General features: G+C 47.3%; 3 protein-coding genes across 9 annotated transcripts in view; 1 reads left to right on the plus strand and 2 right to left on the minus strand.

Moving 5' to 3' along the window:
• Window positions 1–323: 323 nt before the first annotated feature.
• Window positions 324–14,865, minus strand: YARS1 (tyrosyl-tRNA synthetase 1). Its single transcript, XM_077837921.1, has 14 exons — window positions 14,738–14,865; window positions 10,722–10,812; window positions 9,863–10,009; window positions 9,495–9,670; window positions 8,986–9,115; window positions 8,477–8,557; window positions 7,828–7,920; window positions 7,290–7,425; window positions 6,834–6,919; window positions 4,861–4,996; window positions 4,201–4,298; window positions 2,748–2,941; window positions 2,378–2,519; window positions 324–1,362 (listed from the first exon to the last, which is right to left on the minus strand). Exons 2-14 carry the CDS (start codon window positions 10,776–10,778, stop codon window positions 1,252–1,254), a joined length of 1,587 nt encoding a protein of 528 aa, XP_077694047.1. The 5' UTR covers window positions 10,779–10,812; window positions 14,738–14,865; the 3' UTR covers window positions 324–1,251.
• Window positions 14,866–14,957: 92 nt separating this feature from the next.
• On the plus strand, window positions 14,958–35,752 carry S100PBP (S100P binding protein). 7 transcript variants are annotated; one of them, XM_077837665.1, is made up of 9 exons: window positions 14,959–15,033; window positions 19,873–19,909; window positions 20,457–20,526; window positions 23,480–23,596; window positions 24,495–25,914; window positions 26,253–26,347; window positions 27,255–27,361; window positions 33,457–33,556; window positions 34,930–35,752. In XM_077837665.1, exons 5-9 carry the CDS (start codon window positions 24,655–24,657, stop codon window positions 35,072–35,074), a joined length of 1,707 nt encoding a protein of 568 aa, XP_077693791.1. In that variant the 5' UTR covers window positions 14,959–15,033; window positions 19,873–19,909; window positions 20,457–20,526; window positions 23,480–23,596; window positions 24,495–24,654; the 3' UTR covers window positions 35,075–35,752. The 7 variants fall into 7 exon arrangements, with proteins under 7 accessions (XP_077693789.1, XP_077693791.1, XP_077693793.1 ...); XM_077837667.1 differs by lacking the exon at window positions 23,480–23,596 and having other exon boundaries at window positions 20,457–20,542; XM_077837664.1 differs by lacking the exon at window positions 23,480–23,596.
• Window positions 35,753–44,420: 8,668 nt separating this feature from the next.
• The window catches only part of FNDC5 (fibronectin type III domain containing 5), a 29,052-nt gene continuing 3,188 nt past the window's right edge, over window positions 44,421–70,284 (minus strand). Inside the window, exons 2-6 of the mRNA XM_077838151.1 lie at window positions 56,274–56,416; window positions 54,415–54,613; window positions 51,666–51,755; window positions 46,114–46,247; window positions 44,421–44,462 (exon numbers count right to left, since the gene is read on the minus strand). Of these exons, the coding sequence (XP_077694277.1) occupies window positions 44,421–44,462; window positions 46,114–46,247; window positions 51,666–51,755; window positions 54,415–54,613; window positions 56,274–56,416 (608 nt within the window). The remainder of the gene's footprint in view (window positions 44,463–46,113; window positions 46,248–51,665; window positions 51,756–54,414; window positions 54,614–56,273; window positions 56,417–70,284) is intronic.

The following is a 70,284-nucleotide window of genomic DNA, read 5'->3' on the forward strand; positions in this document are numbered from 1 at the left end:
AAATCCACTCAGTAATAGTCTCTAGGCCTGAAAGGTGGAACCAGCTGAGGGGAGCCTGGGTGGAGTCAGCGAGTGCTGAAGGACAGGTGTCCACAGCACTCTGCGCTGCAGTTGGGCTATGGCTCAGCAGAAGGAAAGAAGTGGCTAGAACTCCCCTCCTGCCCCTAGAGGCAGGCCCCTGCCTGCACCAGACCTTTCCGGGGAGAGGACTCAGAGTTCCCAGGCTGGCAGGGGGCTCAGCGCAGTTAATCCTGCCCGCACGTTCTAAGATCCGGCTGTTGGCTCCAGCAAGACAGTCCCATCCCCCACCACACACGCCTCAGTCAGTTTCACACTTTATTGGGGTTTTTAACAATTGATGGATGATTTCAGATTCAACACTAAAGGGAGAGGACCCCCACCTGCAGCCCCATGGGCTGAGTGCCAAAACCCTGTTCTGCAAGCCCAGGGACAGGCTTGCCAGAGCAGCCCTGCTGCCTGTTAGAGCAGCCGTGAGCGTCTAGAGAGCCCTGCATGCCCTCCACAGGCCCAGCCCCATCGTCTTCGCAGTTCAAGCCCTGCACCAAGCGCATGTGGGGCTGAGGCAGCTGCAGGGTGACGGTCATTACACAGGATGCCACGCAGTCCCTCTTCCCCTGTTACAAACTACACAGGTTTGAACGACCATTCTTCCCTTTAAAATTACCAGAGCTTTCCAACAGCAGCAGCTGCCGGTCAGGCTGCCAGCCCATTCCAGTGCAACCTTCAAAGCCGCTGGAATCCACCCACAGAAAGTCAGATGACAGCCCCTGCTTTTACACAATCACAGCGTTACCCCTGTTTCAGACACGTCAGGAGAGCCGCACGTAGGAGGACTCACAGGGGAACCAGACAACTGGCGGCAGCCCTAGCTCCTGCTGGGGGCTCAGGAGCTACATGGTCCCCCTGAGTCATGCTTGGCCTTCTCCAGAGATCAGCTGGGTGGGAACAGGTCCATGGCAGCTCAAAGGGAAACAGGTTGCTTCTGGAGGCGAGTTCTCCATTGAACCTACCTAAGTTCAGTTACAAGGTGTGAACCATCTACTGCATTTCGCACATTCAGCCTCTGAGCCCCAGGTGCTTTGGGCCGAAGCTCCCTCACTTAGAGGCATGCCGCAGTGGGGGGAGCGTGGCCCTGCAGCGATTGTGGTGGAAGTTGGGGGAAGAGAACCCAAAATGGAGCAGTGGATGACAACAGGTGAGGAGAGGACAAGGGGGACGGGCTGGCACTTGTTAACTGATGTTTCCGCCCTTCAGTGTTTTACACGAGATGTTCCCCAGCTTAGTCATGAAATTCTTCTGCTTCCACTGGGCGACACAGTCCTCAGAGATCCGGAAGTCAGCCTGGGAAGAGGCAGGGGGGTGATGTGTCGGACTGGCTAGCCAATCGCACATGCAGCTGGGAATCCTTGTTTGGGGCCCTCACCACCTCTCAAATCCCTGGGGACAGGCACCCTGCTCCTGCCAGGCCCAAGGAGGGCATGCCAGCTAAAGGTCTAACAGGGAATGCCGCCATGTAACTCACATTAAGGGCAAAGGGGGCCCGTAACCCTCACTGTAGGCACCAATAGTGAAGCAAAATGGCAGCACAGGCAGCCCCTGCTGTAACTCCGCTCTGTCACTGTTTTCACCAGATGATCCCCAAGTGCTTTCCAAGCAATGAGCGTAGCCTCCTAACCTCCCTACAAGATACCCCGCTCCTCATTTTACATTGGGGAAACCGAGGCATGGAGCAGGAATGTGCCTTGCCCAAAGCCGTGCAGCAAGTAAGTGGCAGAGCAGAAAATAGAACCCAGGAGTCCTGACTCCCACTTGCCCTCTCTGACCACTGCCCTTATGTCCCCTTTGTAGTGGCGACAAAGTGGCGACAGCCTGCCAGCTGCTAGGTAACAAGACCCCCTGAGATGGAATGGGTCTAAACAGGTCTCTGCCAATAACTGCCTTCTTGGCCTACCCCAGCCTCACTGCCAGTCAATTGACAGCTGGCAGATGCCTGGCTAGCAAGGATTAGACAGCATAGTGCCAGCTGTATTCGTCTACTCCCCAGGCAGGGGGGATAGAGCACAGGACTGGAGACTCCTGTTCTAGGCTCTGCTCTGCCCTCTGTGGGACCTCACGTGAGTCACTTTCATGCAGTGTGCCTCAGTCTCCCCACCTGGAAAGAGGGACGACATCCCTGTCTCATGCAGGGGCCGTAAAGCGCTTTGAGAGCCTCCCATGAAGCTGTGACAGGACTGGCGTAGGCTGCCTGGGTGACTAGAGAGCTCAGCTGCCAGAGCAGATAGGGCTCTGACTGCAGAGATGGGCCCCGTCCCCAACAGCCCCATTGCGAGCAAGACGACTCTCTTCCCCCTCTTACCTGCAACTTCTCGAAGACTCTCTTCTTGGGTTTGAGCTCGTCATCAGGCTGCCCGCTGTCGTAGCCTTCCACGTAGACACGCTCTCCTGGGCAGGATCCCGCTGGCGGGTCCAGGGGCTCCACCTGATGGGGCTCCCCCACGCTGCGGAGAAACACACGGGGAAAGGGGGAGGGAGTGACCAGCTAGGACCTCAAAGAAGGGGCCTGTCCTAATCCTCCCCCCAGATAAGACAGCAAAGAACCAGGGGTCAACAGGCAGCCTGGATGTTGTGGGGGACTATGCTGTATTCTCCCCTCCTGCCCTATATGGAAAACAAACTGAAATTCAGCCTCATCACCCCTGCTATCCCTGCCCCCTGCATGCCCTCACCTGGAAGCACACAGCAGCATGCCCTGGGACTCCACTCCCCTCATCTTCTGGGGCTTCAGGTTGCACAGCAGCACCACCATCCTGTCCTGCAGCTGCTCCTTTGGCACCAACTGCACCAGGCCGCTGATCACTGTCCGTGGCTCAGGCTCGCCCACGTCGATCTTCTCCAGGTAAAGGCTGTCGGCATCAGGATGCTGCCAATGCAAATGCCAATGCAGGTACAGCTGAGAAGCCGGGAGCGGTCATCCCTCAGGAAGGGGGGCTGAGAGCACACACAAGCAGGAAGGCGCCCATGTGGTTTACATACGCCCTCCAAGTGAGTGCTTGAGTCACTCCATGAGGAAACAAGACCCCAGAGCAGCCTCCACTTCTGGATGATCCAAATCCTTGTCCCCGTTGCTCCTCACTGGCTGCCTCCCTCCTCATCTCAGGCTAGGAGGAGGCAACTGACAGTGCCAAGAGGGAGAATTTCCCATGGGGCAATTTCCTTGATAGCTGCTTGCCATCAAATGAGATGAACAGGAGACTGTAACCACTGTCTGGCTCATCTAGTCCAGGACCTTAACAGGGGCTGATGCTGGCTGCCTTTGGGGATATGTCCCCTCTCTACAATACTATTCCGCTAATGAAGAGTTTCAGGGAGCAGGGAATTTCTTCCTGACCCCAGCAGCTGATCACCCGAGGCACTGAAGCATCATGATCACTGGCCTTGGTAATTTGCTTTGGTTAGTCCCGTGCTGTGGGACTGCAGTGATGTTTTCATTCGTTAAAGCATCTGATCTTTTTGTTTAAACTAAGTTATTCGCCTCAAAGTCTTGCAGAAGTGAGTTCCATAGGTCAACCTTGCTGTGTTAACAGTACAGAGCTGTTTCAGGGAAAGCGTGCCATTTGGTGGCAGGTCTCACCTGCAACACCATCTCTGCTCAAATACTCCGCCAGTTTAGACACAGCAGGTGATCATTTCTAGATGCCCACCCGCCTTGCTCAGCTGCGCTCCAGAGAGTGACCACCACTAATGAATGGTAAGGTCCATTTCCCAGCACCTGGTGAGCTCATTAAGCCTTGATAATTAAACAGCTCTGTGGAGAAAAACTGTCATCTAATATGTTACCAAACCACTGCCCCCATATCAGTCTGGGAAGGACCCTATTCTGGTACCAAGCAGCAAAGAGATGGTATTTTGGGGTCAGGGCTCAGTTACTAATCTCATTGCTTCCCAAGCCCAGTGCCTCCTGTATGGGGAATTCCCAGGCACAGGGCTTTCAGAAACCCGAGGGAAGAACTGCTCCAAGGTGCAGCTCCTGCAGAGCAAACCTAGAGCTAAGCATATGGAGAGTGTTAACACTTTCTGCCTAGCTTGGAAGGATTTACTTTCCTTGAAAACCACTGTCTGCCCCCCTTTCTTTGTCATGCCTGTTCTCCCATCACAGGATCCTTGCTAAAGCATTGGTACCTTTTCCACACTGATCACTTTGCCAACACGGATGTCCAGCCGGGACGGGATCACGTCCTCAGGGTTTGAATTCTTGGTGGAGTTTTTCACTGAAGCCTCTGCATGTGCAAAAGAGTGAAACCAGCCTGCCCTGAGAAGAGTTGTACGCAGCCACAAGTGAAGGTGCATTTGTGGAAGGGGTGCAGGGACCAGGAGAACCTGAATTCTGTCCAGACAAGGGTCACTGTCTCTGGTTTGCCAGCAGCACCCAATTCATATATAAATCAAGCAGACTGCAGCCACCCACATCTCTAATACAGCCTGTGGGGACCACAGGTCCCATCATGCACTGTTCCAGCTTGACTGCAGCTCCAATAGAAATGGAACACTGCATGCTGGGATCTGTAGTTTCTGGGGTAGGCACATGGCCCATAGGCCATTCTTTCATCAGCCCTGCTGGGGACAATCCAAGTCAGATGCTGGCTAAGGAGAGGCAGGAAGAAGAGCTGCATCAGACAGCAAGGTCAAAGCCAGTATCACCCAGACTCTGAGCCACCCATGGTCATTGCTGGTGGAATTCAAGTTCCAGAATTTCTTCTGTTTGCTCTTAGCCCCACCTGTAGGACTCATCTCCCCAGCCCAGGCCTTCCCCTCCCATGGGAACTCATGGCATGCACTTACTGGCTTTGGATGGGTCAGGATACGCTGCCCTAGTCAATTTCTTCAGGTCTGGGGTGTTGAACTTCTCTCTGATGGGGTCAAGCAGCTTGTTCAGGGCCACTTCCACCGAGCTCTTCAGGTCCCCCGGGTGCACGACCTGCCACGTGAATAAAGAAAAGGAGGAGATTTATGGAGGAGACTTTCTCCAGGGCATGGGGAGAAGTGGGCTGGAAGGGCGGAGCAGTTTCGCATGGCTGTGCCCATTTAGACAAGTACGTCATTGAAAGCTGTAAGGTGGGGCAGCCACAGTGACTTATGCTGGGAGAGTTAATAGGATCATGTCCTAAGAAGGACAGGGCTGGGTCGCTAGCTGGATGGGAGACCCGCCCCCCAGAGGAATAGTTGGAAGCTGCAGGATGTGGGGCTGGTGACTCAGCCATGCTCTCCTGTGAGTCAGTGCTGCACCCAACGCTCCTTTGTGGTGCTAGGAGGCGCTGTGGCACTGGAAATGTAAAACCGAAGTCTTCACCATTGTAATTAGAGATCTCATGGTATTTTCCCCTCCCCTGCCAGCAAAGAGCAGGGACATTACCCCATCACGCTGGTCAAATTCCAGCTTTGATAATGGCATTTCATGTCCCTCAAACTTCCCTGAGGCTTAAATGGGAAACAGATTCTTCTCCACTTGTTATCCTAAACTGTTGGACAGTGTTGCTCTGCACTGTTCAACAGCTGTTTTCCCACCCAGAGATGGCTGCATTTCCCCGTGAGTGATCTGTGTACTGCTCAATCTGTAGGGTGCTTAGAGATGAAAGGCACTGCCAGAAATGGAAGATCATTAACGACTAGACCTACAGAGAGCGGGTACTGCACCAGCCACTGATTGTCTAGCTGCTCCTGGGCGTCTCTGCCTCACACCATCATGGTGCTTGCACCACCACACTCACCGGGCCAGAATCTGCCCTTACTGATGCCCCAGGCGAGCCTACAGACTTACATGTGGTGCAAGAGATCAACATTTGTCCCACTACTCAAAGCCTGTGGCAGAGGAAACAACACGGGCCTCTCTGCATGCTCCAGGGTTTTTTCCAAGCATACAGCAGTGTGGGCATGAGGGAGGTGGATAGTGTTACGAATTACACCTGGTAGGACACGCACACAAGTGCTACGAATTACACCTGGTAGGACACGCACACAAGTGCTACGAATTACACCTGGTAGGACACGCACACAAGTGCTACGAATTACACCTGATAGGACACGCACACAAGTGCTACGAATTACACCTGGTAGGACACGCACACAAGTGCTACGAATTACACCTGATAGGACACGCACACAAATGCTACGAATTACACCTGATAGGACACGCACACAAATGCTGCGAATTATACCTGATAGGACACGCACACCAGTGCTGCGAATTATACCTGATAGGTCACGCACAGTTCGAATCTAGGCTGAGGCACAGAAACAAAGTCCACAACTGCAGAGTTCCCAAAAGACACTAAGTTTATTACGCTCGAGCGTGGTGCCCCCCTGCTAGCCAGGAGGGGACCCTGAATGCAGATTATACAAAGGTTATATACCTTTTAGCAAAGCATGTTGCCCTCGTGCATCGGAAACCTTAGCCAATAAACAAACCCTTGTCTTATCTACCACCTATCCCTGCTTGGTGCATTCCTCGTGCTATACCAGTATGTTAATTACACAGCATGGTCCTAAAGCCATGCATCAGTAACTTTTATTATCAGGATGGGAGGCCTCACATCAAGGCCAAGAGACAGGGAGTTAGAGACTGACAAAAACCAGATACTGGGAAACAAGGCAGGCTGGAGACAAGGAGGAGGATTTTCACAGGGATTCAATATCTAAGGATTACTCCTCCTGATGTATGATGTGCTGGCATTTAAACAATGGTGGGCCCCAAACCAAAATGGAGTCACATGTGCTAACTTTTCCTTAACAATAGCGACCCCTCTGCCCCGAGTTACCTCAGTTGCAAAGTCCTTTTCCAGCTCTTCATAAGTCGTGTAGGTTTTGTTTCCTCCCCATTTTGTATCTCTCAATATCACAAACTCTGTGACACAAGGAGGGTTTAGAGGGTCAGATTAACCGATATGAAGGCAAATCCCTGAGGCACTGTCCCCACTGGCAACTCTAATAACCCCCACTGCCCCCCTCCCCTGCAACAACCGATGAGGGGTATTGCAGCAGGGACCAGAAAAGGTCATGTCATTGCTGTGAGCGGATGGTGTCTCCTTTCTGGCTCTGGGAGAGGGGGAGGCAGCGCCAGGTTTTGGAGCACACGAGTGGGTGCCTTGCATTAGGATGCAGAGAAACACATGCTCACTTTCATGCCTCTTGCCTACATTTAAGCAGACGTCACCCAGCAAGGGCTCCTGTTGAAAGACTGCACCCCAACCTCTCTGGGGCATGGAGACAGTCACCTGACTTGAGTGGGAAGAGGACGTGCTTGATGAAGGACAGAATGCCGTTGTTCTCCACGTTTCCTGGCTCACAAAATGCCTTCTTCAGTTTCTTCTTCACGTCCTCCTTCTGATCCAGAAGGTCGATCTTCGATTCCTAGGACGTGGGAGGAGAAGAGGAGACCTGTGAGCTGAAACCAGAAGCAGGCAGTGCAGCCACTTGGAATCCAGCACTAATTTAGTATCACTCTGGACACAGAGGAGTTTTACTTTAGCCCAGTTGTAGGGTTCAGTGCTCCACAGCCAAGCTACCTGCAATGAAACTCCGAGGTCAGCTGTCTCTGTTCTGGGGCTCTCAGCATCTTTCCCTACCTCCGCCCTAGGAGAGGCAGGGTGTGCTGGAGCTGGCACCACCTCTCTCAAGCCACCACCAACAGTAAGCAGAGAGGAGGGCTCCTTTCTCAGCCAGTGGAGTTCCAGGACTTAGCCTACCAGCCCCAAAGGGTTAAACACCTCGCCCTGCAGGATTGCTGCATAGACATGCGGTTCATCAACCTACCTCTTCCGAAGAGCTCATCTTGGTGCCTGTCAGCCCCGGAACCATTGGGTTCATCAAATGGAGGCGCTTGGCATAGCCCAAGGAGGGCAGGTACTAAGTGAGGAAAAGGAGTTAAAAGTATTTAAGCATCCTCCCATCTGAGGAGCAGCTTTCACCATCACTCCCCAGTGCATTCTTCCTCCCTAGCATTCGGGCTCAAGACTTCCCCCAGTGCAGAAAGCTGGGATCAAAACACGTTGCTGAATCCCAATTCCCTCTGCTTGGAGGAGGCTCCATTCTCCAGTCAGCCCAGACCCACTCCCAGCACACACCAGTGGACAACCTGCTGGGGGCAGCAAGCGACAGCCACCATCAGGTGCTGAGAGGGGAAGGAAAAGCTGTGTCACTGTCACCCCTGCATGAGGCAGGGTCCCAGCATCAAACATTGACCTGGCAGCGAATCCCTGTGAACAGCTACATCAGCAGCCACTGTGCACCGATGGGCAGCAGCAGGAACCTGAAGAGAGGTCTGGGTGACCTCACAGATACTGTGCATAAGACCACGCGGGCCATCCAGCTGCAGGCAGAGTTCAAACGCAGAGACCTGGAACCAGCCGCCTGGGGGAGCCTCTTACATTTCTGGAAGTTCAAAACACTCCCCAGTTCTAACCTTTTCTGCAAAGGTGAAAATCTTCCTCTGATCCACTCCTCCAAACTGAGCATCAACCTTCAAGTACTCCTCGTCCAGGGCCTGTGGGGAGAACACACCCACAAGCGTTACGCTGCAGCACGTGGACTCCCACACCCCAGCTGACATCACAATTTCAGCGTTCACACCCTAGAAATCTACCGAGCTGTCAGGGCTAGGAATCCCAGCTTCACATGAAAGCAGAATCCCACACCCATTCTGGCTACATAGGGATATTGTGCAACTGGTACAAACACCTGTAAAAACAACCAACCAAACCTCCACTATATCCGTGCACTGCCCCGACACCAGGTGATGTCCTCGAGATTTGGGCTGCACATCAGATACTCATGCTGATTAGTGAGAAAGTAAATCTGCCCTATTCAGCAGTAGGGGGAGGGGGACTGTGATTAGCCTGGCGCATGCATTGCAGCCTTCATGGGGAAGGGGATGCGTTCCATCCAGGTGGCTGCCACCCTCCCCAAAGGTACCTGCAGTCCTGGGTAGAGCAGACCACTCAGCAAGGGATGCTCTACTTGCTTCACCACCTCTGCTCCAGCTTTCTTGGCATCATGCTGGGTGACTAGAGAAGAGAGCCTGTAGACGTCCAACGTGTAGTCCCTGGAGGGAAAGAACAGGTCAATACTGCTGCTGAAGCCAGACAAATGGAAGCTTCAAACCTTCCTCTTCTATAGCCACCACACGCAAAGGAGGACACTGGCTGGAGCGCAGAGAAATCAGGCGTGTGGATATCTTACCCCCGACCTGCCTTCCTTTCCTGAATGACACTGGCTCAGAACAGACAGATTCCCCAACTGGCTCAATATCCCACTTGTCTCCCCCACCCCCAGGTTCCTTGGTGGAGCTTGTCAGCTCCACAAAGCTCACTCCTTCCATGCCACTTGTCCCCTCTCCCTCGTAGTAGCCGTCAAATCCCAGCCCCAGGCAATATATGGTCAGGAACACTCCCTGAGAGAGGAGCAGGCTCCCGCAAACTCACTTGCTGAGCTGGTAGTCGGTGCCCCGGATGAATTTCAGCTTGTCGAGAGGCACGCCGATGCTCTCCAGCACGGCCTTGATCATGGTCTCGTAGTATTGTGTGCGCAGCTCCAGCAGCTCCCACGGCGCCTTCATGTTGTCTAGGTACGCGTGGAGGTCAGCGAACAGGATCGTCACCTGGCACAGAATGGGGTGGGGAGTTGGGCACGTCACACTGGGTGTCACATAGATAAGAGGCGTTACAGGTTCCTTTCTGTCACTCAGCCTGGAGCTGAAGGTATCCCCTGCTCCTGACCTCTTTGGGTCTGAAGCCCCCCTTCTCCGCCTTCGGCCTCCCCAAGGTCTCAGCATCTAGGTTAGAGCAGGTACCTCACATCCAGCCTTCAGGAAGTCTGCAATCTTGGACATCGGTACGAAGTAGGCTACGTGAGGCTTTCCTGTTGTGGCTGTCCCCCAGTATACCTTCAGATCACGCTCTTTCAGGATGGTCATCAGCTTATCCTCCCCGAGAACCTCCTGCAAGGAAACCAGAGGCTGCATGTTACACAGCACAACAGACCCAGCAGAGACCACAACAGCCATGGGAGAAGGAATGCGATACACTGGGCTCGTAACTCCAGGAGAGGAAGGATAGCTGTCCGGTTAGAACTCTGGATCAAGGGATCTAGGTTTTATACCTGGCTCTCTCTATCCTTGGGTCAGTTGTTTAGTTTATCTGTGCCTCAGTTTCCCATCTTCAGAATAGGGACAATGATCTTTATTGACCTCACTGAGCTGTTAAGTTGATAAATCCATTAGTAACTGTGAGGCACTTGATGAGCATTATGGAAGAGCCAAGAGCTAAAGAAAAACCTCCGTAAGGCAACTCAGTATTCTCCCTATACTGTGGCTGGAGAAATGGAGGCACAAAGGTTAAGGGGCTTCCCAAGGTCACAGTATAGCAGAGGCAGGAACCAAGCCCAGAAGTGTGGTTACAATAGAAACCCCACAATCGTCTAGGGAAGGGTGCACAAGGGGCACCCCAATCCTCAGGACACCTCTTGGATCGGGAGCCTTCCGGGGCAGGGACTGGCTTTGTGTTCTGGGTCTGTACAGCCCCTGGTGCAGTGGGGTCCTGGGCGCTACCGCAACACAAGTAATAATAATTAGATAAGTAGAGCGAAGCAAGTATCCCTTTGTATTTCTCGTCTCAGTAACCGTGCAGAGAAGGCCCCCATCCCAGAGGTACCTGTAGGTTCCGGGTGATCAGGTGGCATTTCTCTCTCGGGGTCAGCTCATCCCCCATCGCGTCAGCCTTTGACCAGTCAAGCCTTTACAAACTGTGATTAAACAGAAGACATGTCACAAGAGGAAAGGGAGGGAGGGGAAACCCTCCTGATAGTCACAGAGGGAGGACTCCTGGTGTGGTTTCCAGCTCAACCAGGGCACAGACCCACTAACCCTGCACACAGGGAGGGACTGTATTAGGCTAAGAAGCCCACTCAGCCAAGGCACGCACCCTGCTGGCCTTGTGTAGGGGGAGGGGAAGCTGTGTAGGATTCACCCCCTTGCTGGTCTCTTGGCACAACTCAATAGAGGGCATGGGCAAGGCACACGCCCTGGGGCAGTTCAGACTCTGTTAAATATCTATAACCACCCTATGACTCTGGCAGGGCGGCATCTCTCACCCGACCACTCACAGACTGGGGGCAGGTAGGGCTGGGTAGTGGGACACAGAGCCTTTCACTCCCCAGCCACTGGTTTGAAACCATAGATTCCAAAATCATCCAGTCTGACCCCGTGTACAGTACAGGCCACAGAATTTCCCCAAAATCATACCTAGAGCAGAGCTTTTAGAAAAACACCCAATCTTGATTTAAAAATTTGTCAGTGATGGAGAATCCATCAAGACCCTGGGTGAATTGATCCAATGGTTAATTACTCTCACTTAACAATTTACACCCTATTTCCAGTCTGGATTTGTCTAGCTTCAACTTCTAGCCATTGGATCATGTTATACCTTTCTCTACTAGACTGAAGAGCCCATTATTAAACATTTGTTCCCCATGTAGATAATTACAGACTGTGATCAAGTCTTCCCTTAACCTTCTCTTTGTTAAGCTAAGTAGATGGAGCTCCCTGAGTCTATCACTATAAGGCAGGTTTTCTAATCCTTTAATCATTCTCGTGGCTCTTTTCTGAAACTTCTCCAATTTATCAACATCCTTCTTGAATTGCGGACACCTGACCTGGGCACAGGATTCCAGCAGAGGTCGCACCAGTGCCAAATACAGATGCAAAATAACCTCTCCACTCCTACTTGAGATTCCCCTGTTTATGCATCCCAGGATTGCATCAGCTCTTTTGGCCACAGCTTCACCCTGGGAGCTCATGTCCAGCTGATTATCCACCAAATCTCTTTCAGAGTCACTGCTTCCTGGGATAGAGTTTCCCATCCTAGAATGTGGCCTACATTCTTTGTTCTTAGATATATACGTTTACATTCAGCTGAATTAAAACGCACATTGTTTGCTTGTGTCCAGTTTACCAAGTGATCCAGATTGATCTGAATCAGTGACCTGCTCTCTTCATTATTTACCGCTCCCCCAATTTGTGTGTTGTCTCATTGATAAAAATGTCAAATAGCATAAGGCCAAGAACCAATCCCCGAGGAACCCTACTGGAAACACACCCCCTTGATGATGATTCCCCATTTATAATTACACTTTGAAACCTATCAGTTAGCCAGTTTTTATTCCATTTAATGTGTGCCATGCTAACTTTACATCATTCTAGTTTTTTAAATTCAAAATATCGTAGGGTGCCAAGTAAAACACCTTACAGAAGTCTAAGTATCCTATGTCAATACTATTACCTTTGTCAACCAAACATCTGATCTGGTTAAAAAAAAAAATATCAAGTTACTTTGACAGGCTCTATTTTCCATAAACCCATCGTTGATTTACATTAATTACGTGACTCACTTAATAAAGAATTAAAGGGGAGTAATGTGTCAGTCACAGTCACTCCATTATCTTGCCCAGGATCTAGGTCAGGCTGACAAACCTACAATTACCCAGGTCATCCTATTTACCCTTTTTAAAAACTGGCACAACATTAGATTTCTTCCAGTCTTCTGGAACTTCCCCAATGCCCCACGACTTATTAAAAATCAACATGAACAGTCCAGGGAGAGCCTCAGGAAGCTCTTGGATGCAAGATATCTGGACATGCAGATTTAAAAGTGTCTATCCTCCACAGAAACTAATGGAATGCAAAGAGTGTTAACATAACCAGATGATGAGAGTATAAGCATCTGTTTTTCTCTCCAAATACAGAACAGGAATATTTATTGAACATTTTTGCCTTTTCTGCATTCTTATGGATAATTCTACCATTTCCATCCAGTAATGGACCAATACCATTGTCAGGATACTTTTTGTTCCTAATATATTTTAAAAACTCCTCCTTATTGTCCTTAACTCAGCTAGTCATAGATTTCTCCTTGTGTCCCTTTACTTTCCTAATCAATTTTCTACAGTTCCTAACTTCTCCTCTAAACCAGGTTTTTGTTTTTTAACCCACCATGGCCTTTTTCCTAGATTATGGATTTTTGGACATCTAGTAAGGTGTTCTTAAATGATTCCCAATTATTGTTCACTTTTTTCTGATTAAATTCTTCCTTACAGTTGATTTGGCTCATAATTGTTTTCAGCTTTGTGATATTGGTCCTATTAAAGTACCAAGTGTATATATATTACTGGTCTGGATTTTATTTTACTTGCACATTATAAATGTGATCAAGTCAAGATTGCCTCTACTTAAGCTACCATTACTTTTTAGTTCTGTGATCAGAACTAAATCTGTTCACAACTTTATCTGGTGTAGTCAGATGACTGGCTGCGTGTGTATTCTCTCTGTGTGCTGCCCCAACTCTGCGCAGACAGCCGGCACAGCAGGCCTCGAACCAACCCCCCAATGACCACAAGACCCGTTAATGTTTACGAAGGCGCCAGGCCAGGTTTACTGTTGACAAAGCACAGTAACAGCACCTGGCAGACTCTACGAGGATACTAAGATATGAGTGCCCGTGACAATGGACACAGCTCAGTTAGTGGCGGGACTATCCATTCCCCCCTTGGCTGGCCAAAGATACTCCCTCTGAGATACATCTTTATACCCTGGGTTACGTATAAACAGGTTACGTACTGTCATCCTGACCTTATCTTTTAGGAGGGGTCGGTGTGTTCCTGTTATCCTGTTAATGTTTTTGTACCATCCTTGATATCGGGACGTGTTTGTGTGAGTACTCTGTGACTAGCACTTGTTCAGAATGTGTATTTCTGCGATACCAGCCCTGTTCTTGCCAGATTCTGCGAGCAGGTCCTGTCTTATACCAGGCCTTTGATACAAGGGCGCATGTCTCAGGTCTCTCTTCCTACTACACCTGGTAAAGCAAGATCTGACAAAGAATTCCTCTGCGTTGGCTGCAACACTTTTTGAGTTATGAAACTGTCACATACGGGGTTTAGAAATTCCAACCATGCTTTAATACTGGTAGCGGCAGACCTCCCCATGTGTCACTCAGACGGAAAGTCCCCCATGATCACGCAGCTTTCCCCGCCCTCCCCCCACATTACAGATATGGGCTCCCTCGGGCTGTTCGGTGGTCTCATATCCCAGCGTGTGCCTTTACCTGTAAGGACACTGATCCCGAAGCGTGCCAGGCCCTTCCCCTCCGGCGTTATCAGGGAGGCGGAACCCGCGGGGGCCGTTTTGGACCCAGAGCCCCGCTCCCTTTCCAGCCTCCCGAAACAGGCCAGCTCCACGGATCCTCCGCCGGCCAGCAGCGTGGATCGTCCCGCCAGATGCTCAGCACCCCCCACCCGGGCTGCATTCACGCGCCTGGGAGAGTGATGCCGAGGCCTTGTGTTTGTCACCCGGGCTGCCAGGGTGGGGGGTGTGTGTGTGTGGGGGGGGGGGATTATTTCTTCCCTTCACGCCCTGGGGCTCCTGGATCACTTTTGTTCTCACCATGTCAACGCTGTGCGGGGTGCTCCTACCCCCCCCCCCCGCTACTGCCTTAGCGCCTCCCGCCAGCCTGTCCCCCGCTATTCCCCCCACAGAAGCGGGGCAGAGCCGGCCCCACAGGCCGCTACGCGCGGGAAGGGGGAGACCCCCCCCCCCAGCCAGGCAGGGGCCTCGGACCCGGAGGTGAGAGGGGGGTTGTGGGTCCTGGGTGTAACCCCTCCCCCCCCTTCTTACCGTGACCCGACCCGCTGCTCCCCGGCGAGGCGCCCCCGCGGCCCGTCTCCAGCCGCCGGCTCCGGGTTACATCAGCTTCGCGCGACGCCCGGCTGCGACTCAACCGCCCCAGACAGCGCTTCCGCCGCACGGACAGGGCGGAGGAGTCAAGCCCAGAGCACATCGATGGGGGGCGTGGCCTCGCAGCGGGCGGGGGCGGAGCCTGTGAGGCCCTTCCCCCCCTCCCAAAAGCCCTAAGCAGCTCGCGTTAGTTAGTCGCGATTGGAGCCCAGGGGTCGCGTCTGAGATGGCGGCGGGTGAGTGAGTCTCCCCCGAGGGAGGGAGCGCGCGCGAGTTCTGACCGGGGGGGCCCTGACCCCAACTGCCGCTCCCCCCCGCCCTCCAGCTGGGCTGTGACGGGGGGGGGGCCCTGACCCCAACTGCCGCTCCCCCCCCTCCAGCTGGGCTGTGACGGGGGGGCCCTGACCCCAACTGCCGCTCCCCCCCCCCTCCAGCTGGGCTGTGACGGGGGGGGGGGTCCTGACCCCAACTGCCGCTCCCCCCCCTCTCCAGCTGGGCTGTGACGGGGGGGGGGGTCCTGACCCCAACTGCCGCTCCCCCCCCTCTCCAGCTGGGCTGTGACGGGGGGGGTCCTGACCCCAACTGCCGCTCCCCCCCCTCTCCAGCTGGGCTGTGACGGGGGGGGGGGTCCTGACCCCAACTGCCGCTCCCCCCCCTCTCCAGCTGGGCTGTGACGGGGGGGGTCCTGACCCCAACTGCCGCTCCCCCCCCTCTCCAGCTGGGCTGTGACGGGGGGGGGCCCTGACCCCAACTGCCGCTCCCCCCCCTCTCCAGCTGGGCTGTGACGGGGGGGGGGCCCTGACCCCAACTGCCGCTCCCCCCCCCCTCCAGCTGGGCTGTGACGGGGGGGGGGGCCCTGACCCCAACTGCCGCTCCCCCCCCCTCCAGCTGGGCTGTGACGGGGGGGGGCCCTGACCCCAACTGCCGCTCCCCCCCCCCCTCCAGCTGGGCTGTGACGGGGGGGCCCTGACCCCAACTGCTGCTCCCCCCCTCTCCAGCTGGGCTGTGACGGGGGGGGGGGTCCTGACCCCAACTGCTGCTCCCCCCCTCTCCAGCTGGGCTGTGACGGGGGGGGGGTCCTGACCCCAACTGCCGCTCCCCCCCCTCTCCAGCTGGGCTGTGACGGGGGGGGGGTCCTGACCCCAACTGCCGCTCCCCCCCCCTCTCCAGCTGGGCTGTGACGGGGGGGGTCCTGACCCCAACTGCCGCTCCCCCCCCTCTCCAGCTGGGCTGTGACGGGGGGGGGGTCCTGACCCCAACTGCCGCTCCCCCCCCCTCTCCAGCTGGGCTGTGACGGGGGGGGGGTCCTGACCCCAACTGCCGCTCCCCCCCCTCTCCAGCTGGGCTGTGACGGGGGGGGGCCCTGACCCCAACTGCCGCTCCCCCCCCTCTCCAGCTGGGCTGTGACGGGGGGGGGCCCTGACCCCAACTGCCGCTCCCCCCCTCTCCAGCTGGGCTGTGACGGGGGGGGGGCCCTGACCCCAACTGCCGCTCCCCCCCCCCTCCAGCTGGGCTGTGACGGGGGGGGGGGGCCCTGACCCCAACTGCCGCTCCCCCCCCCCTCCAGCTGGGCTGTGATGGGGGGGGGGGCCCTGACCCCAACTGCCGCTCCCCCCCCCCCTCCAGCTGGGCTGTGACGGGGGGGGGGCCCTGACCCCAACTGCCGCTCCCCCCCCCCCTCCAGCTGGGCTGTGACGGGGGGGGGGGCCCTGACCCCAACTGCCGCTCCCCCCCCCCTCCAGCTGGGCTGTGACGGGGGGGGGGGCCCTGACCCCAACTGCCGCTCCCCCCCCCCTCCAGCTGGGCTGTGACGGGGGGGGGGGGCCCTGACCCCAACTGCCGCTCCCCCCCCCCTCCAGCTGGGCTGTGACGGGGGGGGGGGGCCCTGACCCCAACTGCCGCTCCCCCCCCCCTCCAGCTGGGCTGTGACGGGGGGGGGGGCCCTGACCCCAACTGCCGCTCCCCCCCCTCTCCAGCTGGGCTGTGACGGGGGGGGGGCCCTGACCCCAACTGCCGCTCCCCCCCCCCTCCAGCTGGGCTGTGACGGGGGGGGCCCTGACCCCAACTGCCGCTCCCCCCCCCCTCCAGCTGGGCTGTGACGGGGGGGGGCCCTGACCCCAACTGCCGCTCCCCCCCCCTTTCCAGCTGGGCTGTGACGGGGGGGGGCCCTGACCCCAACTGCCGCTCCCCCCCCTTTCCAGCTGGGCTGTGACGGGGGGGGGCCCTGACCCCAACTGCCGCTCCCCCCCCCCCAGCTGGGCTGTGACGGGGGGGGGCCCTGACCCCAACTGCCGCTCCCCCCCCCCCAGCTGGGCTGTGACGGGGGGGGGCCCTGACCCCAACTGCCGCTCCCCCCCCCTTTCCAGCTGGGCTGTGACGGGGGGGCCCTGACCCCAACTGCCGCTCCCCCCCCCTTTCCAGCTGGGCTGTGACGGGGGGGGGCCCTGACCCCAACTGCCGCTCCCCCCCCCTTTCCAGCTGGGCTGTGACGGGGGGGGGCCCTGACCCCAACTGCCGCTCCCCCCCCCCCAGCTGGGCTGTGACGGGGGGGGGCCCTGACCCCAACTGCCGCTCCCCCCCCCCAGCTGGGCTGTGACGGGGGGGGGCCCTGACCCCAACTGCCGCTCCCCCCCCCAGCTGGGCTGTGACGGGGGGGCCCTGACCCCAACTGCCGCTCCCCCCCCAGCTGGGCTGTGACGGGGGGGGCCGCTCCCCCCCCTCCCCCAGCTGGGCTTTGGCACTGAAGGGGTTCCTCCCAGGGACCGTGGTGTGCTGAGAGAGCGCAGGCCTGTGAGTCCCTGACCACTTGGGAACAGCGTGGTGATGGTGTGTAGCCATCTCCTTAAGAAGGACGTTGTAGGGCTGTGCAGAGAGGGGGCCAGGCAGCTGGAAGCGAGTCTCTCGGCTGGCTTGGGGCGCAGGGGGAGGGCCAGAGCCCTGGCTCCGGGCTCCCCTCCCCCCAAGATGGACTTGTCTGAAAGTCACTGGTTTCCGTGTTAACATGTTCTGTTCTACGCTGTGTTCCTGTCGACTAATAAACCTTCCGTTACCTGCTGACTGAAAGTCAAGTCTGTCTGCGGAGTTGGGGTGCAGGGCCCTCTGGTTTCCCGCAGGAGTGGCATGTGATGGGGGGAGCCCTGACCCCAACCACAGCTGACCCCCCTTGCCCTCCAGGTGGGATGTAATGGGGGTTCCTGACCACAACTTCCACCTCCAGATGGACTGTAATGGGGAGGAGGGGGGGTCCTGACCCCTTGTCCCCCTGCTGAGGTGAACTCTGGGCAGGAGGGTGCAGCCAAGAATAATAGATATTAAGTATATTTAAGATATAGAGCGAAACATAAAAATTAATGTTGGGTGATGGGGCCTACAAGTTGAGGCCTATAAGATTTCACTTAGCCATATTAGGCCTAAGGAGCGTTGGCATAAGAAGGTGGCCCAGGAATAACCCTGTACCAGTGAAATTACAAGGTTACTGTAAAGAATGTGCCAGTGGGTGATGTTAGGGAAAATAGACCACAGTGTACTTGTCTAAACCCCGAGGCACCCAGTTGTAACATCATGAGAAATTCTGCAGGTTACCATGGGAACTAGTTTACAGAGAGTATAATGAGAGTAAGGGGAACTAAGGGATAGCCAATGAGAAATGAGGTGCCCCTAAATTAGTGGGATGTGGAAGTATGGATGAGGAAAAAGGCATTGGAAGCATATGCATATGTATGAGTCTTAGTGTGTGTAAGCATGATTCAATAAAAGGTGAGCCAGCCTGTGGGGGAGGGAGGGGCAAAGAAGAGGAGAGATGCTAGGATGGCAACCACTGGTGGTGGTGGTAGTAGTGATGAGGAGGAGGAAGATAATCACTGACTCTCTATGGTTACCCTGCAGGAGATGTGAGTGATGCTAATCATAGGGCTAAACTTCACACTCTTTCTCTATCTGTTGTATTTTAGTGTTTGTGGGATTATTAAAAAGTGCACTAAGCAGACGAACAAAGAGACTTGCAGTTGTTTCTTATGTGCTTCTAGCATCTTTTATTCTAATGATACTGATGATCATCATCCTGATGCTGTAGCCCTCAGGAGACCAAACCTTCATTGACCATTGTGGTCTAAGTGATTGATCAATTTAAATTAGTTAACCACCAATCCATTAATAAGGCTACAAGGGGCACTGCCCACTCCCCAGTCAGAGCCCACCTCTCAAGGGCTCTGACTGGGGCAATACTGCCTCCTGGTACTCCCTCCCTCTTCCTGATTGCCCCCAAATAGAATGTGATCTATGGGCACTAAATGCCCATTCCTTTAGAGACCTCTGCTCCCCAGAAAGAGAAATTCTGTGTGTGTGAGAATTTCTGCATAAGAAATGGATTAGGTAATGTAAGAGAGACTTGTTCCCTTGGGTGGACTCTAGAAACAGAAAATAAAAATGGATGTGATATTTATACCTTGAGGCTGCCTTTAGAAATGAGGGTAAAGCTGGCAGAAGGAAAGGTGGAAAACCAGGTATTTAATTGGAAGAAATCAGAGGAAAGGCTCAACAAAAATGAGTGATGATGAAGTAGGTGCTGTTCAGGTGAAAGGAAAACTACAAAGGGAGAAGATGTAGTCTATAAAATGTGCTAGGTTAAAAAATAAGTAGAAATTAGGCTAAATATGGAGGAGTATGAAAAATTGAGCTTGTTAGTGGAAATAAAAGTTAGAGATAAGTTGGAGATAGCAAGATGGGAAAATGGAAGGTAGCAAGGACATGACCTCGAGTTATGTTGCGGTTATAACTGGTTTTAGCAGCCATTTTTAATGAGTGTTTTTGAGAATTTGGAATGTTTTATTAAAATGCTATCTATACTGATAGCATGGAAAGGAAATTGGTGCAGGTGTTAATTTAAATAATCTGTAATGTAAAGAGCCGATAAAGAAGTGGCAGAATGTGAATATGGTAATAGATTTAATGTTAATTAGTATTTTAATAAGTTACAAAAGGAGTAGCTTTGCTAACTTGGAGGAAGCTCCAATTAACACCAAAAGCATACAGCTAGGTTACCTGATTATAAAAGCTATACTTCATTTTGTTGTCAGTAGGCTGATCAGCTCATACACCATTCCATCTTTGAATGTGAGTATAATTTTAGTACCTGTGTAAATGGTACAGTAATTGTATGTCTGTTTGCTTAACTAATAATTTTTCTCTTAAGTTCTATTGTTCAAAGTGTCCTCCAGGGTCCACTGCTAAATTAAATTGTCTGTACCCAACCTAGAGCCTCGGACCTGGAAACTAAGTTTGATTTAATGTATCCTTATCTTTGACAATTTAATATTAATTGGGAACATTTAAAAATCAAGGTTACAAAGGCTAATAGGTATTTACAGAGGAAATAGATCAGTAAAAAGGTGTGAATAGAACTGAAGTCTAGGCAAGGGATCTAAGGGTCTGAATTGCGTATAGCTTTGATGTAAAGGAGTAGGATTTCACTTTACATAGCTACTAAGATGCGATATTACAGTCCATATCGGTATTTAATATTTTTACATTTCATCTTTGCTCTCTGAGTTTACTTACAGCTAACATCCTGCCAATGACTCTTCTAACCTATTTCTTTCTTTACTAGGACGTAGAGAGATTGAGCCTTGAAACATTTTTTTTAAACTTTGTCCAATGGCAGGTGTCCCCTACAACTTAAAGCATGGTTCTACTCTGAAAATGGACTTCTTAACTCAGCAGACTCACTCCCTGTGAGTATTCAGTCAGGTATACTTTACTAACAAGTTTATTTTTTTTACTTCAGTTAGTCCTGCAGAGTCAACGCAGCCCTGGGGCAAGGAGCTGGACTCTGTTCTGGTTCACGTATCAACAATAGCATTGTTACTTAAATTCTGATTGCACAATCTGTTGATGTGTGAGGCAGAAAGTACAGTACCCAGGTTGGCTTTCAGATGGAAAGGTGAGTCAGCAGGGATGGCAGTTAAAGAAATTATCTTTATTTTATGAACGGAGCAGGTAAATATGTTTGAACGTGTTTGCTAAAACAGTCTAAATCTGGACTTCCGTAGTTCTACTACTTCAGGTTTATGTTGTAATAGAGTAGTCCACACAGTAACAAGTATCCATAAGCAATCCCCAGAACCTAACCAAACCAGTTCTTAGTTTTCTTTATTGCTCTATTTCTTCTGTTAAAATATTTGTATCTGAATTGCAAAACATTGTGCAAGTACAGACTACCATATCAGTTACCTTCCCCTTTTTCTTCTAAATATGTGGCTGCTCCCTTCTGTATTTCCTTTCTTTCCTGTGTTTAGACTGGGATGGTAGCCAGAAGCCCTCTAAGCCGCAGGGCGGCCTGATTTTCTCTTCTATATAGTGTAGCTCCCTAACAAACCCCTCCTCATTAGACCCAGTAAGCAAGCAAACCAATAGAAAGTGTGAAGAGTATGGACAAAAGCTGTTTCTTTATCCCAGTTGGTCAAAGGGGACAGAAAATACCTCCCACTATTGAGACTAACTGATTGAAGAGAGTCAGATGAATACTAGGTTCCCAGACTATGATATTCTTACAGAGTAAGAGTTTAAGAAAATATGAAATCAAGAGTTGCTCAGGAAAACTACTACAGGTTTTGTTTGTGGGGTATTTTTGGCTAATGAGGCCTATATGTAGTGTGTTTCTATCTATTTTTCTTTTTTAATAAGTATATATATTTGGGATAGATTCTGGTCTAGTAGCTATACTATGGGGCTAGCCATCTGCATAGCAGGCCTAGGAAGAGGATGGCGTTACTTTGTTGTTGCAGCCTATAGGGCTGGCTTGCATTATAGCTGAATGTAATAAAGGCAAGGAACGTACAGGTCTGTATCCTGTAAGACTGGCTCTCAACCTTTCCAGACTATTATACGCCTTTCAGGAGTCTGATTTGTCTTGCGTACGCCAGGCTTCACCTCACTTTAAAAACTACTAGCTTACAAAATCAGACATAAAAAGACAAAAAGTGTCACAGTGCACTATTACTGAAAAAGTGCTTGCTTTCAAATTTTCAAGTCATTGTATGAAATTTTAGTTTGTATTGACTTTGCTAGTGTGTTTTATGTAGCCTGTTGTAAAACTAAGCAAATATCTAGAAGAGCTGACTTACCCCCCTGAAAGACCTCTGCATACCACCTGGGGTATATGTACCCCTGGTTGAGAACCACTGCTGTAAGATATTAGCTTAAACAAGTTAGCATAAGTATAGTAGGTCTGCCACCTTTGGCGTAGATAAATGGCCTGATGGTTATCCTTAGATTTTGGGGAACTAGGAATAGCTTGCTTTGTGGCAGGAATTGAAACCTAATGGTAAATGGCAACCAAAGGAACATGGAAACGATAACCGCCAACCTGCTTGAGCAAGAAGTGACGGATATGACAGTTAGCTAAATGGCATTAATATGTATTAATATCCTAAGCTATAGGAAAGGTGCACCCCAATATCTTGAGGGTGAGGAAGTTAGACTTGGGCATGGAAGGCTGAGCATTAGCTTAGGGCAAACCAGCATGTTGAATTAGTGTATTTTTCCATCATATGATCCTTCAGCTCTATTGTTATTGTAGCCTACAGGGCTAGTCTGCTTGCTTGCCTATATAGCTTTTCTTATGGGTTTCTTATTTTTTTGTGTGTTTGATTATTTGTTTTATTATACTAGGTTTATAGATTTATATTAGAGTATTTTTGGCTGTAACACAAGGGACCTACAGGCCACATCCTGTATGCGGAGCTAAGGCAAAGTTAGCGTACATATGTTTGGGACCTTTCACCTAAATAGGTGGTGATGAGCTAAACCATAAGGTCCATATATGGTTGCAACCTTTAATGTAGATAAAGGATGCATTGAAGCAGGTTGGCATAGGAGAGCTACCTAAGTTCATACCCTCTTTAAACTTAACAGGTACACCACAAAGAACTTGGAAATAACCGGTTAGGACGGAAATAACAAATGTGAGAATGAGCTAATGTCATTAACATGTATGTGTGTCATCAGTATGTACGAACATACCTGCCTCTGGAGCAAGTGTTCCCTGGCATCTTTTGGGTGAGGAAACTAAGTTTGGACATAGAAGGAGGGCTCAAGTGTTCAAGATCTGTAAGAGGAGTGACCAACTGTGCCAAGGAAGCTTCTTCATTCTTAGTTTATTATCCTTTTGTTTATTAGTCTGTTAGTTCTTAATTGTAAGTTTTACGTCAGTGAGTTAAGTAAAACTCTAAGTTAGCTTCTTTAGTCTTCTATAGCTCTTAGCTCTTTAGCTTCTCCTAAGCAATGCACCTCCCACTCCTGAATTGAGGAACCTGGACCTGAACTCTCTTGGTATGCCAGAGGCAAGGCTGGTCCTTTATCTCATACCAGGTTATCAAGGAAGGGTCTGAGTATATTAATCAAAAGCTTTATAGTGCATAATATCACATGTATCTCTAGAACAATATTATTTCCTTTGTAACTCTGATTATTTTACTATTTGATTACTATTCCATTTATCTCAATAAAAGTCTTTAAGGCTACGTTTGTCTCAGTGTGAGCATCCTTGTCGTATATCCCAAGTGTCCTTGCAAACTCTGTGTAGCCTGGTTCTGGGACAAGAACCTTATTATCTTCTAATCAGATTAACTGGTGAGCCTATAACCCAGATTATCTAAAATGATAATATTAACCTCCTTAAATCAGGCAACATTGTCTACCATCCATCTCGGGCATTGAGAAACTTGGACCATCAGATTCGTTTGGCATGCCAGAGGCAGGGCTGGTCCTTTGTCTCTCAGCACCAGGTCCTCAAGGAAGGGTGTAAGTATACGAATCTAAGAGCACATCCAAAGAAATATTATTACCTATTAAAAGGATTAACATTATAATATTATTTAACCCTTTTGTTTGTTAGTTTTCTTATTTTAAAATGATATAATGCTATCTCACTGGAGAGGGAGGAAAGGTTTGAGGCTTCATTTAGTATGCAAACTGCTCTATGATCCTTGGATGAAAGGTGCTATGAAAACATACAATGTTTCTTTATACAGTCTTTTTTGAGGCATGTTACACTGATTATATCAACAGCTTAAAAGAAAACCGCATGCAGTGGTCACTGTATTCATGATTTAGACTCTATTAGTGCTGGCTAATATAGCTGTTGAAGTTAGACCTCTGACTTGTGAGCCGTCTCTATGTGGGGGATTGCTCATTAGCTTGTCTGGCTTACAGGCTGTAGTTCTCTAGCTGATGTTTGAATAGCGTGAGCAAGCTCACTCTGTTATGACTTAAATAAAAGTTATTAAAGGTTATAATAGCCAGGAGTGAAGGCTATGGAGGCCAGGTATCTTCAGACATTGGGCTACTTGCTCCAAGAGTGGATGCTGATAGGCTCTTCCCTTGCTGCTGCATCAGGAAGGACTAAATTTAAGAGAAACAACAGAGGCAAAATATGTGCAATACTTTTTTTCCTTAAAAGTTAGGCAGCAGAATTCCCTAGATTTTAAAGTGACTAGTATTTCTAACATGGATCAGTCACAGGATAAGTGTAAGCTGTTCTGGGCCAAGTGAAAATCCAACACTTAACTTGCCCAAGGTGGAGAGGTGTACATCTGTTTTTCCAGAGGACAGAGGGGACTGCGAAGGGAGTAAGATTAGCTGAGATACGAACAGGTGAGAAACACTCCTTTAGTTCACTTATGTTGTTTTTTCTTTGCAGGCAAGTGGGATCCGTCTTGTGACTGACTAACTTTCTGGAAGAGTGAAGCACATTATAGGCTGATTAGAGGCTCAGTAAACACTGGTACCTATTCTGCCCTTGGTTCTAGTGGCCAAAGCAGAAGCAGTGAGGTCACTTAAATACAGAGACCAACGGCATCATGGAAGACAGCTCTCCACATTCCTCTGGGCTTGGTGTATATCCTAATCATAAAGTGACTCTTGTTAATGATACAATCCACAAGACTAAAAGGCCCTTAGACTTGCTGGAGGAGGATCAGCCCCTGCAATCAGCTGCTAAGAAACAGTGCCACTTGAGTAATTATTGTAGCACTCCATGTCCATCAAAGAAACTACCACTATGCTACCCAGATTCTGCCTGCTTCCCTGGCTGTCTGGATGATACTGAGCTGGAGAACATTGTCATCAGAGTTAGTCTTCCAGAAGACAGTGCGGTAGTCCTTTCTGTGGATACAACTAGATGTTTTGATGATAGTGAGCCAGATGACTCTTTGCTGGAACCCTCAGATGATGAGCAAGGGAACTCTCCCTTCAATTATACCGAGGAAGAGTGTAGGGAAATGTTAGCAGATGATTGCTTAGGAGATGACCAGAACTCCACTGGAGAGAGTGCGTTAGTGACTCTAGATGTATGGGGGCAAAGTGAGAAGGAAGTGAGTAGCAATTGTAGTTGGGCATCAGTCCCCCCTGAAGGCACAGAGACGACATTCAGGACCATAGATGAGTTAGTAAGTAACGAGTCTCTATCTCAGACTGGCTCTTCAGTTAATACCGGATATTTTCGAATTCTTGAGAATGAAACAGCTAATTCTGAGGGTGAAGGATGCTTGAACGTGGACTGCTTGAAATCAGATCAAGTCGTTTGTACGCTATTTGACTGTGATCTTCAGGGGCCTCTAAGTCTTTCCCCAACTGATGCAGATTCAGTAGATCAGCCGAAAGGCGATGATGGCTTGGAGAAAACCGGCGAAAAAGCTTCACAAGTAATAAGAGATGACCATCTACAAAATGCAAGCAAACAAAGTATAGAGTATGAGGAAATCAGTTCTAATAGCTTGGTTGTTGAAGAGTCCCTTGAGTCCCTGGTTTCTAAAGAGCAGCACAGGGGGGGCATGGATAATGTGGAAAAGCTGCCATCAGAAATCAAAGAATCCTCTTCCTTCTGTGATGCGCACACAAAATTTTCCACATACTCTCCTGACCCTGCCTATAGTCAAAGTAAGGACAAAGTGGAGAATACAGCACCTGTACTGCTACTGCATCCAAAAACCTCTAATGTCGTCTTAAATCAGGACCCTTCCAAAGGAACAGACAATGGATTATCAGGGACCTTTGGCTCCCAAAAGGAAGATTTGAGCCAGGAATCCATGTCTGTTGAAGAATCACCAGAGAATCTTAAAGTAACAGCACACACCTCTGTCTCTTTACTCTTATAAAGCAGCCTTGCCTAAGTATTTTTAATAGAAAATGTTTTTTAATCAGTATGTTTTAAAGTGAAATGTTTTTGTCTTTCAACAAAGCCATAAGCTTGTGAAGCAGAACAAATAAGCAGTAGGGTGGATGGATCACACACGTTTTTATTTAAACATTATAGGTCAGTTGTCAGTAGCAATATCAGGGTGCATACATGGGTTTGCAGCCTTGCACAATAAGTAAGCTTTTCTATAGGAAAATAATGCATCTTAATGGACACAGGAGTGTCTTGTCAGGCTAATCCTCTTTCTCCTCCTCTATCCAGTCAAACTCTGCAGTCTTAGACCAGAACTGTGGGGAAGACACTACCTGTGGGAAGAAGCTAGGCAAAGTCATTCCTGTGCCACAGGTGGAAGAAAGGTAACATGTTAAACATACCTTAGCTCAGCAATTCTCACGCTGGTTTGTGGAGCATTCGCTAGGGGTCTGGAGAGTTGGCTGCTCACAGGGTAATAACTCTTCTCATTTCCACTTTTGCTAAATTGCAAGTAAATTTATTTAATGCCCTGTTAGGTAATATTTTCCATGGAAGCGATTGCTGTAGTTGTCACAAGGGTTACTTGTGAATGGGAGGGGAGGTGATCCAAGCTGTCCTGAGTCTGAGAGGCGGTGTCTGAGATACTATTAGGATGTAGTTCATATTATGAATGTGTGAGAACACCTGCTGTGGTCACTGTTCCCCTTTATCCCTTTGGTTTCCAGCAGATGGCAGCAACAATACTGCGGACCAAAGATAGGGAAGCATGTTAACTATCAAAGCAGGCAGTATGCAGTGCTGTTGTAGCCCTGTCGGTCCCAGGATATCAGAGACAAGGTGGGTGAGGTAATATCTTGTATTTAACAGAAGTTGGTCCAATAAAAAGATATTACCTCACCCACCCTCTTTAAAGCAGGCAGTCTGTGACATGGGGAAAGATGCTGACATGATCTTTTCTTACTCCTAGATTTGCTACTCCCTTCCCTCCACCTACTTCAGCTCTGAGTCTCACTCCAATCAGACTTTGGTGCTTCCTGCCATTGTCACTCCTCAACTTTCTGTAGGTCACTGCTAATGGGAGACAAGCATCCCCTCCTCCCACAGGCTGAGAGCAAACTTGTCAGCTGTCCTGCTCCTAGGAGTGGCTTGCCAGATCTCCTTCTTACAACTAGTGTGTCCAAAAGAATAGTGCTATAAGGACCTTCCATCTGTATTTGCCACACAGGAAATCATGGAGCCTTGCTTGACAGGTACTTCAGAAAAATTAACTTTTCTCTTTTTTTTTTAAAGACCAAAACAACGGATATGCATTTCCGAAGCAGAACTTGAGCAAAAGAAGTGTATTTATATCCAATGTGTGCGTGCCCATGTAAAGAATTCCATGGATCCTACACCAGGTAACCTGCAGTAAGGATTGGGATGGGGTGAGGGGAAGGCACAGACCAAACCAAAAGGACCAAATTTTGTCAGTTTGCATTCAGCAAAGTTGGTTCAGATATTATTTTTTAGGTAGCAATAAGAATAATGTTGCCTGCTCCACTTATGGAGACTGTGGGGTCCAATCCGTGTTCCCTCCAATTTTTCCCACGGATGTGCAGAATTAATTTTATGCGCACCAATATGGAGATCATGTGTAACTCATCATCTCCATATTGGTGTACATAACAAAATTCATGTGGTGGGGGTGGGGCTGAGGGGTTCGGAGTATGGGAGGGGGCTCAGGGCTGGGGCGGAGGGTTGGGGTGTGTGTGCGGGGGGATGAGGGCTCCAGCTGGGGGTGCGGGCTCTGGGGTGGAGCCGGGGATGAGGGGTTTGGGGTGCAGGCTGCCCCAGGGCTACGGTGGGGAGAGAGGACGCCCCGCAGTCCTCTCTCCCCGCAGCAACACTTGGGCTGGGGGGAGATCCTCACCCCACCATGGCAGATCTAGGCCGAGGCTGGGGGAAGGGCGCCTTTCCCCTGCCGGGGCTGGGTTGGGGCTGGGGGAGAGCCATCTGTCCCCTGAGCGCCTGTGCGGTGCTTAATAGGCTGCTGCATGGCCGCGCAGCTTAGAGGGAACTTAGGGTCCAATATGTAACCACCCCCACTTTGGGACAAGCTCAGAAGCAGCTTCTCTGCCTGTAAGAGCTGCGATAGACAAGGAGTTTGATGCACATGCTCAAGTTGTGTGGTGAATGCAGGTACACTGTCAAAAACTGGCACTTTGGGCAGTGAGGGCATTGCACTTATAAATTGGCCATAAAATGCAAAATGGGAGAGGTAGACACGGGCGCTTGTCTCTGATGGTGATTAGTGATGGGAGGCCATTCTTCCTAGCTGGCAGCATAGAACTTAAAACTGTGAAACCTTTAACTTAAGTGCCAAGTAGTAAGGCTTGAAATTCCTGCAAATACCTTCCAGGACTCTTAGGCTGTGCACCTCTCAGATCAGTCATACAAAAGCTATTGCTGACAGAGGTTAAAGAAGAATCTCCACGTAAAGAGCAAACATGAATAGTAGATGAAGAGCTACCCCTGAAGGAATTGTGGGTGGAATTGAGAAACTCCAGAGGTTAAATATGGCCCTTGCGGCTTACAAAGAAGGCCTCAAACTGTGTTCGTTCGTCAGGCTTTTCATGGGTGTGGTAACTGGCCCTTCTTGAGAGTTTCAAGAAACTGACAGTTGTCGCTGCTCACATGGAGCCACCACTTCTCTGGGCAGTGCAAACAGCCGCAGAGCCATGGGGCTGCTTTCCGGTCTATGAATATCGCATACATAATGCAGAGGGGACTCTGCGAGGAAAACTAATTATGACCCGTTTTCTCCTCCTTTCAAATTAAAAATGCAAGGTGTATCTCTGAGTCGTAGCAAGTCAGGAAGGAGCCTGATGAATGAGGCTGGCAGGATCTTCCATTTCACTGAGGAAGAATGTTATGTGTGATGCACCTAATCTTTTTGCTTCTTAGTGGAAATGTTCCAAATAACTTTAGGCTTGGAATGTAGCGTGACAGGTGGGAGGGTTTTTCCAGTTGGGTCACATAAGATCCTTTCTCCATACACATATAAACCCAGTGAGAATTTGTAATCAAACCCTGTCAAGGAGCCACAGCACATGTATTGTAGCTGTGAGTAATTCCTCCTGGAATCTAGGCCAGAAAGCCCACCAGATCTGTGCCTTTTGCTGGGAAGGGGTAACCAACCAGGTGACTGAAAGTAATACCTCGTTATGCCACCACTTTTAGTCTTTTTTTGTATTGTAGGCTGTCACTTGTACTTTGGCATTTAACTTAATTGTTCACACTCTTCAGCATAATCTCCCCCACACTTCTTTGTTGTAGCACATCTCTTGTCCATCATTTGTATATTGCATGTTTCAATTGTAAGCTAGTCTGGGGCAGGGACTTGTCTTTTTACCTGTCTGTATAGCACCCAGCACAATATTATACAAATAAAACTTTTCTGTGCTCATGTTGGTGGCTTTTGTGGGCTAAACCACTTAAAGGTAACAGCTGCACTAACTGCCAACCATTTAGTCTTTATGGATATTGGATAGTTTGGAAGGAGTCCATTTTCTGAGCTAACTTTTCCCTGTTTGGCAAAGTGAACTGACCCTGTGCAGAATAAACCTGTGGCTTTGGGTCTATGGATATCCTCCAGGAACTAGGGAATAGAATATTTCCAATGAAATAGATTTGTTTGCAGCTTTCCACATGAATCTAAATGCTGCAGAGGCTGTGTCCTAGCAGATGTAAAATTGTGATGTGATTTGAACATCTGTTTCCAAATGACTGGCTGAAACTGTCCATAATTGACCACAAAGAAATTTTGCCAGCTGACCACTAGCTTAGTATTCAAACTTCATTATTGGTCTTCATTCAACCGTAAATAGAAACAAATCCTTCTTGATGAGATCCTCATTGTGGATTCTGTTTGGTCCAGAATCATTTGTCACTAGTGATGAGGCTCCCTAGTTTCATAACTGGAAGTGACTATTGTTGTGGCTCTTGGCATTGAACGTTCACCCAGTTTTGTTACTTCGTCTTGGTCTATAAGAGAGAGAATACAGAACAGCTGAGAACCCCCTTTTTTTTAAAGAGCAGGTGAAGAACAAATTTAGTGGTGAGTTTTTTTCCTCTCCCTCTGTATATCCTTCTCTTGATTTTTGCAACATTGTTCAGTAAATTTGCCTTTGCAGGATATTGACATCATAATTATGCATATTGAATAGTGCTTGCACCACCTGCTGCTCAGACAACTTTCATGGCGTCATGTGGACTCTCTTCAGACTTGTAAGCTGTTTGGTACCTGGAAAGCAATACTAGCTCTTCCAATCTGGTATCTAATAGCCTTTTTCCTTAAGATCTCCACTGCTAGTAAAACTGTACCAGGAGTTCTATCCAAGGGCAGATTGACACAGCATATTAGGTACACAGGGCTGCCTCCACTTGGAGGTGACCTGTTTATCTCCTCTCTGGAAACACACAATTTGCATTGTAATGCTTCCCAACTCGATCATGCCATTGGTAGCTGGGCAAAAACATGATGAAGCTGGATCCTCTGGGGCAGAGAGAGAGGAGACAACTTGTGAAGTGCCTCAGGGAATTTTTAGGACCTGATTTTATTTAATACCTTTAATTTATGAAGGTTAACTATCTTTATTAAATACATGTTGCAGATTTTTGGGAAGTGTTGCAGACAAGGAGGATTAAGTCATACAAGGGACCTAAGGGCAGAGGTTAAGTGGGTTCTGCTGATTTCACTGGTGCTCTTGGATATAAAGTATGGGGGAGTGCTCTTCCAGGGAGAGGATCTATGGTGTGGGCTGAGCTTTCCTGAAGGAGAAATCCTAATCCCAACCAAGTCTGGGAAGAAAGCATGAATTGGTTCTTTCAAACAAAAGCCCACCCAAAACCATAATAAATTCAAATCCTGGGAAGGGGGATAAGTTTGGACTTCAGAGTGTATGGGCTCTGTTTGTACAGCAGGCTGGGAAAGGTGCCTACTCACAATGAGACTTAAATTGTGTTTGGGGTAGGGGAAGCTTCTGGACGTTCAGCTGTTCCACGGTAGCATTACCTCCATCCTTCCAACCCCCACCCCTAAGCCAAGCCCAGCGTTAAAGCAGAAGCTTCTCTAGTGGGAAGCCAAACGCAACAAGTAAGGGGGCTGGATTATTTTTTAAGGGAAGTTTAAGACTAGTGACCAGACTTTCAAAAAGAGCTCAACATCCAGAAGTTCCCACTGAGAACAATTGAAGATTCTTGGTATCTAAATGAGGGCTCAGCTTTTATGAAAATCCGAATGTAAATGTATAGCTTCTCCCCGTTTTGCTATTTTGGGAGGATGGGCATGGGAATATATCTGTAAGCGCAGGAAAATAACTCAGTGGTCAGGGAACAGACCTGGGAGATGAGATCCAAGTTCTATTCTTGACTCTCATGCAGACTGACCGTAACAAGTCACTTTGTCTCTGTGCCTCCTTTCCCCTTTCTCCATCTGTACATAACAATAACAATTTTTATTGCTTTCGCCGAAGCACTCTGAGATCTTTGGATTAAGTAGTGCAAGAAGCGCCAAGTATTTGAAGAGTCCAAAAATTCCAAGGAGATCAGATGCTGATAAAGAGAAGCAGGGGATTATTTCTATTGTACAGCATTGGTTCTCCACTGTGATCCAAGAACCACTGGTAGTCTGGAGAATTGGCAAGTTACATGGTGTTGGCTCTCATTTTCAGCTGCTAAAAGAAGCTACAAATCTTAAATGGCTGCTTAATGTTACTCTTCTATGGAAACAATTGCTGTGATTGCCAGTGGAAAGGGAAGTAGCTTATGTTTTTGTGAATGGGTGGGAGAAATGTCCATAAAACATGTTAAAATGTGCTCCATGCTATGACACTTTTGAGATGCTCTGCTGTAGGGAAAAACCCTGCACTGGCCCTGAGGGAGTGAGGGATGGACAGAAGACCCTTATGGAAAAGATCAATCACCAATTTCTGTCTTATAAATAAAACTATGGTCCTGATTCTGACCTTTTCTTCTGGCTTCACATCACGCTGGGGTAAAGCAGAAGGAAAGCCAGCTGAACAGACTATTGCATTCCCCTAATTCCCCTAGAAGACTTAACAGCTCTACACCAGTCTTCTATTACTGCGCCAGTGTACTAGGGCTTTCAGCAGGTAAGGAGATCTGGCCAGAGTGCCTCTGTGCTCTGTCCCCAGCAGCTGAGAACAGCAAATAGATCCAAGTTACATCAGCCGTACTGGCAAAAAGTTTGGGGCATGGGGGATGGCCCAAAGATGGCATGACTGAAACTCGGTCAGGGGCCCTGGTGTAGAAAGAGTAAGAACTTGAGGGAAATTGCTTAAGATGGATAAACTGGAAGAAATCACGAGTCTTCCAGGGACTTCTACTCTAATCTAAATGGATTCAAAGGGTGAGTTGCTGTCTGGGCTTAACAGCTCTGCAACATGTGCATGGTGGGTGTCTGCATGTTGTTAGCCCTCTTGTCACTTTGCGTTTCTCCGTAAACAATACTGGCTGAACACAGACTGTGGACTTTCAAAGAGCCATCTTTAGGAATTGTGCAGTTAAAAATGAATGGCCTCTTGTCAGACTTGGGACTGGTCACTTCAAACAGAAGCTGATGCTCCAGTGGGTGAAAGAGAGGTGGGGCCACTCTGCACAGATGCACTCAGTAGGCAGTCACTTCCTGTGGAATGAAGAAGTGTCTCATGTAGAACCACTCCTAGTGTTAGCAACATGACTACAGTAGCAAGATGGGAGAAATACCTCCGTTCATGTTGGTTGAGGAAGGGCACTGTTTTCTGTTGGTAGCAACATCATAACAGACTTCTGCTGTAGTGTGCATCACAAGTAGTGTGCAGTATGTCGTCTCAGCCTGCATTATCAGATACTGAAGCGAGGAGTGGGCAAGAGTACAAGCATTGCAGATATGGTCTGAGCTATTTTGTGACCTGGACACACAGTCTCATGTATCTTGCCAAACCATCCGTTGCATTCCCTTACCAAGGATTCATGGTGTGAGGCCTTTGGAGAACTACTGTATCTACTGAAAGGGCTTGTTCTGTGCAGTAGGTAACCCTGCTGCATGAGCAATAATGTTACATCCTTTTCAGATGTAAGTGATTGTGGACAGGGATGTCTCTTGCTACACTCTGATTATAGACATGTGCGAATGGATCCTTGCAGTGGACCGTCACTGCAGTGAGGAGCTGAGTCCGCTACTTGGCAAGCATCATGGGCAAGTAGTATCCTACTCATGTCAGTAGCAGGTGTCTGCTTCTTCTCTGCTTCCAGGGAAATGTTGCACAAGTGTCCCTGAAAATGGACATGTGTAGACCTCTTGTCTTTCGGGCAGACTCTGTTTGTCCCGTGGTGTAAGACCAGGAGCAACCTTACGAGCTGGGGCCAGAGTTCCCATGCTGCTGCTGTCTTTTTTCCAGCTTCATGTGGCCTGCGCGGTCTCCCGTTCACTCCTTACTTTGCTGCATTGCAGATGCCTTAAATGAGTTGTACGCACTGATGGATAAGGTTGCCAGCAGGGAGTACCGAACCCAGGACCGCAGATGGCAGCATCCATCAGACCTCACCATGAGGTATGGCATCAAATGTTTGTAAGGAGGGGAGGGAGCAGAGGAAAGCCCCTCTTACAATGGGAAATGAAATAGGCTTTACAAAGTAACTTGTTCAGGAGCTTATTTCCGTTGGAGGTGTTTTGTTTTGACTTTTTTAAAATTCACTTTAAGAATATGAAGTAGCTAAGGCCTGAACGCTGACCTTTGTTTGAAATTGTTACAACTTGAGAAGGAAGGTGTCCTGGATTCTAAATATCTATTCAGAATGTAATGCTCACCAGAAGTACCTGACTGACACTGCTGGAAACAAAATTTCAAGCCAAATCAAGGTGACAACACAAGTATCTGGTAACAATGTTTGTGTGTTATCTTGCCAGTGTAACACTTACTTTGAATTTTGTCCTCCTTAGAGGAGGTCCCCCCTTCTCTCTCCGCTCCCTGCCCCCCCCCCCCCCCCCCCGGCTCCATCTCCAACTCTTCAGAGAGGCTCCCAACACAGGAGTGAGTTGTGATGGTGACCTGTAATATGGACACCAGTCTTTCAGGACTGAAACTGCCAGGCCACTTTGCTGTTTTAGGCTTGTTTAATCACAATAACTTGTGTTGAACCACTGCTGTAGAACTGAAAAGCTGTTGGTATGAATTTTCCTTCTCCTAAATAACTATATTGATAGTTAATTTTTTTGTGAGCGTGACCCCACCCAATGTCTCATGGTTCCCCAGATGGTCCTGCAGTTAATAAATATTATTTCCTAGCCATGCTAATATATCTGCCCAGACCAAATGAAAAGACTCAAGAGGAGCCAACTCTGCTATGTGCAGAAGGGGGAAGGCAGCATCTGACAGCTAATATGGAAAAGCTTTGTTTTCCTGCATCTGAAAGTGTGTTATAAACAAGTTAATGAAAATGGAATTGTGTTGTGGAAATTTTTTTGCTTGTTTTATTTTAAGTCCTTGTAGGAAGTATTTTTGAGGGTTTTTGTTTGAACAAAGCCAGCAGCTTTTTCAGAATGTGCTAGATCCAAGAAATGGCAATATTTGCATGACAACAGCTCCTTCTGTGGGAATTTACTTCTCATTTAACTGTCATGAACTGAGCAACCTTCAGACTTCTCTGGCAGGCCATGGAGAGACAGATCTCTGCAAGGAGGGTAACAGAAAGCACTAGATAATGCTCCTAGAAGGACTCCTCTTCTACTGTACCTAACATAGCAGCGTTGCAAGATAATTTTCTTTTAAAAATTTTGGCAATAGAAAAGTGTCTGCAAGTGCCACGGGATGAGGGAAGGCATTTGCAAATTAGCCACTGTTCCTGCTGCTCTTGTATGCATGCTCCTACACACCATATTTGCCTTAATTATTCTGTTACCTTTATTCCCCTTCTGTTCTTGCAGAAAATACCCAAGGTTCTCCAAGAAACCCACCCAAAAGTGCAGCCTTAAGGAATGGGTGAGCAGGAACTTGGCCCACCACCGTCGCTTCCAGGACATTCCTGACCACTTCCAGCGTAGCTCTGTCACAACATCCTCCAATGTCTGAGCTACTTGTTACGGAGGGACTGTGCTCTGTTTTTTCTACATTTAAAGTTCGTTTTTAATTGTCCTGTAGCTTAGCTGTTTGATCTATGGATTGTTCTGTTTTTTAATAAGGCCAGTATGAGGATTTTGTGTGTCTTTGTTTTGGAGACCTTCAGAACCTCCTTTTTAAATACAAATTAAAGATGTGATCTGTTCTGTACAGGTAACTCTTTGTAGCATTTCTTATCAGTATTTTCCTTTGAAACAAAAGCAAGCTTTCCAGAGAGCCGCTGACAAGCAGCGGTGTCCCCACTGTTCAAAAGGAAGTCACACCGAATGAGAAATCTAACAGATATAATGCTTCAGCTACAGGAGCTGGATGATGCAATTTAGAATGGAAATCTTTTTGCCAGAGCCTGGGCTCACAACGAAGCTTTAAGTTTTTTAGAGCAACTGCTAGGTTCCCTTAGGACACCATTAATGTTGGAATCACCTGTGTGGTTGATGTCCTTTTTATGAAGGTTGACAAAGGCAGTCTTCTGGCTTGACACATCAAGTTGGCATCAATTAAGAGACTATTTTCCCCATTCCTCAAATTTACTTGCCTCCCTTGTTTGTCATCTTTGGTTATAGCTTTTCTTTGTGAAATGTTACATGTAGATTTGCACTTTGTTGATAGTGTTTATAAATAATTTGTACTTCAAAATGTCTCTTGTTTTTGATGCGACCCTGTGTGTGTGTGTGTGTGTGTCCTTTCCTGTCCTCTGCCCTTTCTTGCAATCTGGTTTCCTACCCATGTTTTAGGAATAACAGCACTGTAACTAAAGGAGCCAGCTTGCTCTAGTTGGAGAGCTGGTCTGATGCTCTGAAGTGAAGACAGTCGAGAGATCTGAACGAACAGCAAGGAGAGAACTTGTAGCTTCCTCCATATGTTTAATAGCAGCCTTGATGTGAATGCTTCCTTAGTTGCTTACCTATTTTCTTGTGAGTCCATATTGGCTCTTCTGCTGCACAAGGCCTTTCTTGGACCCTATCAACAGTTAAGTGGATGTGTTCTGATCTCTTGTCCCCTTATGCTAAACAAATTCTTCAAGGAGGCTTTCTATTTTTTTTAAAGGGCAAGTTAACCAAGATAGCCTGGGTCATTGCAGTGAAGAAAGATGAAGCTTTCATGTCCACCCTATCTGGCAAGTGCACAGAACAAAGGGTTGCTGGACTGGAACTTCCCTTCCTTATAGGATGAGGTGGAGTGAATGATTAACAAGGGCCTCCTTTCCTACTCTTGGCTCATCAGCTGTCTCAGTGTAAATAGCAGATATGCTTATTGCTTTGCATTGTGTAGTTCTAACCTAGTCCATGAGGCAGAACAACAACACATTGTAAAATCGACAAGTGAAAATGAAGATCATTTATTGAACTTAATACATTTATTATTTCCATCTAGTTATTTATAGAAATTTAAAGTGACACATCTCAGACAAATTACTTCAGGGAATTTAAAAAGCTTAACAAACAAATGTGGAGCAGCTGGCAGAGCAGCTCTCTGTGCCTCACGAGTGGAACTTCATATTGCCTTATTTGTTGTCTCAGTCTGGTGTACTGGATGTAAGGAGGGGACCGTGCTGAGCTCAGCATCACTTCTCGCCATTCCTCCACAGAAGACCTGTCGTGTAGTATGTGATTTGAGGAATGGGACTTATTCCATAATTTGTCAGTTGTGTGATAGTAAGTACATACATAGGAATCTCATCATTCCTAGGCACATCCCATAGTTCTCTGTAGCTTTGACAGCTTAACTGGATCTCCTCCAGGAGGAGGAGGAGGAAAAGTAGTTCTCTTGTAGCTAAAATCAACTTCCCTGAGAAGGAGTAACTCAACCATTGCAATGTTAGATTCTTTCAATGGACTCTCAAAAAAGAAAAGGAGTATTTGTGGCACCTTAGAGACTAACCAATTTATTTGAGCATGAGCTTTCGTGAGCTACAGCTCACTTCATCGGAGTGTAGCTCACGAAAGCTCATGCTCAAATAAATTGGTTAGTCTCTAAGGTGCCACAAGTACTCCTTTTCTTTTTGCGAATACAGACTAACACGGCTGTTACTCTGAAACCTGTCAATGGACTCTGTAGCCTCAAACACATACTCGGACGGCCTTTAAACCTCTGCCTATGTTTGCTCTTGTTCTTGTTAGTTACTTACCCCTCTAAACAAAAACTCAACTGTTGTGCAGGTGGGTGGGAGACCATCCTTTTAAAAGAACTCCTAATGGAAGAGACCATCTCAAATATGCAAGAGTACACTTCTGTTCCACATCCCTTAACCAATTTTTGTCCGGCCATGAGTGTTTGCTTCAGGCAGGTTTTCTTTCTTTTGGTTACATGGAAGGTGCTGAATGAAAACTAGAATTAATGAATACATTTTAAGTGAGAAAGTATCAGTTTAGTCTAGGGTAGCTTTGTGTGTTAAAGGACCATTAAGCACATGCTGTATAACTGTTTCACCTAAATGCTCTATGTAAAGCATTGATAAAGCAGTCCAACAGTGGGTGACAAAATATTTCTTATGTATAGTACATGAAATACTAGCAACATGGAGTCAACTTCACACCCTGATTTTCTCTGGCAGCTGACAGGAAAAATGACAAGAGCAAAACATTGAACAAGTCAGAACCATTTGGCAAATCTCACAAGGTTTCCCCTTTTATCAGATTTTCTCGTGGCAGCTTTGGCTAATGTAATTTAAAAAAAATAGCACAGTGCCCAGGTTTTCTTTTTCAGTGTTTCTGTGTTCATGTACTATATTTTGCCCTTGTCTAGCACCTTTCCATTTTGGATCTCTAGGGGCTTAGCAGTTTACTCACCTTCGTAATGATCGCTTTATAAGTGTGGTGACTGTGACACAGAGAGGTTAAATAACTTGCCCGGTGTCTCAGTGCATCAGCAGTGAAGCTAGGAATGGGACCTAGGTTTGTCTGACTCTTAGCCCCCTGCTCTAACTTCTATATACTGCATTTATTAATGAAAGAGAACATTTTGCCTGCCACCATGGAGTCCCAAGAAGGCTATTATTAAGGGTGTGTCAATTTGCCGGTAGTCTGTAAGTGCTGAGGTGGGACTGTGCCCAATTTTTAAGGCTATGTCAACAGCTGAAACATGCATCTTTTAGAAAACCTCTCCAATCAGAAGTCAGAGTAGCAGCCGTGTTAGTCTGTATTCGCAAAAAGAAAAGGAGTACTAGTGGCACTTTAGAGACTAATCAATTTATTTAAGCATAAGCTTTCGTGAGCTACAGCTCACTTCGTCGGGTGCATTGAGTCCCCTGAATGCATCCGATGAAGTGAGCTGTAGCTCACAAAAGTTTATGCTCAAATAAATTGGTTAGTCTCTAAGGTGCCCCTAGTACTCCTTTTCTTGTTGGGAGCCTTGAATAGAATGGGAAAGTACTATCACTTGGCAGCTACTGATTGGGGAGGTGAGATGGTTAGCACCATTCTTACAGTGGCCATTGTCTTGTAAGCCAAAGAGTCCCAGGTATTTACTTGGCTGTGCATCTCGAAAGGGAGTTATTTGTGTGTGGTCCAAAAACACAGATCCCTGTGCTGAGGATTTTGTCTCTAAAGCCTACCTGTTCCTAATACTTGTATAATAAAGAAGGGGCAAGGGCTCCCGGATTAATTTTTTTCTAGGGTGTTTGAAAAAAAAAAAAAAGCAAGACGTAGTAGCATGAGTTAAATTGCAGAGCACATCCCCTTGCAAAGGCATGTCAGCTAATAATGCTTCCCTCGGAAGGCCAAGAAGTAGCACTGGGTTGGCCGATGTTGTTGGAGTCAGGCTGAGATTGGCACAGCTGGGATGCTGCAGCCCCATCTTAACAAGAGATTGATAGTCACTAACAATCAGCCTTGGCACTTCAGAGCTGGGGCAGGGGGTGGGAAGGACACAAGCAAGCAGTTCTGTTAGACAGTGGATGCTTAGGTGCTGTACTCCTTCATGCCTAAAGATTTCCAAAAAGAATTTTCATGCTAACCCTCTTAGGTTTTATGTTTCTCTTATTAATCAGCTATTAAACTAAACACAGCAGTTAGGAGACTATTTATATTAGCCTTTCCTTAAAGCAGTTATTCTATTACTAATTACCAATGCTGAGAACATGAAATGGCTCTGACCAAGAAACACATTGTAAGGTCTTTCACTTGAGACGACGGTGGTGTTCTGTACAATATGTGCTGTGTCTAGGGCTGGCTCCGCTGTGCTGGAGAAGAGTAGGCGGAAGTGGGGACTTCCTTCTGAACCTGTGTTTTGTGATCTTAATGTTTCTCCCACATGTACTGGAGCTGCCGCAGGGCAGCTTTGCATTTTCTACAGACTCCAGGGTCACAGACAGCCTTATCGCTAAAGATTTCATTCTTTAACATAACTGGTTAATGCTGTACCTCAGAGGGGCTGCAAGGGCAGAGAAAGAGAGAGATTGTATATGTAATGCTCATGGCAGGACAAATTACGTGTTCACTTCTAGAATATAGGTAGGGGCCTTATTAGTGTCTATTATTTCCACTGTGATAGTGCCCAGTAGCCTCAATGAGGATTGGAGTAATCCATCATGCTAGACACACACATACGCACACACCCCCACCCCCAAAGGAAGATCTGAGCCCTGTGATAAAATGTTTTACAACTTCAAATCTAGTAAGAGCATTCACCATTGTGTTGCACTCTAATAGCAACAGCAAGACAAAAGCTAACTACCTGTTCTAGCTGTTCTCCTCTCTCAGCAGTTGATCAGATCTTCCTGCCAAATCGTTTTGCTGCAGTGTAATTTTAAAAGGACAGAAATAAAATGTGCACTAAAACCTGGCGTAAAAGTTGATAAACTCCCTCCCTTAACCGCTCTCTTCCGTATAGTTTAAAAGTCAAGGGAATCTGATCTGACTTAAGGGCACGTACAGTAATGTCAGTTACACCAGTTGAGAAAGGGGTATTGTTGACACAAAGAAGTTATGTTTAGCAATTGGTTGCCTCAAGTGAGTTTCTCCTTATCAGTTTAAAAGGACAGTGATATGTTGAAAAGTGTAAAATGGCATCACAAGGTTCCGTCATTATCATCTCTCTCTATGGCTCCACATCAGACTCATTCAGCTTGCAAGGAAAAAGATGGCTATTCTAGCTGCCAGCCCTACGATTCCATCTGGGATCTGAAATTCAAGCTGTGCCTTTCCTGGCTCTGTCACTAATTATAATGGTTCTGCAGTTGGAACTTAGTTAAACAGAACTGATGGTGATGCATAAGCCAGAATAGAATCCAGCTCACTTTCTCGTAGGTGGGTGGGCTAAGAGGACTAAAAAGTAGGGAAATACTTATTTTAGTCTGTATGGTCAGTGGATATGACTGAATTCAGAGCAGGGGGAGATCCATGGAGAAAGTAGATGACTTTTTAACATAGTGATTTTGTTGATCAGAATGTTGCTTTAACAAACAAATGTTCCTTTAACAAAAGGAAGATTCACCACATGTAGATAGTTTGCCTGTCTGTTAGTGGTCTCTATACAGGCAAAACAATGATAGTTTAGGATGTTGTGATAGTAAGCCTTATTGCAAATCTGGAGGAAATTACATATGGCAAAACACACAGAATGAACTTCATTTCCCTCTTTGTCTGCTAGGAACTGAAATCTGACGATGCATACGAGTACCCACATCTTAGATCTCTTGTATCTCTGAAATGGGTGTGCTGCTGTGATATACACTTTTGAATGACATAACCTTTAATATCTTGGTCAAATACTACAATTAACAATCTGTTCCTCCCCATTCACACCTCTTCCAGTAAGTTGTTACCAGCTGAGATTCTACAAATACTTTCAGGCATGTAGGTGTTTTCTCCTCTAATGAACTGTCTGTTTAAAAGGCGTAAATGTTCTAATTTTTCTCAAAGAAATGAGGAAACCGAGTTTGTGCTGTTTCTTAGCGTACGAGGAAAGTGATTGAGAAGTTGATGACAGTTACGATTGTGAATTGGAAGGACGCCCTGTATTGAATTGTTTACTCCACATCGCCCTCTGTGGTACAGTTTCACTAAACCCTTATGTGGGGGAGGAATATATTGACTAAATTAGTGCCAATGAGCACAGGATTATTCTGCTTTTAAGAAATAAAGCAAGTGGTGCTTAACTTTAGACATACGCTGGCCCGCAGGTAGTTTTCTCTTATTCCTTTATTGTGCACATCAACTATGCTTAGTTGGTTCCTGGAAATCAGTTGAATTAGTCTCCAGCGACTGCACACCATCAGCAGAGCCATTCTGATGTTTGCTTTCTTTTGTTTTTTATGTTCAGTGGAAAATCACTTATTGCGGGGCTCTTTGGAATCCCTTCACTCTACTACACTCCTGCTTGCTCCTTAGTATACAGCAAAAACTACACTTTGCAAGCAAAATCACACTGGAAAATCTGAGCATCCTTTAAGGTGATTGCAGATCATACACTTTTTTTTTTTTTTAAATGCTTACTTGGTTTGTTTCTTAATGCAATGTCTTTTTCCTGATTAAGGGTAAAATTTTCAAAAGTGCCTGAGTGGCTTAGGTGCCTGTGTTCCATTTTCTACAGTGACGTGTGCTTACGAGCCTAAATTTCATTGAATGAGACTTGCGTGGGCTTCTAAGCACCTAAGTTGCTTTTGAAAATGGGTAAAATTTTCCAAAGGGCCTATATGTCTCTATCTCTTTCTCCCTTCCTTATGTAGCACCTCTTTAGATAAAGTATATTCTTATTAAATCCCTTCTGCATTAAGAGAGTCAGCTGCATTTGATAGCTTGGAATTCCTTTCTGGTACGAGTAGATTTGCTTCCTAGCCTACGTTTGTTTTTCTCGCTAATAGCATTATTACCTTACCTTTGAAGCCTGCAGTTATGGAGCATAATGATGCACTCCTTTTGCCAGCTGCCATATCATGGGTTGAATACTTAACTGTGAACAAGCATCTATGCCTCGCATTTTAATTTCTCCATCTCTAATGAACAACAAGCGCGTCACTGTTGGAATAGAAATAGCTAAAAACCTGTCACTAGGAACCAACAACAATTACTGTCAAAGATGGGGAATGTTCTCTGCATTTCCAGAAACATTTTTTGTATAAAAAACACATCACCCTGATAAATTACTCAGGCTGAATTTCCTCAGCAGCAGCTAGGTTAGAGTTTAGGGCCTTCTTGTTTGCTTGTCTGCACCAAAATTACGATAGAACATCTCTTTTATCATTTTGTACATGCCATACCATCTGTTCTAAGTCTTCCTTTATAGGTAGGCTGTGGATTCTGACTGACGTTTCTTTCTTGCATACTAAGCCTGAGACATTCCTGTAGACATCTACTGGCTAAGCAGGGCTTGCTTACTTTGTAGCTTACTTATGTTGTAGCTTCTTTCTCACCTTAGTCAACCCCCTACTGAACCTTTACTGCTGCCTGCAACCAGGGACAGGGAAAAAACAGCCAAATTCATGATCCCTCAGAAATCTGGGTAGAAGGTCCCCACTTCTATTTCATGCATTCTGCCCTAGTGTAGACCAAGAGGAAACATGGCTAAACTCAGGTATTTACAAGGAAAGTTGTGCCTTTAATCTTTTATTGTACATTAAAAAGTGGTTATTGCTCAAACTGTATCAGAGGTGTTGACCTCTCCCTCGTGGTGGTGGGGGGGAGTAGCTTTTTTGGCTCAGGATCCAATTTAGAAAACTGTGGGTGGGGCTGACTGCCTCCCTGAAACTGGCACTGGGGAAGCCCTTTTTTATAAAATGCCGCTGCATGCAAACCTCCCAGTGCCTTTCTCCTGGATTGACTACTTGAGAGAGGCTAATGGATATCAAAGGGGGAAGATGTCTGAACTCCGTGACTGCCAGCCTGTTTCTTTGCAGTGGCTTTTGAATCATTGTCTTGTCTGAATGCAAATTTGTTTGCAGTGGGAGGATTTAAATCCTATTTGGGCCAACTATCTTAGTATTTGATGGAATAATTAGGATCCCATGTTACCCCCCAGCATGTATGGAATGGCCTTGTCAGGTAATTAAACAAATACATATAAAAGCGTGCTGGCAAAGCTCTGATAGTAAATTTCTTCCATTTGATGACCTCTCACCTACCAGCCTCAAAACATTGTCAGTCATAGGGAACATGTCAGCTTATAAACATAAAGCAACTAGTAAACTAGAGGAGACTCCTCCCTTCCCCCTCCACATTTGTGGAGGGACTCTTAACAAACACCTGGCAATACAGCGTCATGATGAATAGTGGAGACACAAAGTGGAAGGAGTACCAGATCCATCCACTGGAACCTCAGTAAAAGAAGTAACTAGTTAAGGAGTGTCCTTGGCCATCATTAGGCAGGGATCCCTTGGGAGTGAATGAGAGAGCTGTCAGCACTGGAAACCTGGTATCCTTGCATAGCAACCATTATCATCATGACTTTGTTGTTTTTTTGTTTTTGTTTTTTTGCACTAACTGGCTATGTTTTGTAAGGACCATTTGTTACACTGTAGGTGGAATTAGTCAGGCCCAGTCCTAAATATCATGAAGAAATGGCCCAAGTTCTCCTGGAATCAAACCAAGGGTTGGCTTCTTGTCTCTGTTGGTCTGTGCCCCACAGTGTTTTGAATTCCACCCTGCTTATCTAAAGTGGATTACAGCATTGGAGAATAGAAGAGATGGCAAAAATAGAGACAAGTGCTGCAGATCTCAACTGGAGAGCAGCCAGCAAAGTAGTGACCATCCAGATGGAAACTGTAATGTGCCTTTGTTAAAAACAAACATACAAAAAAATCCCACCTGCAGAATGTATTACACACCAAACATGAGTGCTACGGAGTGAGATTAGAGTACACAGCAGCCAAAATCCTTTTCTCTGCCACTGTCTAGTGTTTCTTTCTCATTTCTCTGAAGAGAAATACAAATGCAGCCTGAGCCCATGTTGATGCTGTCAACACGCAGCGACGGTGAAGCAAAATAGAAATACAATGAAATTTTGTGATCGCCAAAGAGAGGCAAATCACTCCAGGAGAAAGAGGGATCAGAGGGTGGAAGTTGAGTCTGTTGGGATTTGTTACAGCCTGGGTGAGTTGTGAGTCCAATACAGAATTGCCTGAGGCATCAGTTTCACAGAAGCTTTTCCTTCTCAGACAGTGGCTTATGTGGGGTGGTTTTCAGGATTTTCTCTCTCTCTCCAGTTGTCTTTTGCAGAGCAAGGGAAGAAGATTTATGCCAGAAATTGACAACCAGTAGGTCTCTCCAAACTGCTCCAACAGTGTTTCACTTCCCCAGTCATCAGGGCTCAGAAGCAGAGAGGGAGAACGAGAAATGGAGTCCATCTATCAGATGCCAGGCTGTCATGCTTCGATGATATTCACTGAAGGCTTGTTTTTTGGAAACTAGAAGAAGGGAAAAAGAGGGAGAAATGTATAGAGATTGTTAAGGAAAAGCCATCAAAGATTTGTTCAGTGCAGTAGTGAATTTGTAAATGGTCCTGTTGCCTGCAGCATAATGAAAAGGGGTCGGTGGTGGGGCTGGTTGGTGTTAACACTGGCTACAACTGCTGGGCAAAGAAACAGTCTGTACAGTCTGACTCTGGACTTTAGAGGCCCAATTTATTATCAGCCTGCACCTTGTGCAACTGTTTACACCAGTTCAAAATGCTATAATTCTGCTTTATTAGCATTTCCCCCGCTTTGCACAGAGGTAAATGACTACACAAGGGCTAGAACAATGACAAACTGGCCCCTAGTAATCCAGGGGTACGTTATGGTGATGGTGTGACTTAGTATCAATGGAGTTTATGCTGGAGTAACACTGGCATGATGGAGACCAGAATTTTATCCTATTACTTTGGGCAGCCTGCTGCCCAGTTATGGTGCACAACCCACACAGGGAAAGCAAAGGGTTCACAACTGTAAAATCAACACAGGCCAGCTGGGTCTACTGCTTGCTCAATGTTGCTGGTGTAAATGTTTGATCCCAAGGGATTGTGGGTAGATACAGAAGGATCGTGAAACATAGAGCTAAGGCTGTCACTCTGTCATAAATTGTCCCTGCACTGTGAAGGGACCGTGACAGGAGTAATGCCAACAATGGCAGAGTTAACAAAATATTGAGCATCTTTTCCTAAACCGTACCAGTTCATCACCAAGAAGGGCAGTCTGCCAGAGCTGGGAAATAAAGTGTCATCAAAATTCATAGAGCCAAGGGAACAGAAACCGTCAGGCAGCTTGGTTGCATCCCTAGCACTTTCCTTATCTCTCTGGAATCAAATGTGGAGCTGCTGCTCACTTTCCAAACCATGGGTATCACCATCAATCGTCCTGGATATCCAGGACTATAGAAATTAAAGTGGAGGGAAGCATTTGCTTCTGGAAGGAAAGTGGCATGTTTGAACTGAAAAGGAGTACTTGTGGCACCTTAGAGACTAACCAATTTATTAAATTGGTTAGTCTCTAAGGTGCCACAAGTACTCCTTTTCTTTTTGCGAATACAGACTAACACGGCTGCTACTCTGAAACATGTTTGAACTGGCAGCTCACAGAGAGAGCCCTGCTATTGTTTTGTTAAGCAGTGATCCAGCAGGTTTTCCTCTGCCCACACAGAACCCCACTGATTTCAGTATTGCTCTATGTGAGCCCCGCACAGTCATTTGCAGGATCAGAGCCTTGACCTGTTCTTGTTGAGTTATCCTCAGTCTCTAGGCTTTGCCTGTGCCATACTTAATTGATTCTGGTGAGAATTACCCTAATTCCACTAAGGGGGAAAATGAGGCACAGAGGTTAAATGATTTGGCCAAGGCCACCTAGTGAGTGCTAGAGTTGAGAATGGAACCCAGGAGTCCTGACTTGCAGTTGTGCTTTCAAGGCACTAGACCATGCTGTTTCCCTTGTCAGGTGGGAGACTCGGTTCTACACGTTGGCCCCATGGAGAGAATGTTATAGCTGGGATCCTTAACAGAAGGTTGGTTTTCAGGTTAATTCACCAGAAGCCCTGCTGGAAATTGATTGGCAGCCTCATCCCCCCCGTGTGCCGACAGCATCTTACCTTGCTGCGCAGGAGCCCTCCGCTCTGGTGCTCAGGAGTGCTGCTCTCAGACGCACTCTTGGCTTTCTCCTTGTTGTTATTTGGTTCATTATCTTTGATGATGTCATACTGCCTGCAAAACAGGGCGATCACTCCTAGCAGGAAAAAGTGTTAGAGGTCACATGCATGAGCCAGGCCTTTGGAACGTGCAAAGATCAGAGCCCACTAGCCTGCTGCTCTGTGCCTTCTGGCAGAGACCTCAGCAGCATTGACACCAAGTCCCAAAGATCCTTTTCTAACACTAGTCGGGCTCTGGCTGCGTCCTTCACAGTGTCAAATTCCACTCTAACCCAGTCAGACAAGATCAGGAGATTACTTGTACTCCCACTTCCCTTTCATTAAACAGGACAAATATTCTAAGCTTCCCATTTGAATAACAGTTTACACTGACCCTGTGACCTTTGCTTTGCAAGCACAGGGGCATATTGGAATATCCATTAGTTGGAAATGCACCCTCAAAGCTTTCTTTTTCTGAAGCAAAGAGAGGTGCAGTTGAGCTGGAGGATGTGATGAATGACCTGTGCCTGCCTGAAGATGAAACAAACCAGGGTCTCCTGCTCAGCAGGACATCATCTGCAAATATATGACAGCTACAGCAGGATGAGGTGCCAACGGAAATGTCCTCCCACACATTTAGGCATGTGGAGAACAAAGCAGAGGCAGCCATGACAAATGAAGAGAGTGAAAATGTCTTTCACAGCGGCTTTTGTGTTATGTTCTGACCAAATAACCACCTCTCTGCCTGTTGGTTTCAAACACAAAGTAACAGAGGTGCCAGGAAGGGCAACTGATAAGCCCATTGCTTCTTGCCTACTGGAAAAGGACCCAACTCACATAAGAATAATACTCTGCATGTATATAGAGTTTCCCACCTGTCGCTCTCAAAGCACTTAATAGTGATAGGTGTTATGGGAGTTCTTGCCAGGTAGTGCTGTTACACATGTTCTTTCTTGCATGCAAGCAAATTGTCAGCCGTGGGAAGACATGCTGACGGTTGCATAAAAATATCATCATCCTCATTTTCAGAAGAGAAATGTAGGCAAAGTGAGGCAAAGACAGTACTAGAACCCAGGTCTTGACACCAAGTCATGCCCTCTGCACTGGGCCATTAGAGAAGCTTAGTGTATAAAGTGAACGGGTATATACATTCAGACTAATTGTAGTTTCCATTCATCAATAATTCCACACTTGAGTCTCAGACAGCTCAGCCACAGGGCTGGGAAAAGTCATGGTCAGAATGAAACTTTGTAAACAGCTCATCAGCTCCAGTGAGATTTTCCTTACCCGCCCACGTTTGGTAAATGGCAGTTGTTTTGTCTAGAAGGGGAATTTACAAGCCTCTTTCAGGGCATTGGACAATTCTGTGCTCACATTATGAGCTCAGTTTCGGAAGATGAAGCATAATTACTTGGCTAGATTAAACCTTTTTAGCTATCTCATTTAATTATTTTACCCCCAAATGATTTTTACAGGGCAGGAGATTTAGCTCTTAATGTGCAGAGACAGTAACTTCTTTATCTAAGGTTTCAGAGTAGCAGCCGTGTCAGTTTGTATTCGCAAAAAGAAAAGGAGTACTCCTTTTCTTCTTTATCTAACTATTTTAAAGGCTCAGGGATTGGAGACAGTGACTAGAACCCAATCTAACCCTGTGGAAAGCAGGTACCAATGCATGGTAAACTCAAGATTTTTCCAGTGAAAAAAATTATATATGAATCTTATCTGGTTGCTGCTAGTCCCTGTGGATTCACTTACAGTTGGAAAGAATCCCAGGGGAACAAGACAGGACACCATTAAGCCTCCTGTCTTTTTATTTAAATTATTATTAACCAAAATTTGTTGTCAGATCTGATCTGTGACCCTATTTCATCTCCACATATCTCGGGGGGGGGGGAATCCTATCTCAGCTGAATTTAGCATAAATGGGCCAAATCCTGTGCTGGTGTAAATTTGACACAGCTGCACTGAAGTCGGCAATTTACACCAACAGAGATTTAAGTCCACTGTCTCTTGAGGACATGATTTAACCCTTCAAACCCTGTCAATCTTCAGGGCTTTATTAATAAATAGGTAAATACACACACACACAAAATTATAAGAATGTTAAGGTGGTTAGTCTTACAAAAGCCAGGCAACGAGCCAGATCCTGCTCAAGTCATGCAAAGGGGCTGTAAAGTCAGCTGAGGATTCCCCCAGCATGAGGAAATCCAAGGGTGGCACAGAACTGACATGGCAGACTATGCCACCCCCTTTTACAGCTACTGGCATAGGAAGCATGTTGATGGCATGGCTAGGGGGAAGGGGCTTCAGCTCTCACAATCCCTGACTGAATGAAGCTCAGTCACAGCTGAAGAATGAACCCATTGTCCAGAATCCATATTTCATAGGGAAAGTCTCCAGCCTCCAGCAATTAAGGGACAGAACGATCACACATTGCTCTAACATCTAAACAAAAGGGAGAAACATTTTACCATCTCCTGTGAGTCCCCTGGCATGTTCTTGGAAGATAGGTGGGGATTGTCCCCTCAACTACAAATCTCTAGCTTTGGTTGGCTTCTTTCCAACAGTAGCAGTTTTTCTGTACACACAGTATATATAGAATGTTCCTGTGATCAGGGCAATGGGAGTAAATACCAACTGGAAATACCGACTGTACTTTATGGGTTATATAATCTACTGTACTGTTAATTTCCTTGCATGCCAGTTCCCTTGTTTCACCTGAAATATCTTCCCCCGACCAATGTAACTATGCGGCTCACGAGTAAAACATTGTGCTGTTTCATGAATGTTTTATGCTGCAGCAGCAGCAGAGGCAGCTGCTGAACGGAGGCCAGAGGAAGCTGGCGCTCTATACAGAAAACAAACAAACACAAACTTCCCTTTCCATTAACTCATGGCATCCTGATCCCAACCTGGGCAAGGCATAGTGCTGGCTGCTGAGAATGCTGAAAGCTCCAGGCTGATCAGAGGAGTAAGGGTGCACTGTACTTATATATTTGTTAGATTAAAACAGATGGGCCTGGTCCTCCTCTGGTATAAACCGATGTAGCTCAGAGGGATTATGCCAGTTTATACCAGCAGAAGATCTGATCTCAAACTCATAATGGGGAATTCTTAGCTTTCCTGAGCTCCCGGGGTGGTTTATTTCTTTTTAAAAATTGTATGGAAGGATTTTGATGCCCGGGTGGAGTTCGCAGATGACACTAAGCTGGGGGGAGAGGTAGGTATGCTGGAGGGTAGGGATAAGGTCCTGAGTGACCTAGACAAATTGGAGGACTGGGCCAAAATAAATCTGATGAGGTTCAACAAGGACAAGTTCAGAGTCCTGCATTTAGGACAGAAGAATCCCATGCATTGCTACAGGATGGGGACCGACTGGCTAAGCAGCAGTTCTGCAGAAAAGGACCTGGGGATTACAGTGGACAAGAAGCTGGATATGAGTCAGCAGTGTGCCCTTGTTGCCAAGAAGGCTAATGGCACAGTGGGCTGCATTAGTAGGAGCATTGCCAGCAGATCGAGGGAAGTGATTATTCCCCTCTATTTGGCACTGTGAGGCCACATCTAGAGTACTGCATCCAGTTTTGGGCCCCCCACTACAGAAAGGGTGTGGACAAATTGGAGACAGTCCAGCGGAGGGCAATGAAAATGATTAGGGGGCTGGGGCAAATGATTTATGAGGAGAGGATGAGGGAACTGGGCTTATTTAGTCTGCAAAAAAGAAGAGTATGGGGGGGATTTGATAGCAGCCTTCAACTACCTGAAGGGAGGTTCCAAAGAAGATGGAGCTAGGCTGTTCTCACTGGTGGCAGATGACAGAACAAGGAGTAATGGTCTCAAGTTACAGTGGGGGAGGTCTAGGTTGGATATTAGGAAAAACTATTTCAGAAGGAGGGTGGTGAAGCACTGCAATGGGTTACCTAGGGAGGTGATGGAATCTCCAGCCTTAGAGGTTTTTAAGGCCCCTCTTGACAAAGCCCTGGCTGGGATGATTTAGTTGGGGTTGGTCATGCTTTGAGGAGCGGGTTGGACTAGATCACCTCCTGAGGTCTCTTCCAATTCTAATCTTCTGTGATTCTATGATTTATTGACCCACCTGTTCGTGGCCCCTTCCAAGCCACTGTCGTCTAAGGAAATCCTCTGGGCACTCTTCTAGGCCCTCTCTCACTGCAAAGTGGCTCCAGGATTGAAAAAGTGCAAAGGGGATCTTTGCTCCATCCTGCTACCGCACCAAGCACTCTTCAGCCACAGCTGTGGGTCTGATCCTACAGTATTGACTTTTAAATCATATGGGCCCCGAATCTGTAGCCCTGCTACAGCAAAGCTCCCATTGAATCAATGGGATTTTTGGTTGCATGAGATCTGCAAGATCAAGCCAAGATTTTCAAAAATGGGTTTAGGTTCCTAAGGCCACATGTAAGCAAAACATCTGGCTGGACTTTAAAAAGTGCTGAGCACTCAGCCGCTACTTTTGGCGTTTAGCTTGCTTGTCATTGCTACAAATTTCCCCTTTTCCTCCCCTGCCCTTGGCCCATCCGACCCATAGGTTCATATGTTTTAAGGCCAGAAGGGACCATTAAATCATCTAATTTAGGCTGATGTCACTGGAGCTCTGTAGTGGGAATTTCTCTCTCTCTCACACACACACACAGTTCTTCAGACTGGGGCATTTCCTATATCACTCATAGACCTGTGCAGGTTGTTTGCTCACAGAGTCTTCATCCTTTCCATAGCCTCATCGATAATAGTACAGAGTTGACCAGGTTTGCTCTCAGATGTGTGAGAAATTTGCTCTTTAAACAATTCTTTTTATTCTTTTACCAGATTTTAAGAGGATTCAGGTTCATTGCTGACCACCTGATATTTTAGGTTTGGATGCTCCTGATCATTTGTTCTTTTAACAGTTCAATCATTTTAATAGATCTAGAAAGTGGGTTTTAGTAAATATAGAATGACGGATGCTTGAGAGTGAGACAGGAGGTTGTAACTCACTCTTGATTTGTGATGTTTGTCTTTAGAATATCACCACACCTCTTCACAAGAATTACTGGCTTGTGTGTGACCTGCAGGCATGTAATGGGCCAGATATAGTGACCGTGGCACACTTCACTTGGGCTGCATTGTGTTAATGAAACAGAAGGTGCTAAAGGGGTTGGATTCTGCTGCAGGATTAAGGAGATTACCATCAATTTTTTTCTGGAAGGATTGAGAATATAGGATTTGCCACTGCAGATCAGACAACTGGTTCATTAAATCCATTATCCTACCTCCTGCTGTACTAAATGAGACAATTTCAGCCAGTCCAGTATCCTGCCTCCAGCAGTCGCCAATACCTGATGCTACAGAGGAAGGTGAAATGCACTTATATCCAAATGTGCAATGCTGTATACAGGGGGCAGGAGTAGGAATTTCTCTGCATATCTTTTCCTGGCCAGCATGGGTGTATACTCACACACACACAAAGTGAATGAGCTGACTCTGGGACATTACATGCCTTCGTCATAGGTCCTGCTACCAACCTGCCCACATGAATAACACCACGACAATGATGAGAATTTCCCCAGCTCGCAGCTGCTGGTTCTTCCCCATCTCCTTCATTGTCACCTCATCTGCACAGGGGAGAGAGAGAGACAATGAGATCCATTTGTGCAATGAGTTCAGTCAGACTCTGCCTGCTCCTTTCACATGCTCCTTCCCCATCTCACTAACTCACAGATATTTAGTGGGAAAAGCTGGGTGGCTGCAGATCTGAAAACCCCTTGGAAGATTTGGAAATGTAAACCCCAGCTGACCACATTAAAATCTCTCACTGGGCTGGTGTCCAGTTTAACTATGTGCCCCCAGCCTTGGACAGTGAGCATACAAGGTTCAAAAGTAGCATGAATTGTTCAGAGTTATCATGCCTCAGTCAGCTGTTAGCATCGTCATTCCTCTCTCTGTGTGTTAGGGTTTTCTGTAGCACCCATCACTGGCGTATTCTAGCCTTCGCATCACTATTCTGTGCAGAATTCCTGCCAGCCCAGCTCAGGATTTATGCCCTGTAGTATGCAGGGGTGGCATAATCTTTTTCAGCAGAGCTGCAGGATGCAGGAATGAGTAGTACCTCTTCACAAGTCCTAATGTACAGCTGTGGCCTCAAAGGACTACAAAGATTGCAGTTCAGATCTCCTGGGAAGCAGACAATGCTCTTCTCAGTGTTTTCAGTTGAACAGCAATTCACTATTGACAGGCTCCAAATCATTTCAGCAGAAAGAGTCAAGACCTCACAGCATCCTAGGAACCGTGGATGAGACCCCTGCAATACAATATGGCCTAACCTAATCATCTGGTAACCCTTTATAACCCGGACTCCTGCTCCTCCCTATCCCCTGTTCGTTAGAGTGCCTTGCTGCTGCAGAACGTCTCTTTGACCTGCCTTGGCACCATCTGATTTTGGCTGGATGTCTGCTCAGAAGGGACAAATTAAAAAGCACTTCCCTGACTGGCAGTAACTGATTTGGCAGAAACATTTCAGATTTTAAAAAAGCAGGATATCCATTGGTCTCTTAGAATCCAAGTGCAGGGAGGTTTAGTGAGTCTCATCTTAGTGCTGCTGCAGCATCCCTGGCATGGATCCCCGGGGGTTCTATCCCAAACTGCGTGCACAGTCTGACCAAGAATTTCCCCAGGTACTCTTAATTTGCTAGGTATGCTCCTGCCAGACACTAGTCCTGAGCCCAGTCCTCATTTCCTCTGCCTCTAAGCTACCCCCTGAGGAAAGAGCAATGGAGATTCAGGTGCTGGCAGCACTAGCGGCTGGGGTTCTAGGCATTATTTTACTGAAACAGGCTGGTCTTGCTGTGGTTAATGTGATATACAAAAGTCACATTACCAGCAAGGATTCTTGTGTCCTTACCATTAGGGAGTACCCCAGTCTTGACACTAGTATAGTCTCAGACTAAGGGCTGCAGTCGGAAGGAATGTGTAGCTGGTATGCATTAGATTCCTTTACACTCATTTAAACTCTTAGTGCTGCTTATCCCACTTACTGGTGTGAGTTTAAGGGAGTCTAGGCTGGGGGAACTTACCTGCCCAGCACCTGGAAGATGCAATAAGAAAGTAGGAACGGCCTCCTTCAATTTACACATCCTTATTCCGTCCTGTCAGTTGCTTTCCATGCTGCACACCTCACTTCTGGCTTCTTGACATGAGTTACACCAGCTTAGCCTCTCCTAGCCTCGTTCACACTCAGCTAGACCCAGTGCATTGACTCAGAGGTGATGTAAAGGGGGTGTGGATTACCCACCAGTGGGAGGGGCTGAGTCTGAAGGAGCATAAATTGGTGTAACAGGCACATTTAGGGAGCCATCTGAAGCTACAAATTGCCATCACTCCCTGTAGGCTCAGGCTGACCTCAGAATTTGGCCTTACAGGTATAGGGGACTGAGTAGCCTGGGGCAGTGGGATGAAAGAAGGAGGCTTTTACCTCTACATCCCGGTTTCCAATCTGACCCTTGTTAGTTTCCTCTACATCCTCCCACCCCAGTCATGGGGAGAGTGAGAGATCAGCAGAAGCTGCCAGTGACTTCAAGGGGCAGGTGAGGCCAGGAGCACTCCTGTGTCTGACCCTATCATACAATCTTCAGGCACTTTCACTAACACGGGCGCCTGTGAATTGTTCGGTTTTTTGTTTGTTTCCCAGCATTTGTGCAGAGCCTGAATAAACAATGAGGGCCAGGTCCTCAGCTGGTGAAAACTGGCATAGGTCCAAGTCAGCAGAGCCACACCAACTTTCACCAGCTGAGGATTAGGCCGAGATCTTATCTCTGTATTGGTGGTTTTCACTGACTTGCTATTTTTGCCTCAGGGAGCTGAACCTACCAGAGATCTGGTCTTGTCACAGTATTTCCACCATACGAGAACTCCAACTCCTGAGCCTTAGCTTTGGTCTCATAAACATTTCTGTGGGCCAGTAACAAACACCCATGGAGAATGTAAACAGAAATGCTAGAACCTGCGCGTAACATGCAGGCTAAGAGAGTCCCAGAACACTACACGCTTTGCCGACGTGTTACGTCTGCACATACCCCATGCCCACTCCTGTGTGTAGTTACCCACTGATCCCACTGACTACAATGGCACTGCAACAAGCGAATTTAGCCCTGCCTGCACTTAGCTCAACTGTTCTTATTTTTGAATGCACCAGACACTATTTCCCACTTTGCTGGGCAACACTGCCCTGCATCTGGGGCAGCCCATGGAGCCATATAAGAACTTGCCCACACTTGCCTTTATTCTTTGAGGCCAGCTTCTCGGCTTCCCTGGGGGTCTTGAAGAGGACGGGTTCACTGGCTGGACTCTGGCCCTGGATGCTGATGGACTGGACATGCACAATGTACTCAGTGTCCTCCTCCAGGTCCCAGAGGGCGCATGAGCGGGTGGTGGTGTTCACCTCTTGGATGAAGCGCAGCATCCGCACATCCTTCTTCTGTAAGCCCAAGGCAGGAAAGCACAGTTGCTCAGAGGGAGGGTTCTCTCTCTGCGTGACGGACGCCTTGCTACATAGATGCTTTCCATTGCTCCCCAGGGCCCCTGACAGCACCTTAGTGCTGCCATTTAAAGTCCCCCTAGACCGGGTGTAGGAGGAAAGACATGCTCTAATCTGATCACAGGCTTCTCGAGCAGTGAGAGCAGCTACAGCTGCTTTTATGCAAGCGGGTGCAGGTGACAGCCACTCGCTCATCCAACTTGCCAGAAACAGTGGGCCCAGCCCTCCTCCCACTGACATCACCGACACAAGTGTAACTCAGTTGACTTCAAGGGAGATACTCCTGATTGATACTGGAGGGAAATCAGGCCCAGTACTTGTAGAGAAGGTGACCTGGTAAAGGCTTGGTGGAGAGGGGCTGGTTCCATTTCCCCTGAGGTTCAGAGCCAGTTGGATGAACGGTTCAGACTCTGGATCTCTCTAGTATTTATCCGTACCCTAAGGGCAAGGGTGTGCAATGCCTGTATCACCTGGTAACACACGCCATCTCCCAGGAGCTCACTCACTAGCTCCAGCTTTATAATGTCACAACAGAGAAGAAGCCACAAATTCCATTCAAAGCATCTGGAGCTTCTGGGTGACATTCACCCTGTGCAGAGCCCAGCACAAGGCCTCGGCACCTCTAGTGTCCCTGGCTCCTCAGAGATGTCATGGTGCTGATGCTTTGTGCTGACCTCTACATGGGTGAATCTCATACTCTATGAATGAAACGGCAACCTCCCAGTGCTGGCTTTAAAGGGATGTGCTCTCATCTTCCCCATGCAGAAGCTTCTCATTGTTCTATCCCTGTTGGCACTTACCCACTGGGCAGAGCTATTGCTGAGATTTGGGGCTGATGCTAGCTCTGGCAGGTTGCATTTTCTGCCTAGTCACCTTTGGGCCCTGGAAACGTGAAGGCATTAAATCATTCTGGCCTGCCCCTGCTCTCACTGAAGTCAGCAGCAAAACTCCCAGGGCCATGACTGGGAGCAGCCTCATGCTCTGAGCAGTGTTGTGTGCATAGCTATAACTGCTTTCCCTGCCATGAGAAGTAATAAGAGCTGGGTGGGGCATGCAGTGGAGATGGATAGGGGAGTCCTTGGTGCATGATGGGGTGGAGGATGGGCAGGGGAGTCCTGGGTGGGGCTTGGGGTGGAGATGGGTTGGACAGTCCACCAACCTATTCCTCCTCCAGTCTCCCGAACCATTGAATCCTCTAGGGTGATTTCACTGATGGATCAATTCCCCCGCTCAGCCCCTTTGCTGTGAAGACCACGAATTGCTTTGCAAGGTCACCCCTATCCCTGGGAGTAATCATCCTGGTTGATGCTAACTTGTCTACTCCCCTGTCAGTGTGCAGTTCTTCTCTGACGGCAGGATTATACGTTTGGGGCATGTTCTAAATCCAAACCCATGGAAATGTGTTAAGGTGAAGAAAGAGGCTGACTCTGTGTCAGTGCTCTGCAGGAGCCTTGTGAGAGCTGCAGGCAGGATGGGCTGCACCATGATAAATCCAGAGTTTGCCCTTTCTTCCCTGCTACTAAGGCTCAAAGCAGGTGGGATAGAGCTGAGGGAGACCCAGCACATGTGGAGAGGAGGGGGGGCCATATGGTGAGGATACCTGCTGGGAGATTGCAAATCCAATAACAACTTCATCCTCCAGAACATCCCAGGTCACAACAGCCGAGTTGGCCTTCAGATGTTTGACTGTGACATTGACTGGAGCGGACGGGCTGTCTGCAAGGAGACAAAACACAAGCTTTACTATGGCAAAGTCACTGATGCAGGCAGGAGACAGGGAAGGAGGTAGAGAGGATGAGCAGTCGAATATATCTGCTCTATATTTAATGTCATCTTTATATATTATACAATACGTATATTTAGTGCTATGTACAGTATATAATCTGTACTTAATAGCTTATGGATCTCTAATACTTTAACTGTACCTAATGCCCTATTTATAAGTGATACAGTGAAGCCAATACAAGAGATATTGGGCATCAGACATGGTTTCCTGCAATAAGAGGAAACAGGATTTAATCCAGGTCAGCCACTGCCCCTTAGCTAGGGGAGTTTGGGGGCTGCAGATGCCCTTCACCTATGTACTGGCTCCAGGTGTGTGGAACTTTGAGACATAGACACACCATGTTTTGGTGGCCATTAAGTTCTCCAGGCCCCTTGGATGATTTAGAGTGGCATTAAACCTGCATATAAAATATTTAACCCTTGCATCCCAAACTCATGCTGATAAAGCTTTTACACCACTGAACGCCATCACGTATTCTTCATCTAGCTAGTCTGTCACACACACCCCTGCTTTCTCCTTTAGATCTTGCCCTGACTGCAGTGAGAGTGAAAGGCAAACAGCACTCTGCCTGGGTATTCAGCACGTTGCAGAGGGTGGCCTGTAGTTGGAAGTATGGACATGCTGGTGCCCTAGTTAACGCCTTTGAGGATTTAACCCATGTGCAGTGAAGAGGGGGGTGTTTATTTTATTTTTATTTCCCTGCTGCTTTGAAATGCTGATGCTTTACAAGCTCCCTGGCGGTGCCACAAGGCCAAAGAAGGAAGAAGTTAGGTCTCCTTTGATTTATTTATTTTAAATGACCACATTTGTGAGGCTGGTGAGCGGACTGCTGACAGGCCAACTGATCAGAGCTCTTCAAAGTGAGGGACTTGCTGAACTTCCAACCAATCCTCCTGGCTTAGAACTAACAGGAAAGAATGTGCTGAGCAGTGACCCTATGCTCCCTTCCAAACAACATTCTCTGTCAAGACCTTGGAGCTTCCATTGCCAGCAGGTGTGATCATGCTTCAAAAGCTCCAGCAATCAGTAACGAGGCAATTAGAAAGGCAGCGGGGGGTCTAGACAAGGCATCAGGCCCAGATCGGTTCCAGCCCACAGTCCTTCAGGAAGCAAAAAGGGCAATAAGAAAGTCCCTGGGCCAGATTGTTGGAATCTCACAAAAGGCTGGGCAGTGGCTTGAAATGGAGCAGTAACTAATGATCGGTGGCTCAAAGAGTTTGGAGAGGGAAGATCCTTAATTTGATCAGGTCGGCATCGATCAGAAATTGTTGCCATCTGTTCCGTGGTCCACACGAAACGCATTTGTGATCCCAGCAGCCAAAAAAATTCCCTTTCATTACGGTCAGTAAACGAGCCCCTGGCTGGCAGCCTCATTAGAGAGGCCAAGGACAGGATGGGCCACTGGGCCAGTGCTCCTTTCTCACCCCTAGCACAGTCCCTTCTGGACTCAGCTGAGGCAGCACGGTTGCTCTACCTACTGAGGCACAAAGCGAGGACGGTTGTCAGTCCAGCACTTTCCACTATTATTTAACCCTCCTTTAAAAACCCAACTGCAAATCAGAGTAGCGTCTTATTTTAGTAAGGGGCAGTTTGCAGAGGTTCACATAGGGAAGGTCCGTGAGTCATGCCGGATGAATTTGCTAGAATGTATTGAGGCTCTGACTGAGCTGAGAGGTGGGGTGGGGATGCAGCAAACAAAACAGGCTCTGATTGCAGCATAGTAACAGTGCTTTGAGCTAGGTGTCTACCCCCTTCTAAAGTACAGCCAGACAGCTAAATCCCTGCATGTTGTGCTTTTCCGATGTCGTTGAGAGAGGATACCACAGCATGGGGTGATTTATACCGCCTGGGATAGGGAAGGTTATTGAAACAAGTGAATTACCGTCTTAGTAACGGGAAACAGAGTGTATGGGTAAAAGAGCATTCAGGATGGGGAGACGGACTATGTGGATGGCACCAGTACTGGCATCTGAATCCCCTTTATTTAGCAGGGATATTAATGACCTTGAGGAAAGGATAATATCAAAAATGCCTAAATTTTCTGATGACATAAAATGTGGGGGAGGTGGGAAGAGCCAGCAGAGACAGAGAAGGAGAGCAAACACCTTCAACATGAGTAGGTTAAATAAGGCTGCGAGCCGGTGACGTGATAGTGAAGTGCACTGCAAGGTTGCAGCCTGAACGTTTCCACAGAGACGGGAGCCTATAAAGCAGGAGTCACAATACAGACCAGGAGAGAGAGCAGGTGGGGAGGGGGATTAAGGATACTTCACTACATCCATCTGCACAATAGAAACCCCAAGAGACTGAAGGATGGTAAAGGGAGATGCATTAAAATCAAACGCAATGGGCCTAAGTCTGCTCTCCCTTTACCCCACTATAAATCAGGACGCACTTCATTGAAATCAATGTAGTTCATCCGGTAGGTTTCAGAGTAACAGCCGTGTTAGTCTGTATTCGCAAAAAGAAAAGGAGTACTTGTGGCACCTTAGAGACTAACGAAAGCTTATGCTCAAATAAATTGGTTAGTCTCTAAGGTGCCACAAGTCCTCCTTTTCTTCATCCGGTAGAAAATTGATGTGAGACTCTGCATTTCCAGAAATGTGAAGCAAGGGAAGTAAGTTCTCCGCGGACAGAGCTGAGTGAATAATTTGCAGCGAAGGTCCTGGAAGATCCAGGATGAGATTGTGATTTCCTCAAATCTATTTGCTGTTTGGATTTATTCCGTGAACTTTCTTACTCTCTGGGTCAATCACACTTCCTTTGGAATTCCAGTTGTGTTGCGATTAGATAGATGAGATCCAGTTTCTGTTCTCTGACTGGTTCTGTGTGAGCATTTTCAGCATGAATGCTTAGGTGAACAAATCTAAATGTTGAATTCCCTGATACTGTGCGTGCAGCTCTGAATTTTGCTTTCTGTGAATGCTTATGTCGGTAAAACTCAAACTGTTACCAGAAAGTGACCCCAGAGGCAGAGGGGGTAATGTTCCTCTGAACTCATTTCAACATGCAGGCAGGATATCTGGGGAACATTCTATGCAACAGTCACCCAGCCCTCCCCAGGCACATTAATTCCTGATGCACTAGGAACGGCTGCATCAGCCTTTTAGTCAATAATAGACCATATGTTCCAGGGTTTGTGATTTAGCTGTTTAACTTAATTCCAACTCATAGGCCATAACCCCACTGGAGCAAATTCCTCTCTCAAAACTGGAAGAGCATCTGTTTGGCGGAGTTTGAGTTAGCGACATGCATGCACATGAAAAGATGTTCTCCTTTTTGTGCCAGGGGTACTCACGGCCCCATTTGTTTAGTTAAAATAAAATCATGCCAGTTTCTCATGGGCAATGGCTGCTGTGAAACAAACCATGATCACTCTTTTGTTTCCTTCCAGCAGGGAGCTTTCACAAGGTGGACCCTTACCCTGCATACCCCAGGTGCTGTGTGTCACAGCCATGCCTCACACCTGCATACTCTGGGCCCTTTTGGAAAGAGCAGGGCATATCATTCCCCATGCAGCAAGGAGGCACAAGCATTGAAGATTACCATGAATATGCTCTTAATGCTGAGAACTCCTTTTTTCCTCTCATTAAATGCTCTGCTGATTATTAAGCAGCTTTTTTTCTTTAAAGAGAGAGAAAACATTTATGGGTTTGGACTGACTTGTCGCTAGCCTCTCATCTTATCACCAGTGGCTCCTGGAGTCAGGAGCAGGAGACCTGTAGGATGGGAAGCTCCCTACCTGCTTGTTAGGTTGCTGTTGCACAGGGGTTGATATCACAGCCCTTGCTGGTGTCAACCAATAATCATCCAGCACATCTATTAGCTGGGGAGATTGACTAAAAACTACACCATGAATAGTATGTAGAGTACCCTGCCAATCCATACCCAGTGCTAGAGTGGTACCCAGACTATGCCTACTAGCTCATATCTATCTATGGATTTGTACCTATAGGTACTTCTATGCCTGACCAATATCTGATCTATACCTAATACCCTATATATCATCACTATCAGATCTATATTCAATACCCTATGTCCAGCATACCTAATATAGTACCTGACCTATACCTGATTGACTATGCCTACCTCATATCTGCTCTATATTTAATGTCATCTCTCTATATTATACAATACGTATACTGTACTTAATCTGCACTTAATAGCTTATGGATCTCTAATACTTTAACTGTACCTAATGTCCTATTTATAAGTGATACAGTGAAGCCAATACAAGAGACCATCCTTGCTAGCCAGCATCTTGCTTTAAGAGTCTGGCCTAGACTAGTCTTGGATACAGTGAGGGTAGTTCTGCTCCATCAAACTGATTTTTCTCGGTCCCCTGCCTAGTTGCTTAAGAAAGGTACCAGACCCACCCAAAGCCCTGTGCCTGCTGTCCAGCCAGGTAAGCTGAGAGCCCAATCAGGTATCCATTTCTGGCCTGGCCTCAGCTACAGGTCTCCCAGACACTCTTCTGTCTTCTCTCGGCCCTAAGAGGGGAGATCATAGAATATCAAGTTTGGAAGGGACCTCAGGAGGTCATCTAGTCCAACCCCCAACTAAATCATCCCAGCCAGGGCTTTGTCAAGCCTTACCTTAAAAACTTCTAAGGAAAGAGATTCCACCACCTCCCTAGGTAACACATTCCAGTGTTCCACCACCGTCCTAGTGAAAAAGTTTTTCCTAATATCCAACCTAAACCACCCCCACTGCAACTTGAGACCGTTACTCCTTGTTCTGTCATCTGCTACCACTGAGAACAGTTTAGATCCATCCTCTTTGGAACCCCCTTTCAGGTAGTTGAAAGCAGCTATCAAATCCCCCCTCATTCTTCTCTTCTGCAGACTAAACAATCCCAGTTCCCTGAGCCTCTCCTCATAAGTCAGATGTCTTTTGCCTACTTCAGCACAAGTTCCTGAAGGATTTCCCCCTCAGAACCCGATCCTTTGTCTTCAGCTTTGGTTAGTATCCACCCCATCTCAACCCATGCACTGTGAGGCATCAGCAGTTTTCTGCAGTGTCACCCTTCCTGAATGCTGGCTAACTTTCCTTGAGCCCCGGCTGCTAAAGTCTTAGTGGGGTTTCTGACAGCTCCCAAGTGACTTAGACGCACAAGTCTCACTGTAAGTCAATGGAACCTGCGTTCCTAAGCTGCTTTTGAAAATCTGACTCTAAGTCTCCCTCCGCTAGCTTCCTTGCAAGGGTGACACCAGGCACTTTTTGACCAAAGATCAGATGTGGTATGTTGGACTCTTTAGATACTGGGTGACAAATGTACAAAACGAGAATTGCAGTCTAGCCAGAAGACACAGGGGTTCATTTCTAAAAGCTTACTCTTGCTTTCTGTAACAGGGGTTCTTGGAATAGGGATGTCTGCTCTTGGGAATTCATAGCCTTCCTATAAGAGTCACAAAAGCGGTGTGTGCATGTGTGAATAGAAAAGTTCACACACACTGTGCAGTACTAGCCTCTCTAAGGGAAGGCAGGCTCAAACTGTTTATAGGCTCCCATCCACCTGGAGAAGGGAATAGGCCCCAACACAGTTAAACAGAAATAAACTAATCAGTCCCTTACTGTCCCTTGGACAGTATGTAGGTATTTCATTCCCATTGCACCTATGGATAAACTGAGGCAGACATTAAATGAGGTGCCCAAGGTCACAAAGAGAGTCAGTGCTAGGGGCTCACTGAGCTCAGGAATTCCTCTCTCCCCTGCTTGAACCACGCCTCTTGCTGTTGCAGATCTTTCTTTGGAAACAACTCTGTTAGCAATGCCCTGTTTAGCAGTGAGCCTTTACTGTGCAGTTGAGAGTACAAGCCAATTTTGTGTCCCCTTGCCATGCAGGCTGCAGGAAGAAGTAATTGAACAATGGAAGTGAGGATCTGTGGTACTATCACATTATCTGAGGTCACTTCCACTGGCTGAGTCATCTATTCAGAAGGTGGATCTGGTATTGGAGCCCATTTCTAAGTTTAGTCTCCCCTGGTTTGGGGTGCAAAGGTGAGAAACCTCCCAAGCAATCTGTTTGCTTTGAGCTCAGCTCCTTCAGAAGCTGCAAGTAGGTCTGTGACTGTACTTGAAAGCAGATGGAATATAGTGAACTCGCTTCCCACTCTAACATGGCTTGCACTGGGACCACGGGTAATTTCTGAATTGCTTAATTCCTATTCTGCAGGCAGCTCCTTTACTGCAGTGAAAGACTTAAATTCTTCACAGCCTCCAGCAAGAGGGCCAGGAGCCTAAGCCACAGCCAAGGCTCTTAAATGGATCAGTCTTTCCCATCACTAGCTGGTCCCTTCATTGCATCCTTGAGCCCAAGCAGGACCTACCAGCTGCATGTCCTTTCCTAGGGGAAGCGGTAAATGTCAGGATTAAATCACCATGGCTTTTTGTTCCCTGTGCCATGACCTTTACAGCAGAAGCAAGTGGCATAAGAACATGACCTGCAGGGGAAGGAGCTGTTGTTAAATCTTCTGAATAATGTTCTCTCCAAGGCACTGAAGCACACCCGCTCTCCCTTTGAGGGCTGTGGGGGTCCTTTCTCTCCAAAGCAGAGAGATGTGTGTGAAAGGAATTGCTTTAGTTCCATCTCAGAGCCCTTTCTTTGCTCTCACAGTGGGATTTTCTTCAGCAGGTATAATTGCTTGTCAACTTTATGCGGTATTTAGCAAGGACTGAAGCAATCTTCAGCTTTCTTGAGTGTTTTAATGACGGAAGTCTGCAGGGGAGTGGGAGGGAGCATGGACCCGTCCACCACTGACATTCAGGCGCTGAGTCACATGACAGAAATGAAATCAGACAGTTTCATAAAACAGAAAGCCCAACTGATGATTATTTAGTGCTAGAAAGGAGTCAATTATTTCCTGCAGACCACCCACCCCCTTACAAAATGCTACAGTCATGGTCCAAACTCCACAGCCCCCACTCACCAACTTCATGGGGAGCTGTGGGTGTATATGTGAAGGCATTGGGCCAGATTCTCAGTTTGGACTAGGTCATTTTGTGCCATTCAGGCAGCACAAAGGAGCTGGATTCTGGCCATAATTGGCCAGATGAGAATTGCACTGGTGGGAGGAACTGGCGGAGCTGATCTTCAGCTGGTGTATAAGTTGGAGTAGCTCCTTAGCTGCGTTAACTCACCGCAGGGCTGGCATACACCACCACCAGTCCCTGATGCCCCCCAGTCTCCTGAACTGAGTGGCTATCAGTTGCAGGAGACACTCTTCCCCAGAATCTGGCTTGCAGAGTGTAATCAAGCAGATCCGTCTTTGAAGTTAGCATTGATAATGACTGAAGGATTGGGCCCTAGCCTAATGTTTCAGATCATTATGCTCCAGTATTTGTTTATAAGCCCCCAACCTGATTAAATCCTAGAGACAGGAAGAAATGGGGATGGTATGGGTTTTAATTTTTCAATCCGAGGGCCAGATCCGGGGGCCAATTTAATCCAAAGCCCACATATTCAGCGTGTTTCAGATAAAAAGTTCTGGTTTATGGCCCCTCTCTGTCTGCTGCTAGGTAACATGAGAGAAATGTTCTTAGCAAGCTGGAGAATGTAATAAACCACTTGCTCTTTTACATTTAGAGACCAGGGGACAAATAATCACACGTGAGCCAAGATGCTGATACAGAACAAGCACTGAACAATGATTATAGTGGTAGAATTACCAGCCCTTACTGATACACAAGGGACTCCACTGTCCTTTAATATTTACATGGTTGGAAGGGAGTCTCTAATTAGCTCCATATCTCACTTTTTTAATAACATGCACAGGGTCAGTTTCCCCCACATATTTTAGCAGTTGGATGCCAACCCCGGATTCACTAGACTCCAACCTGCAGCAACCATTCTTTGATTAGGCTCTGCCTCAGCTGGAGGACTGTGTCCAATTTTGGTCACCAATGTATAGAAAGGATGCAGAGAAACTGGAAAGGATCCAGAGGCGAGTGACAAAGATGATCAGAGGGATGGAATACAAACCATATGAGCAAAGGCCGAAGGAACTGGGTATGTTTAGTTTTGAAAAGAGATTAAGGGGGACATGATAGCAGTCTTCAAATACTTGAAAGGCTGCTGTAAGAAAGATGGAGAAACGTTGTTCTCTCTTGCCACAGAGGGCAGGACAAGAGGCAGTGGGTTCAAACTACAGCATAGCACAGGAGTGGGCAATTTACGGCCTGTGAGCTGCGTCTGGCCCTTCAGACCTTTTAATCCAGCCCTCGAGCTGCTGCCGGGGAGCAGGGTCGGAGGTTTGCCCCGCTCTGCCCTCCCAGCACTCCTGCCAGGGCGTAGGGTCGGGGACTTACCCCACTCCAGCTCTCCAGCTGGGGAGTGAGGTCGGGGGCTTGCTCCCCTCCACCCGCCCAGCACTCCCCGGCCCCCAATGCACAATTCCTTGATGAGCACCATCTTCCCGCACGCAGAGCCACACTGTGCAGGCACGGCCGGCACTGCTGACCCATACTTCACCGCGCAATTTCCGGGATCAGAACCTCGCCCCTACGCAGCAGTGCGCCCAATCCCCAAAGCGCCAGCCTCCTTGCGCCAACCTCCACCCAATGATCAAGGCCAGCAACATCGCAGGATACAACTCCTAATCAAGTCCAATTAGGACCCGCGAGCTCCTTCATCGACCAATTCCTGAGGCACCGCTCCTCTGAGAGATTCGCCTCATTCCTCATCAGCCAGTCTCTGCCACCCAGACCCTCCCGGCCTCCTATGACCCCCTCCCTCGAGACTCTCAACTGCCCAGGGGCTGCACCCGTCCCAGCTAGGATGCCTCCACCCATGGTGGTGCCTGGTACGGCTGCCTCGGTGTCATTGCTGGGAGGGCCCCTAGGAGTACTGCCCCCGTAGAGCCCTGCCCCCCATGCCACACCCCATAAGTCCCCCTCCTCCCACCTCGGTAATTTCATGAGCATTCATGGCCCGCCATACAACTTCTGTACCCAGATGTGGTCCTCAGGCCAAAAAGTTTGCCCACCCCTGGCATAACAGATTTAGATTAAATCTCAGGAAAAGCTTCCTAACTGTAAAAACAAAAGGACAGTAGAACCGATGCCTCAGGAGATGGTGGAAGCTCCTGCACTGGAGGTTTTCAAAAGGAGTCTGGATAGCATCTGTCTTGGAGGGTTTAGACACAACAAATCCTGCATCTTGTCAGGGGATTAGACTAGATGACCCAACCCTTTCTGTCCCTTCTAACTCTACGATTCTATGATTTCTCTCTGTTTGGTGTGGATGCAGGTTATTGGCTCTGAAAACCTGTACCAGCCACGTTAACCATTTTCATATCAAATTGGGTGTTTTCTTCCAATTAAATGATTCAGAGTCTCAGTTCCAGGAGGACAGTGCTATTTGACAAAAGCGGTTAATTTGCAGTCTACATGTGTGCTAGTCTAAAGCACATGCAGTGGTTTATGGGATCAGAATTGTCTCCTCTCTAACCCAGGAAAAAACCCCTCCATCCATTCTTATTCCCTGCTCAGAGAAACCATTGGCCTTCCTGTGTAAACTCCCTGACCAGCTGCCATTGCAGAGGAATCTCAGCATCCAGGCGATTTGTCAGCTGAAAATAAGAGCATTTGATAGGCAGGAAGTGTTGCCTAATACAGTACAAATACAGGTTTCAGAGTAACAGCCGTGTTAGTCTGTATTTGCAAAAAGAAAAGGAGGACTTGTGGCACCTTAGAGACTAACCAATTTATTTGAGCATAAGCTTTCGTGAGCTACAGCTCACTTCATCGGATGCATACTGTGGAAAGTACAGAAGATGTTTTTATACACACAAACCATGAAAAAATGGGTGATTACCACTACAAAAGGTTTTCTCTCCCCCCACCCCACTCTCCTGCTGGTAATAGCTTATCTAAAGTGATCACTCTCCTTACATCACTTTACATAAGCTATTACCAGCAGGAGAGTGTGGTGGGGGGAGAGAAAATCACGCATTTTTTCATGGTTTGTGTGTATAAAAACGTCTTCTGTACTTTCCACAGTATGCATCCGATGAAGTGAGCTGTAGCTCACGAAAGCTTATGCTCAAATAAATTGGTTAGTCTCTAAGGTGCCACAAGTCCTCCTTTTCTTAGTACAAATACAGTTGTCTGATAGAATACAAGTCCATGAGGAAAAGGATCTGGGTTCTATTCTAGCTCTGCCTCTGAAGTGTGGTGTCCTTGGGCAAACCACATGGGACTAGAGTTTCACATGCTCAGCACCCATGTTTGCATCCAGATTTTCAAAAGAGATCTGCTCCCCTCTAGGCACCTGAATAAAAACCAGATTTTTAGAGTGTAGAGCTCCCAGCAGCCCACATTGTGACATTTATGGCCAGGTTCTTCCAAAGAGAGCAGCACCCAATATGCTAAGCTCTTCTGAAAATGTGTCCCCAGTTGTGGGGGTGCTGAGCCCTGCAGAACATTCTGACTGTGAACTTCTCTGTGCTTCTGTTTCCCCATCTGTAAAATGGGGCTAATACACCTGCCTTCCAAGGGGGTTGTGCCAAAAGATTATTTGAAATCCACTATAGAAGGGCAAAGACTTACATGAGGAACATGAAAGCTTGTGCTCTAATGTAGCGTTTGGCTAATGTTACTACAGTTGCTTCTTTCACCTACTTTTTTCCCCCCATAAGAGCTAGTTAGGTTTGTTTGTTTGTTAATATACCTGTGACAGAAGATTTGTATCTTAGCACTTAAGATAGAAATCACCTGGCGAGCAGCAAATGCTCTGTAATGCTACTGCACAACAAAGAATGGAAGCGGTCCCTCTGTACTACAAGGCTGAGATGTTCAAAGATACCTAGAAGATTTGGATACCCAGTCCCATTCATCTGAATGGGAAATGAGCATCCTGATTCCTTGGGCAGCTTTGAAAATCTCAGCCTCAGGGTTCAAGTCGTCAGTTTGTGGTATATTCTCTCAAAGCATCTGCATAATTCCCAGTAAAGAACCCATCCTGCATTCCTTGCACCCCTAACTTGACTTTGGTGGTAGTTCCGAGAATGCAGAATTGCCCTAAAATTAACATCACATGCAGTACTTATACGGATGAGTTTGTCCAACAGCCAGCACAATGGGGCCCTGGCCCAGAACTGGGGCTCCTAAGTGCTACTGCAATACAAACAATAAATAACAAACAAACAAATAAATAATAGTAATTCCCAGATCACTGTAAGTGAACTAACCTAATCAACTAAAATTTACAGCTAACCTGTACAAGATGCACTGTAGGCAACATTGCTGCCCTGATCCTCAAAGCTGTGGACTGGGGCGAGGGGCGGTCATAGGATTTCTCTGTCTCTAGCTCCTAGGCTTCTATTCAGTAATGGGACTGGAGATTGTATTCTTTCAGCTTTGATTTGCTAAGAAGTAACCAACTGGCATTTTTCTATATATTTCCATGACGTCACAATTCAGTGTTCCATCACAACAACACTGAGCACTTATGCAAATGGCACAGTCCGCTTTCCAGTCACTTGTACGAACATTAACCAGCCCTGGGAAGTAGGTAAGACTTACGATTGTGGTTTGACAGGTGGAGAAATAAAGACACAGGCAGATTAAATGACTAGCCCAAGACCACACAGTATGCCTATACTGCAATTAAACCCCCATGGCTGGTCCATGTGGGATGAGTTGGGCTCACGGGACTTGGGCTGCAGGGCTATAAAATTGTGGTGTAGATATTCGGGGTTCAGCTGGAGCCCAAGCTCTGGGACCCTCCCGCCTCGTACCTATACAGAGTAATGAATGGTTATTCTGCAGCCACTTGATGTCAGTATCTGATGCACGATAGGGATCTTTTCTTTATAGATCTGAAACCGGTTTATTCCTCTATCAGGCACTCAGGGCTTCACTAAGCATACAAAATTTGCATGCTTCAGTTCTCAGTAACTTTATTCTTTTAACTGAATTATTCTTGTGTCAGGCATTAATTTGGCTTCTAGGTACTTCATGAAGTAGGAGGTTTTTACTTGACAACCAGTAGTAAAAGTATTGGGTCAAATTCAGCACTGAAGTGGGTGCAACCCCACTGAAGGCTGCTTACGCAAGCAGTGAATATTATCATGAGTGTGTGTGTGTGTGTGTGTGTGTGAGGAAGAGGGGTTCATATAGGTGTGAATGGAGCCTGTCTGTCTGTGGAATGAATCCCCATTTGTCACATGTATGTTCTCAGAAAGAGGTGGTGCTTGGAACATATGAAAACCTTGGCTGCTTCAGATAATATGTTCCCTGTTTAGAGGCTGTCACTGGGGTTAGAAATCTCTGCACTTCAATTAAATCTCATTCATGCCAAATGTAGAAATCAATAGAGTGCTTATGGAATCCATCAGCTGGCCAGGAAATGCCAAGGCAGCAGTGAGATGGGGGCAGACGCAGGTGGGTCGCTTTGCCATCTGTAATCTGACGTGTCAGACTGCCAACTGGTTTCTAGTGCTTTCCTCCTTGCACTACTCACTTCAGGTTCTGATAATGGGCCTGACCCTGCAAGGTGCTGAGTGCCCTCGGCTCCCATTGGTTTCAGCAGGAGTTCAGAGTGCGCAGCGCCTCACAGGATCAGGGCCAGTTACCAAGATCCACACCTGCCCTCAGTTGCAGCTCTTCTGCCCCCTTGTAGTCAGTGGAGCTGCATGGGAGAAGCTGAGGGCAGACTAAGAAAAGCTTTTAGGAATAGCTAAAGGGCACTATAGGTGTCTGGGGATGTTGAGAGCACTGAGCTGCCTTGAAGCAGGAACAGTGCCCAGAATCCAGCCAGATGTTCTTTGTCGGGGAAGTGGGTGGCAAAGAGAGCCTGACTCCCTGAATTTACAGGACTTGGGGCCCTGTCCAGCTCCCACTGAAGTCAATGAAAGCTTTGCTATTGACTTCAGTAGCAGCAGGCCCTTAGTTGCACTGCAGGATGGCTCTGCATAGCCCCCTGGGAAGTGTATCTTTCCCCTCTGCCTTTTAGGGATAAAACAGACTTGAAATGCACTGTGTATAGCAGATGGCAGGAGAGCTGTTTGCACTGGGAAGTTGCAATGGCCTTGGCCTATTTTGAAGTCTTTTATCATAGCATCCCCCTGCTGCTCCGGCAGTCCATAATGGTAGCCCTGTAACTCCATGTTCTGCACAGCTCACTTCCCTCTTTCATTACCTCTGAGTGATGAGGAACGGGCCGATGGCAGCTCAGGGACTAACAGTCCAGGCAGAGCGGACCATTCAGGCTCCAAGTGGAGTGCTGTTATAAAGCTAAAGCATATTTCAGACCCACTAAATGACTTAAATATTTTCTCAGTGATCCCCCTGTGTAGACAGCTATAGAAATTAGTTGGAGGGCTTTGCTAATGCAATTGCTGGTCTGAACCTGACAGCTGTCCAACAGCATTACAGATCAGAGACTATTTTACACATCTACCTTTCCCTTTCAATATTTCCAATCACCTCTGCATTTCTCCTCTTGCTGTAGCTTTCTGATCATGCAACAAAATAGACCTGATTTGCAGAATGCCACATGCAAAGAATCCCCGACACAGACACACCTGTGTGTGCATGACAGGGCTCCTACTCCAGGCCATGCCACACTACTCTTGATTGCTGAATTGCAGGGGATGTTTGCAATACTATTCTCCAGTCCTTTTCCAAGAAAGAGTATTTTTAAATTGTCTGCATGAACCTGGAACCCAAGGACAGATTGTTTTTGTGTCTACATCCATTGGCAGGGCCTGGCATTGGCATTGCCATGAAGCCATTCCCAAAAGGATTGTGCCAACCAGGTCCTGCCCTTGTAAGGGAGTGAGGTATTTATACTAATTCAGAGAAACAAAATCCCTGTAATTTA

This window comes from Eretmochelys imbricata, chromosome 19, assembly GCF_965152235.1.
Source record: "Eretmochelys imbricata isolate rEreImb1 chromosome 19, rEreImb1.hap1, whole genome shotgun sequence".
In the NCBI taxonomy this organism is placed as follows: domain Eukaryota; kingdom Metazoa; phylum Chordata; order Testudines; family Cheloniidae; genus Eretmochelys; species Eretmochelys imbricata.

Excerpts from the sequence above, each read along its gene's own strand:
- YARS1 (XM_077837921.1), bottom strand. The coding sequence starts at position 10,778 with ATGGGGGATGAGCTGACCCCGAGAGAGAAATGCCACCTGATCACCCGG. Across the intron at positions 9,671-9,862 it reads TCCTGAAGGCTGGATGTGAG|GTGACGATCCTGTTCGCTGA; the intron begins GTACCTGCTCTA and ends ATTCTGTGCCAG. Across the intron at positions 1,363-2,377 it reads GAGTCTTCGAGAAGTTGCAG|GCTGACTTCCGGATCTCTGA; the intron begins GTAAGAGGGGGA and ends GCCTCTTCCCAG.
- S100PBP (XM_077837663.1), top strand. The coding sequence starts at position 24,655 with ATGGAAGACAGCTCTCCACATTCCTCTGGGCTTGGTGTATATCCTAAT. Across the intron at positions 25,915-26,252 it reads AATCACCAGAGAATCTTAAA|TCAAACTCTGCAGTCTTAGA; the intron begins GTAACAGCACAC and ends TCCTCTATCCAG. Across the intron at positions 26,348-27,254 it reads GTGCCACAGGTGGAAGAAAG|ACCAAAACAACGGATATGCA; the intron begins GTAACATGTTAA and ends TTTTTTTTAAAG.